The sequence below is a fragment of the Apium graveolens genome, chromosome 10 (assembly GCF_009905375.1).
Source record: "Apium graveolens cultivar Ventura chromosome 10, ASM990537v1, whole genome shotgun sequence".
Taxonomy (NCBI): Eukaryota; Viridiplantae; Streptophyta; class Magnoliopsida; order Apiales; family Apiaceae; genus Apium; species Apium graveolens.
In genome coordinates, this window is record NC_133656.1 from 36,775,052 (window position 1) to 36,847,140 (window position 72,089).

The 72,089-nt window shown below is 36.4% G+C and overlaps 1 protein-coding gene, 2 non-coding genes and 1 pseudogene across 3 annotated transcripts; 2 read left to right on the forward strand and 2 right to left on the reverse strand.

Moving 5' to 3' along the window:
* Window positions 1-3,433: 3,433 nt before the first annotated feature.
* On the reverse strand, window positions 3,434-4,486 carry LOC141690509 (uncharacterized). Its single transcript, XM_074495301.1, has 2 exons — window positions 4,280-4,486; window positions 3,434-3,811 (listed from the first exon to the last, which is right to left on the reverse strand). Exons 1-2 carry the CDS (start codon window positions 4,484-4,486, stop codon window positions 3,434-3,436), a joined length of 585 nt encoding a protein of 194 aa, XP_074351402.1.
* Window positions 4,487-9,404: 4,918 nt separating this feature from the next.
* On the forward strand, window positions 9,405-9,511 carry LOC141694737 (small nucleolar RNA R71). Its single transcript, XR_012564021.1, has one exon. It is a non-coding gene; the product is annotated as a small nucleolar RNA R71 (small nucleolar RNA).
* A 10,087-nt stretch (window positions 9,512-19,598) lies between these two features.
* LOC141694222 (small nucleolar RNA R71) lies at window positions 19,599-19,713 on the forward strand (annotated as a pseudogene).
* Window positions 19,714-55,717: 36,004 nt separating this feature from the next.
* Window positions 55,718-55,824, reverse strand: LOC141694545 (small nucleolar RNA R71). Its single transcript, XR_012563839.1, has one exon. It is a non-coding gene; the product is annotated as a small nucleolar RNA R71 (small nucleolar RNA).
* Window positions 55,825-72,089: the final 16,265 nt, after the last annotated feature.

The following is a 72,089-nucleotide window of genomic DNA, read 5'->3' on the forward strand; positions in this document are numbered from 1 at the left end:
CCTGTATAATCATAAAGAATAACTTGTGCTTAAATCGTTATGTTGTCAAATTCTGTAAACATATAGGGTCTCAAGATGATTGATGCATATTCAACTTCTATCTTAATTGTGGATGTTTGGTAGAATGGTATTAGTACAACGAAAGTTGGCTTTTATCAGTTTCGTGTTGTTCGATTAATATCATCACCGTTACATGTTAAGGGTAATAACAATAATTATTGAAGGAAGTAGTAATGAAGTTATGATCTCATGTGTGTTTAATATTGTTAATTCAAGTGTCAATTAAGTGTTCAATTCTCGTAGTTAATTATAGTTAATAATTAGTTAATCAAAGTTAAGTGTATTTGTTTTGACATTGAGAAGTAATCGTACATTGGTGAGTAAGTGTTAATTGAACATAATTAGTCTGAGTCTCTATGGGAACGAACTAGAAATTATTCTATATTACTTGCGAACGCGTATACTTGCGTGAATTATTAGCGCGTGTTTTGTGCCTAACATTCATAAAGAGATCAGAAGAGCTCAAGGCCAAAGGAATGAGCAGAATCTCTAAGGATGGGAAATTTCTAAATATTAAAGCTGGCGGATTCTCAATATTTAGGATTGATTTACTAGACAGTGGTTATCCAAAGGTAGCAAGACAAAAACTTGTAGAAGCTCTAAGTGGAACACCTATTATAGAAGAACTTGAAATTCTTGATCACTTAAAGGATCTCCTTAGAGAAGAAGCAGATACAAAAACTGTCTTCACCTGATACTTGCAACCATTAAACTTTGTAAATCTCCAAATGTATAAAAGTTATAATTCTATCAAGATTTATGTATAAATTTTATTTTCCATTTTTTTAAAACTTGGGGTTAGTCTTGTGAACATGCATGAATTCGTGTGAAGCAATCATCTCACAAATTGGGGGAGATTGTTGTGCAAGACATGCGTGTACTTTAAAAAGACTAAGTCAAATTGATAACCCTAAGTAAGTTGTATTGTAATCTTAGTTTCCATTTGTACTTGTACCATTTAAAGTCTTTTAAAATGTAAAAGAGCTGACTGGAGTCTTTTTGTTTAAACAGTATCAAGCCTAAGGATTCTATCTGGAAGAAGATCAAGAAGATAATGTCTCAGAAGAATTATGAAGAAGCTTGGAGTTGAATAAATCTGTTTGGATAAAAATATTCTAAGTCAAAGATCTTTACAATTCACAGATTTAGTGTTATAGAGAAGTCACTAGAGAACTCCAAATGACTTATCGAGAAGTCAGGAAAGCTAATAGAGAACTCAGAGATATCGACAAGCCAAATTGAAGACATGAAGATTGAAGATATCGACAAGTCATTTCTTCACTAGAGAACTCAGAGTTATCGACAAGTCAACATTCATTAAAGAACTCTGAGTTATCGATAAGTCAAATTTCACTAGAGAACTCAGAGATATCGATAAGCCAAAATTCACTAGAGAACTCTGAGTTATCGACAAGTCAAATTTGACTAGAGAACTCTGAGTTATCGATAAGTCAATAAGCCATTAGAGAACTCAGAGATATCGATAAGTCAAAGAGAAGATATGAAGAATAGAGATTTTGACAAGCCAAATTCTCCTATAGAGAACTCAGAGACCTCTACAAGTCAAATTAACTATGGAGTATTAGAGAGCTCGATAAGCCAATATACTTATCGAGATGTCAAGTTCTCTACAGACTAAACTGGAGATCTCGAGGTAAAATCTCAAAGTACAAAATTGCAGAGCAGTTCAATATCCAAGATTTACAATCAACAAACAATTCAACCAGCTGGATTGACAAGTCTACAAAAAGCAGCTTGAAGAGTGTGCAAGATCAAGGGTGAAGATTAACTGTCAAAGGAAGATCAAAGTTAACACAGTATGCAAAGATATGCTAAACCAGCAATGGAAGATATACTTTTCCTAAAATGGAAATGACAAGTGACAATTTACTAAAGTTAAGAACATGTCTTATTATACACTGTGTAAACCAGCAGTTAACAAAATTATAAAGTTAACACTGATCCTTTATTAGATGTAACAATTTAGATCAGGAACTCTTGTATTCTCTCAAGAATGAAGCTAAGCTCTTTATCAACAAAGAGCCTAAAATTTTTGTAGCAAAACATTCTTAATTTTAATATAAAATTAAGTGAGTTTTGAAAGATCTGTGTTCTTTTTATTACATGTTTAATTTCTGTATGAACACATTTTACTACAACATTTAATTTATTTTGTTCACAACCACAAACAGTTCAAGAAAAACATAAAAATACAAAACACATTCACTCCCCCTTCTGTGTGTAATTCATTACCTAACATGTAAAAGATATCATCATGCATAATGTATTTCATGCATATTGTAATTCACGGTAAGGAGACACGCATATGACACATGAAAAATAAGTATATATGGTGTGGACTTATCTTTATTAACACGCTATATTGGCATGATAATCAATTTTTTTTCAATTTTTAATATTTTGTTGTGTTTTTTCTAATCTTTTTTAACTAACCGAAAAAAATCTAAAAATATTATCCTAATAATTATTTTTTTGTTTTTTGTAACGTTGAAAACCCCTCCCCACACTAAAATGGTTTATTGTCCCAATGAACCAAAAATATAAAATCCTAAAAAAAACTAAAAAGAATAATAAACAAAGTAAACGAAAAAATATACAGGTAAAGGTTATAAATACTTCCCTGATGAATTGTCTGCCGAATTGCCAATGGCCCATCCAGGAGGCCCATTTGAGTAGTCAATTTGCTGGGCTGTGTTTTCTTTATATAAAACAAGTGCCACTATTTAAAGCAGCAGTTGGTTCCAGCAAAAATTGTTGTGCTTTGCAATTTAAAAAGAACCAAGGCCGTCCAAGCTCAGGGGTTCAAATCCCCTTGGCATTCTATATTATTTCTGTATTTTTTTATAACAGATTGCTCTAATGCACTTGCCATGAAGCTGATGTGGAACCCGCTGACAATTATATAGGTGGAAGCTGACTTGACAATTTCGTTACCATTTTTTCCTCTCAAACACTTCAAATCAAACACATCAACGCATCTCATAAGAATAAAAATTAAAATAAATTACAAATATCTAGTCTAAAAATATAAAATATAAAAATAAAAATAAAATAAAACAAAAATAGAAAAAATATAAAAATTGCACAAAACTTACATAAATCATGAATTACCTCCCAAGAATCGCTTTTTTTTAACGTCTTAAGCTAGACGTCAATCTCTATTAGGACTCCATTATATCAAGTGAGATTTTATGACGTACAAACTCACCTCCCCAATAATACTTCAATCTTTGTCCATTCACCTGAAATTCTCCGCCTTGATTATCACCTAGTTCTACAGTTCTATAGGGATGTACTTTCACAATTGTGAACGGACCAGACTATCTAGATTTCATCTTTTTAGGAAACAACTTTAGCCTTGAGTTGGATAATATAATACTTTTTGTCCCACTTCAAATACACGAGATTGAATATTTTTATCGTGCCATTTTTTTGTCTTCTCCTTGTAAAGTTTAGCATTCTCATAAGAGAAGAACCGAAATTCATCCAGCTCATCAAGTTGTAGCATCCTCTTTTCACCAGCAAGTGCCATGTCAAAATTTAGATTTTTGAGAGCCCAATACGCCTTATATTCAAGTTCAACTGGTAAATGACACTCCTTCCCAAAAACCAAGCGATATGGAGACATACCCAAAGGATTTTTGTAAGCCGTACAATAAGCCCATAGAGCCTCATCTAACCTTGTAGACCAATCCTTTCGATTCAGATTCACAACTTTCTCAAGAACACCCTTGATTTATCTATTAGACACTTCAGTTTGCCCATTAGTTTGAGGATGATATGCGGTAGCTACCTTGCGTCGTATATTATACTTAAATAAAGTATTAGCCAACAATTTATTCATAAAGTGTGTGCCCTCATCACAGATTTTAGCCCTCGGGGTTCTGAAACGAGTAAAGATGTGTTTTACCAAGAACTTCTCGACAACTTTTGCATCATTAGTGGGATAGGCAGCAGCTTCTACCCATTTAGAAACGTAATCAACAACCACTAAGATGTATTCATTTTTAAAAGAAGGAGGGAATGGTCCCATGACATTAATGCCCCACACATCAAACAACTCGACTTCAAGAATATTTGTCAACAACATCTCACTTCTTCTTGAAATATTACCAACCCTTTGACACCAATCACATCTAACAACATATGTATGAGCATCCTTAAATAGAGAAAGCTAAAAGAAACCAGATTGTAGTACCTTTGCAGCAGTGCGTTGTCCACCAAAATGTCCACCAGAAGTAGAAGAATGACAATGGAAAAGAATATCTTGCATCTCAAATTCAGCAACACATCTTCTAATAATTTGGTCTGCACCTTGCTTGAATAAATAAGGCTCATCCCAAAAATAAGCTTTCACATCATGCAAGAATTTCTTCCTTTGTTGACTTGATAAATCAGGTGGCATTAATCCTGTAGCTAAGTAATTTTCAATATCAGCAAACCATGGAGTACATTAGAGATTTGTACCTTAAACATCTATTCATCTGGAAATGTTTCTTTGATGAGAACCATATTGTGAGATTCATTGTTGTACTCCATTCTTGAAAAATGACCGGCTACTTGATTTTCAACACCTTTTCTATCTTGTATATCAATATCAAACTCTTGAAGCAGAAGAACCCACCTAATTAAGCATGACTTTGCATCCTTCTTGGTGATTAAGTACTTTATGGCTGAATGGTCAGTGAAGACAACCACTTTTGTGCCCACAAGATAAGAACGAAACTTGTCAAAAGCAAACACAACAGCAAGAAGCTCCTTTTCAGTCACTGTGTAATTCAGTTGTGCTCCTGTTAAAGACTGACTTACATAGTAGATCGGATGTAATACCTTGTTCTTTCTTTGCCAATCACTGCTCCCACTGCATAATCACTAACATTGATAAGTGGCATTTTATACCACTTAGAACGTCTTATAAGGGCTTGAATTGATGTCTTGAAATCAAGTATTTTGTGTATTTGATGCGTTTTTCTAGTGTTTGTGCATTTCAGGGTATTAATTGCATTCCGGGAGAGAATTCATCAATAATAAGCCTTGGCATGTGTTTAGCATTGTAAGCGGGAAGATAGGAGCAGATTGCAGCGAAGAAACGGTAGAAAAATAGTGCAGATTCCAGAAGGGGTCTGAGCGCCCGCTCAGGAATGCTGAGCGGCCGCGCAGGGACGGAAAATCAGATTTATTATTTTAGACTCTTGATTCTGTTTAACTTCCAACTTCTGAGTTAGCTGGGCTTTATGGGACTCATATATAAGTAGATTTCAGAGACGTTTCACAAAGGTTGGATCGTAGTTGTTAGAATAATATAAGATCCTGGAAAGGGCCATTCTCTAACACCTTGAGGTTTTAGAGTAACTGGTTCCTTAACATGGTATCAGAGCTCAGGCTGGCAGAGGACTCAGGTTCGATCCCTGCCACCCCCAATATTTCTCACAATTTATGAGGGACACGAAAGGCAAAGTTATGCTCCAAAGATGGGCGCCCGTGATCCACTCTTCGACCCATAAATGGGCTTTCGAGTGAGGGGGAGTGTTAGAATAATATAAGATCCTGGAAAGGGCCATTCTCTAACACCTTGAGGTTTTAGAGTAACTGGTTCCTTAACAGTAGTATTTATCGAAGAGCGAGGAGAAAAGGAAGAAGACCGTTTTAGCACACCGCAACGAAAAGGAAGCATATTTTCTTGTAATTCTTTATTTCATTGTAACGTTGGATGCTAGTTTTCTTTATCTTGAACCTATTTACTCCTGTGACGCACTCTGGTTTAATATAATTAGTTTTAGTTATTATTTTTGTGTGTTATTATCATATTTTCATATGAACCCATGATGACGATGAGTGCTATCATGGGCTAATCGTGATCATGGGGTCGTAACGGATTTACTATGGAATTCTTTAGTTAGTTGTTTAATATCTTAGTGTGTGATGATTGTATGATATCTAGTATTGGTTGTGCGTATTCGTCTTATGTGTGTCGCGAACATATAAGATAGGGTGTTAATCTCTTGTGAAGCGACGGTGGATCTTGAGATTTAGAACTTGCCATGCTAGCATAGGTTCATGTGAGAGTATACATGATTAGTGGGTAACTCTAACCGTTTTATCCGCCCTGTGTAATCAAAAGGAATAACTTGTGCTTAAATCGTTATGTTGTCAATTTCTGTAGACATATAGGGACTCAACATAATTGATGCATATTCAACTTCTAACTTAATTGTGGATGCTTGGTAGAATGGTATTAGTAAAATGAAAGTTGGCTTTTATCAGTTTCGTGTTATTCGATTAATATCATCACTGTTGCATGCTAAGGGTAATAACAATGACTATTGAAGGAAGTATTAATGAAGTTGTGATCTCATGAGTATTTTAATATTGATTAATTCAAGTGTTAATTAAGTGCTTAAGTCTAGTAGTTAATTGTAGTTAATAATTAGTTACTCAATTCTGAGTGTTATTATTTTAATATTGAGAAATAATCATACATTTGTGAGTGAGTGTAATTGAACATAATTAGCCTGAGTCTCTTTGGGAACGAACTAGAAAGTATTCTATATTACTAGCGAACGTGTATACTTGCGTGTTTTATTAGCGCGTGTTTTCGCCCTAACAAACATCACACATTAATTCGAATGGCAAGCTTCAATCTGGTGCCATAATGATAGGCGCTGAAATTAATCTCTGCTTTAACTCCTCGAAAGCCTTTAAGCATGCTTCATCTAACTGAAAGGGAATGTCGTTCTCTAATAACTTGCAAAGTGGCTTAGAAATTTTGGTGAAGTCCTTGATAAATCATCTATAAAAACCTGCATGCCCAAGAAAACTTTGAATATTCTTGACTGTAGTAGGAGGAGGTAGCTTCTCAATAACCTCAATTTTGGCCCTATCAACTTCAATTCCCTTTCTTGATATTTTGTGACCCAATATGATGCCTTCCTTCACCAAGAAGTGACACTTTCCCAGTTAAGTAAAAGATTGGTTTCTTCACATCTTTCCAACACCTTACCCAAGTTACATAGAGAATCATTAAAAGAATCTCCAAATACAGAGAAATCATCCATGAACACCTCTAGAAATTCACTAACCATGTCTGAAAAGATAGTCATCATACATCTTTGAAAAGTCGGAGGAGCATTACATAAGCCAAATGACACCTTTCAAAAGGCAACAGTACTATAGGGACATGTGAATGTAGTTTTATGTTGATCCTCTGGAGCTACAGTTATCTGATTATAACCAGAGTACCCATAAAGAAAACAATAGTACTCTCTCTCTGCAAGTTTGTCCAATATTTGATCAACAAAGGGCAATGGAAAGTGATCTTTTTAGTGGATTTGTTCAAGTTTTGATAATCAATACATATTCTCCAACCAGTGACTGTCCTGGTCGGAATTAAATCATTATTTTCATTCTTTATCACAGTGAGTCCACCCTTCTTAGGCACATATTGTACATGAATAACCCATGATCTATCAGAAATCGGATAAATGATACCTGCATAAAGCCATTTGATAATCTCTTTCTTCACCACCTCTTTCATGATAGGATTTAAGCGACGCTGTCCTTCAATGGACCCCTTAGCACCATCCTCCAACAAAATTTTGTGCATACATATGGAAGGACTAATACCTCGAATATCTACAATAATCCACCCAATAGATTTCTTGTGTTTCTTAAGATTCTCCCCCAATTGATCTTCTTGTGCATCAAACAGTTCAGCAGATACAATAACATGTAAGGTATAAGAAGGTCCCAAATAAGCATAATTCAGATGAGACGGAAGAGCTTTTAATTCCAACTTCGGTGCTTAATCAATAGATGGTTTTGGAATCTTGAATTCCCTTGAAGATAGCTCGAGTGATTCAAAGCGGCCTTTAGTCCTTGTACCTCTTGAATTGGCTTCCAACCAAGCCAAAAGATCAATATCATCAACTCCATCTCCAGATACATTGAGAATTAGTTGCTCCAAAGGGTCATGTGAAGAATTATACTCTAGTTTTTCAGAAACTAGATTATCAACCAAAGTGATCGCCGAGCAAGATTCTACATCATTAGAATATTTCATAGCCTTGAAAATATTAAACGTCACCTTATCATCTTGAACTCTCATTGTTAGTTCTCCATTTTGCACATCAATCAACGTTCTTCCTGTAGCAAGGAAGGGCCTACCCAAGATAATGGGAACTTCTCGATCTGCCTCATAATCCAAGATAATAAAATCAGCAAGAAAGATGAATTTATCTACCTTGACCAAAACATCTTCAATCTTTCCTTCAGGATGAGCAAGAGATCTATCTGTTAGTTGAAGAGTGACAATTGTAGATCGAACTTCTCCAATTCCTAGTTTCCTGAATACAGACATATGCATCAAGTTAATGCTAGCTCCCAAATCACATAATGCCATACCATAATAAGAATTGCCAATAGTGCAAGGGATAGTAAAACTCCGTGGGTCTTTCATCTTCGGTGGTATTTTATTCTGCATAAATGAGCTACACTCTTGTGTTAGAGCTACCATTTCAAACTCTCCAAGACTTTTCCATTTTTCAGTGTCATGGCTTTACAATGCTCGTTCCTAGGATTTTCATTGTCGCTAGGGAGAGTTCCCGGTGGTTGATTTCTCAGCTCATTAGCTAGTTGTCCAACTTGATTCTCCAAGTTTCTCAATGATGCCTCTTGACTTTGGATGAGTGCATCATTGTTAGCCATGTATGCTTTTAATATATTTTTCAATAGAAGAATATTGATATGTTTGTTGAGGCAGCTGTTGTTGAGCTTGTTGAGAAAATCCAGGAGGATTGTTAGGCCTGAAGGCATTTGCTGAATTTCCAGAAGTAGCCCCTTGATTGCTCCAAGAAAAGTTAGGATGTTGTCTTCATGATTGATTGTAAGTATTTGAATAAGGGCCACCCTTATTTTGATTCCCCACATAGAAGACAAATTCGGGATTTGAAGGACAATTATCATAAGTATGCTCTTCACCACAATACACACATAAAACATTCTTGATATGATTACCCTGTGAATTCATCGACTGCCCCATATATTGGTTACCTCCCATAGTCAAGCTCTTGAGCATATTCTCCATGGATGACATTTGAGCTCACATTGAGGTCACAACATCGACCTCATATATTCCAGCCATTTTTTTTCTAGCTTGAGCTTTATTAGTTGTCCACTGATAATTATTTGTTGCAACTGTCTCAAGAATATCATATGCCTGATTATAAGATTTAGCCAACAAAGCCCCATTTGTAGATGCATCCACCACCAACTTTGTTTGAGCATTGAGACCATTATAGAATGTCTCCATCTGAATGTAATGAAGAAGACCATGATGTGCGCATTTTCTGAGTAATGCCTTAAATCTCTCCCATGCCTCATATAAAGATTCATCATCCAGCTGCCGAAAAGAATTGATATCATTACAGAGCTTTGCATTCTCGGTGGGAGGAAAATACTTCATTAGAAATTTCTCTGCCAAATCATTCCAAGTAGTCTCCGAGGACGGTGCAATTGAATTCAGCCAATCTCTTGCCATGTCTTTCATAGAATATAGAAACAACTTTAATCTCAAAGCATCATCCGTGACTGTAGAAAGCTTGAAGGAATCACAAACCTCGATAAATAAATGAAGGTAAAGATAAAGATCCTCAGTAGTCATACCACTAAACTGTCTGATAGTTTGCAACATCTGAAACATGACTGGCTTTGCTCGAATTGTGTTGCTTGAATAGTTGGTTTAACAATTCGAGAATGCAACTCATCAACATGAGGTTTTCCATACATCCGTATAGCACTATCTCTACCATCCTTCACCATGTTATTGGGTACCAAATCTTGGTCATTAACCCGTTCACCCATGACAATATTTGCTTCCTTTACTCTACATTGCACTTTTATTCATGCTTTAAAAGTTCGCTTAATGTCAGGATCAAAGAAAACTAATCCTGAGGGTTCTTAGTTCATACACCAAGAAACCTGATAAGAAATAATAATTACTCCCGTTAGTACAGAAGTAACTAAAACTAAACTGCAAGAAAATTAACTTCGCAATTAACAACTAAAACAGTCCCAGGAAGCGGCGCCAAAAACCTGTTACGTAAAATACTGATGTGCAAGTGTACACAATCGCAAATAAGTAATATTGTAGTAATACCAGTTATCGTACCTCAAGGACTGTATATTTGTATTAATTTGCAAGTAATATTTAACAATTCAGTTATTGAGCACAAAAAGTGTTAAAGATTTTTATAATAAACTAATTAATAAAAACTAATAACAACTAAAATCAAACTAGCACGAAGAGTTGGTAGAGATTCAAATATGAGAAGATAAGTCAGGATAATTACTTCTCCCTAACTCGTGAAAATTGGTAAAAGAGTTGCGATGTACTATAGTAAATCCAAAGTTCACTAGCTAGAATTCATTGGTCATAGGTTCCTCTCGAAATAACTATGGTATAACTCCTATCAAATAAACTAACATATGTCTATGTCAATTTACTTTTCAGAATTTAACTAAGCACCAATCCACAAAGCTATGTGTTAGGCACAAAGCATGCGCTAATTAATTCACGCAAGTATACGCGTTCGCAAGTAATATAGAATGATTTCTAGTTCGTTCCCACAAAGACTCTGATTAATTATATTTAACTAACACTTACTCACCAATCTATGATTATTCTTCAATGTCAAGACAATAATAATTAAGGTTGGTTAACTAATAATTGCTACGAGAATTAAACACTTAAATTAACAATATTAAACACACACGAGATCCTGACTTCATTACTACTTCATTCAATAGTTATTGTTATTACCCTTAGCATGTAATGGTGATGATATTAATCGAACAACACGAAACTGATAAATGCCAACTTTTGTTGTACGAATACCATTCTACCAAACATCCATAATTAAGATAGAAGTTAAATAGGCATCAATCATGTTGAGACCCTATATGTCTACAGAATTTGACAACATAACGATTTAAGCGCAAGTTATTCATGATGATTACACAGGGCAAGTAAAACGGTTAGAGTTACCAACAAATCATGCATACAATACATGAACCTATGCTAGCACAGCGAGTTCTAAATCTCAAGATTCACTATCACTTCATAAGATAACAGGCTATCTTACATGTTCACGACGCACATAAGACGAATAAGCACAACATATGCTAGATATCATAAAATCACCATATACCAAGGTATTAAACAATTAACTAAAGAAATCCATAGTAAATCCCCTAGAATCTCATGATCACGATTAGCCCATAATAGAACTCATCGTCACCATGGGTTCATATGAAAGCATGATAATAATAAAACGATATAAAGATTAAAAATACTTAATAAATAATGAAGTACGTCACAAGAGTATTAAGGTTCAAAGCATAAAGAAAACTAGCATCCACAGTTACAATGAATTAAAAGAATCACAAGATAAACGTATGCTTCCTCTTCTTCGTTGTTGCGTGCTAAAATGGTCTTCTCAATCTTCTTGCCTTCGCTCTTGATTATCTCCTCTATGAAAAAATGTCTTCCCATAAGGTTTATATAATAGCCCAAGAGAACTAGCACTAACAGAAGCCCAATTGGACTCAAATTAATAAAATCCAGAATATGAAATTCCGTACACAGGCGGTCACCTGCATCCTCCACGCGGGAGCCTGCTACTAGCATGCGGGCGCCTGCAACCCTTCTGGAAAATTCCTTGAATTGCTTCTATTTTTGCTGATTTCTTCGCTCATCACCCCTAGACTGATTCCAAGCACTTCCTTAAGCTTTATTCGATGAAAACAACCTATCAAAGCAAGTTATACCCTGAAATACAAAAACACTAGAAAATGCATCAAATGCATAAAATACTCGAGTTCAAGACACCAATTCAAGCCGTTATGAGACGCTCTAAGCGGTATAAAATGCCACTTATCACACCCCCAAACTTGAATCGATGCTTGTCCTCAAGCATCACAGACTCAAAAATAGAATAAAACATGCATGAATGCAACTTATATAAATACATCGATCCCTTCGCGATGACTAAACCAACCAACACATGACATATCAACAAATGCAATTAGGCGACTAAAGATCAATCAAATCACGCAAGCTAACATACAACTAGAAACGTGGTGTGTGCGAATGCTACACAGATATGCTTCGAAACTAGATCAATCACCATAACTTAATTATCCTCAAGAAAATCATAAGCTTATACGAAGAATATATTCTAGACACAAAATGACTTATAACACTTCAAGATTATTGGAGTTTAATACGGAATCATGCTTTTATTCAACACATAAAACAAATGCTTATTGGATCGTGCAATGAGTGAGGTCCACAAAAGACTTATGCAATGGCACCCATTTAGCTAGCGTTAGGTTAGCGGATCCCAGACTATAAAAGCCTTAGGTCACTAGGCACAAAGTCTCCCAAGAACTTAATAACTCGAACTCGAATACCAAAGAGCTCACTCGTGATCAATTGTGCATTAACCATATTTTTTTCTTTCTCTCTTTATATATATATATATATTAATTTCTGAGCAAGTGCGTTTCACTCCATCTTGCTCAACCCTAGACTACTCGTATAAAATATGAGCCGGCTACTAGCCATTTGACGCCTAGCCACAACTAGCAATGAATTCCAATTTTTCTCTCCAATTTTTATCTTTTCATGTCTTTTATCATTAAGAGCCTATCATGCATTCTAAACATAAGCAATAAATTAATCTCAAAAACCATCAAATTATGACAACAATCTAGTCCTTAAGCATACTCTAAGACTTAATGAAATTACAAGTGTTTTTAGCATGCATGTCAACCTAACAAGTTTCAACATCACTCTAACGATATCACTACATTCGCATCAATATCACATATTAATCGGTAAAGTAGCAAAAAGGGATCATGGTATATGCATGAGCTATATGACATGATAAATAAAGCTAAAAAAAAAAAACTATAAAAAAGCTATATGGAAAAAATATGCAACTATATGAACTATACTAACATGAAAATGCAACTACATGACACACACACAAATACGTTCCTTAATTACCACCCCAAACTTAAAATCTTCACTGTCCCCAGTGAAGGTAATAGAAAGGAACACAGGGTATACCTACTCAAACATCATCATCATCATCATCATCATCATCACCCTCAGAGGGTGGAGTGTCAGGAGGTGGATAAGCAGAATCCTCACAAAAAACAGGCCACTAGATGTCAGCTCCAAGGCCTCTAAATGCAGTCCCGAGTGCTTGGGTGATCTCCTGTGCAAACCGACTCTGCGACTCATACATCACATCCATCCTCCTGGAAAGCCTCATGAACTGGACATCAGCCATTCCCAAACCATCTCCTCCCTGGGCTCTTGAAGAACCTGCCTCTCCCTGAGCCTGACTGGACCTAACCATGGTAGCACCAGCTGCTGAAACTCCTCCTGGAAGGAGATTATCCAAACCATGTGACTCGGGCTCTCCACCCGTCCACTCATGCATCACATTCAAGGTCGATGAATCAATAGGAGCGGCCGGCATCTGTAACTGCTCATAAGAATGCCACTAGACTCTAACTGCCTTGCAAAAGCTTCGTGACAATAGAGGCATACGGGATAGAGTACTGCAATTTCCCCCTCAAAAACTTCAAAATCCCTAGGTAGATGAACTCACCAACGTCCACATTATATTCCTCATTCAGAATCCCCCATAACAACCTCGCCCTCTCCACTGTAACCTCATGTGCATACGAAGAATGAAGAATATTAGCACATATAAAGGCATTCCAAGCACGAGCATACCTGCTCATCGCGACAGCAGAGAAACTACAATAATTGTTAGTTCCCCTTTTGAACTTCCACACTGTGCCCGGCTGACAGAGAGTAGCAATAATCAAGTCCAAATCAAAGTCCTCAGGGGCCTTTACATTCCAATTCTCCTCTTGTGGTTTCCTTTGTCGCTTCCCAATAACACGGTGAATCACCTCGGGCTGATAATCAAAAGTCAGCCCACGGACAATAGAAAACCCGTTCTTCTCAGCCTTGGCATTTGCATAGAACTCGCGAACAACACTCATCGGTACCGCCTCAGGTGACTCGCAGAATGTAATTCATCCCTTCTCAGCAATCATCGGCAACAACTCACCATCCCTCCCTGATGGTAAGAACCCCCTCTCCTTCATAATCGTCTTAGTCAGAAGCTTTTTGTACTCTTCTTCAGCAGCCCTATCCAACAATCGGGGCCTCGCAGCAGTATTCCTCGAAGAATTAGTAGCAGTCGGGTTGGTGCTGCTGCTACCCACAGTTCGTGATCTCTTTGGGGCCATGAAAACTGAGAATAAGAGTTGGAGAGTTTGTGTTTACTGTGTAGGAGAGATTTTATAGAGTTGAAAGTGTGTGGGATGTGTATGTAGAGGTTGTAGGTATTTATAGGGCAAAATTAGGGTTAGAATTTGATTAGAAGTGGGGATTGTGGCTAAGTATAGGAGGAATTCGTGGGTTAATGGGTGATATGGTTTCTGTAAATTTTGTTTTTGTTTTATTTGTTTTTTTATAGGTCGAAAAACAATTTTCAAAAATCAGGGTCCCATACGGCCGCCTAATCCTAGCAGGCGGGCGCCTGCAAGGCTTCTGGAAAAAAAAATTTCTGCCAACTTTTTCCAGATTTTTTTGGGTTTTAGAAAAAGTACTAAATTCTAAGGTGTCCTATGGTCTCATATCTTGGTTGCCTCCCAAGAAGCGCTTCTTTTACGTCATTAGATTGACGTAGAGTAATGCGATAAAGTTGACAATAAAACGGCACTAACCACTTCACGGTTTGCCGTATCCCCATAATAGTGCTTCAATCTCTGACCATTTACTTTGAATGCTTGGCCCGGATCGTTCTCAAAATTCTCCACCGCTCCATGTGGAAACACAGTTTTGACGATAAATGGTCCAGACCACCTTGATTTCAACTTTCCTGGAAAAAGACGGATACGACAGTTGAATAGAAGAACTTGTTGCCCCGGCATGAATGACTTAGGCGATAGCTTCCTGTCATGCCACCTTTTTACGTTTTCCTTGTACATTTTATTGTTTTCATACGCTTGAAGTCGAAATTCATCAAGTTCATTTAAGTGAAGCATTCGCTTCTTCCCAGCTGCATCTAGATCAAGGTTTAACTTCTTCAATGCCCAAGAAACCTTATGCTCAAGCTCCGCAGGTAAATGACACCCCTTACCATAGACAAGTTGAAACAAGGACATCCCAAGTGGAGTCTTGTATGTTGTTCTATAAGCCTAAACAGCTTCATCGAGCTTCAAAGACCAATCTTTCCTTGATGGACAAACGACTTTCTCTAGAATACGTTTGATCTCTCTATTAGACACTTCAGCTTGACCATTAGTTTGCGGATGATAGGCAGTAGCAATGCGATGATTCACATTATAGCGTTGCATCATAGAAGTGAACTTACGATTGCAGAAATGTGACCCTTCATCACTTATGATAACTCGTGGCGTTCCAAACCTTGTGAATATCTGCTTATGAAGAAAACTCAACACTACCTTTGCATCATTAGTCGGTAGAGCCTTGACTTCTACCCATTTCGAGATATAATCGACTGCCAGGAAGATGTACTGATTATTGCAGGACGAGATAAATGGTCCCATGAAATCGATTCCCCAAACATCAAAGACCTCAACTTCAAGCATCACATTTAAAGGCATCTCATCCTTTCTGGTAAGATTCCCAACTCTTTGGCAACGATCACACCTTAAAATGAACTGATGTGCATCCTTAAATAATGTAGGCTAGAAAAAACCTGCTTAAAGAATACGAGATGTTGTCTTTTCACCACCATAATGTCCATCATAAGCTGTGGAATGACAGTCTCGTAATATCCCCTTCGTCTCACATAATGGGATACATCTCCTGATGATCTGGTCAGCTCCTTGTCTAAACGAATATGATTCATCCCACATGTACCACTTCACCTCATGCATAAACTTCTTCTTTTGAGCCGCATTCATATTAGGAAGTATTATATTTCTAACAAGATAGTTCACAATGTCTGCAAACAACGGCTCTTCCTCTTGAATTGCGAACAACTGCTCATCCGGAAAAGATCATTGATCAATGTCTTATCATGTGAAGTAGAATCGGGATTCTTCAATCTAGAGAGATGGTCAACTACTTGATTTTCAGTACCTTTTCGATCCTTGATCTCTAACTCGAATTCCTGTAGTAAGAGAACCCAACGAATAAGTCTAGGCTTTGAATCCTTCTTTGAGACCAGATAGTGGATGGCAGCGTGATCAGTGAACACTCTCACCCTTGTCCCAAGTAGATAAGATCGAAATTTTTCAAAACCAAAAACTATAGCCAAGAGCTCCTTCTCAGTAGTGGTGTAGTTCAGTTGGGCTCCATTTAGCGTCTTACTAGCATAGTAGACTACATGAAAGATATTAGTCTTTCGCTGCCCAAGAACTGTTCCCACTTCATAATCACTTTCATCACACATCATCTCAAAAGGTTCTCTCCAATCTGGTGCCGTAATAACTAGTGCGGTGATTAAACTCTTCTTGAGAGTCTCGAATGCTACCAAGCATTCTTCATCAAATTTGAAGGGCATATCTTTTTCGAGAAAGTTGCACAATGGCTTAGATATCTTAGAGAAGTCCCTGATGAAACTCCGATAAAAACCCGCATGACCAAGAAAGCTACGGATTCCTTTCACAGAAATAGGTGGCGGAAGATTTTCAGTGATGCCCACCTTGGATTTATCCACCTCAAGACCTTTACTGGAGACCTTATGCCCAAGAATGATGCCTTGTTGCACCATGAAGTGACATTTTTCCCAATTGAGCACCAGATTGATTTCCACACACCTTTTGAGCACCAAACGGAGATTATTCAAGCATTCATCATACAAATGTCCAAAGACGGAGAAGTCGTCCATGAACACTTCGACATTATTTCCAATCATATCGGAGAATATAGCCATCATGCATCTCTGAAAAGTGGCAGGTGCACCACATAAGCCAAAAGAAACTCTGCGAAAAGCAAACATGCCAAATGGACAAGTGAAAGTAGTCTTCTCTTGATCTTCTGGTACAATAAAAATCTAATTGTATCCCGAATAGCCATCCAGAAGACAATAATACTCATGACCAGCCAACCTGTCAAACAGCTGATCAATAAATGGAAGAGGGAAGTGATCCTTCCTCGTGGCTTTATTCAACTTCCTGTAGTCCATGCATACCCTCCATCATGTGACTGTTTGAGTGGGGATAAGCTCGTTCTTCTCATTTGCTACCACAATAATACCTCCTTTCTTAGGTACACATTACATGGGGCTCACCCAAGAACTGTCAGAAATAGTATATATAATTCCAGCATCCAGCCACTTTAGAATTTCTTTTTTCACCACTTCTTTTATGATAGGATTAAGGCTTCGCTGTTGCTCAACAGTCGGCTTGCTACCTTCATCTAGCAGAATTTTATGCATGCAGTACGAAGGGCTGATCTCTTGTATATCTGCTATAGTTCATCCGATGGCCGATTTGAATTCTCTAAAAATCCTCAAGAGCTTGTCCTCATCACTACCTGAAAGGTTAGATGCAATAATAACAGGCAAAGTAGATGCATCACCTAAAAAAGCATACCTCAAGTGTTCAGGCAATGGTTTAAGCTCCAAAGTAGGTGCTTCCTCAATAGATGGTTTGAGCTTTCCCTCAGCATTCATGAGATCGGTATTTCCCAGAGATTCAAATGGCATGTCTAGCTTTCATTTCCAAGGAGAAGCATTTAGATGTTGTAGCTGCTCATTGCCTTCATCATCTTCACTGTAAAAATCACCCAATAAGGCTTTTTCTAAGGCATCAGACCTTAGCACATGATCAAGTTCTGAAATAACCGCAAAATCGACCAAATCCACCTTGAAGCACTCCTCATCTTTCGTAGGGAATTTCATCACATTAAACACATTGAATGTCACATCTTGATCTTGCACCCTCATAGCGAGTTCACCTTTTTGCACATCTATCAAGGTACGACCTGTAACCAAGAAAGGTCTTCCCAAGATTATGGGAATCTTCTTATTTTCCTCGAAATCCAGAATGACAAAATTTTCAGGGAATATGAGCTTGTCCACCTTTACTAGCACGTCCTCCACAATGCCTCGTGGGTATGTAATCGAACGATCAGCTAATTATAGAGACATGTAGGTGGGCTTCAGATCAGGAAAATTTAGCTTTCTGAAGATAGATAACGGCATCAGATTGATGTTTGCTCCCAAATCGCAAAGGCACTTGTCAAATGACAACTTGCCAATGGTGCAAGGAATGGTGAAGCTACCTGGATCCTTAAGCTTTGGAGGTAACTTTTCTTGCAGCACGGTACTGCACTCTTCCATCAGTGCAACGGTATCAAGATCATCCAGTTTCACCTTCCTTGAAAGAATACCTTTCATGAATTTTGCATAACTAGGTATTTGTTCAAGAGCCTCAGTGAAAGGTATGTTGATGTGCAGTTTCTTGAACACCTCCAGAAACTTACCAAATTGCTTGTCCAGCTTTTGTTTTTGCAATCGCTTAGGAAAATGTGGTGGAGGATAGAGCTGTTTCTCCTCTGTATTACCCTCAGGCAGAGTGTGTTCAACAGTAGTCTTCCTTGGTTCCTCCTCTTTCTCCTTTTGCATTCCTTCTTCATCTACATCTTCAACTTCTACATCTTTTGTTTTTCAGCATCAAACTCTTTTCCAGACCTTAAGGTGACAGCTTTGACTTGCTCTTTAGCTTCCTTCCTGCCTGGCACTTCAGTATCGTTGTGAAGTGTGCCAGGTTGATGATTGAGCAAGGCATTGGCTATTTGTCCAATTTGATTTACCAAGGTCTTGATGGAAACAACCTGACTTTTGCATAACAGCTTTAACTGCTCAAAATCAGCACTAGAAGGTGGAGCAGCACCTCCATGTTGAGGATAGGATTGTCTTTGAGCAAATTACTGAGGTTGTTGGGATCCAGGTGGATGAAATTGTTTACTTGCAGCTTGCTGATATGGTTGCTGAATAATATTCTGATTATTGCTCCAGCTGAAATTGGGATGATTTCTATTATTGGGATGATAAGTAGCGGGCACAGGCTACTACGGTCTCTGAAAATTGTTCACATACTGAACAGATTCATTAACAAGAGAACACTGAACCGTAGCATGAGAGCCTGCATAAAGCTCACAGACACTAGGTATTTAATTTACTCCATAGTTTGCTATAGAATCGACCTTCATAGACAACGCCTGGAGCTGCGCTGCAATAGTTGTAGCTGCATCAACTTCCAGAATACCTGCTACCTTCCCAGGCATCATCCTTTGAGTTGGGTTTTGATACTCATTTGCAGCCATAGTTTCAATGAGATTATAGGCCTCAGTATAGATTTTGGCCCACAAGGCGCCTCCAGAAGCTGTATCGAGCATGGGCCGAGACTGGGCCCCCAAGCCATTATAGAAACCAGTGATTACCATCCAGTCAGGCATACCATGATGTGGACACTTTCTCAACATCTCCTTGTAGCGCTCCCAAGCCTCACACATAGATTCTCCTTGTTGTTGTGCAAACTGAGTAAGAGTACTCCACATAGCTGCAGTTTTGGCCATTGGATAGAACTTCACTAGAAACTTTTGCGGAAGATCTTCCCAAGTAGTGATGGACCCAGCTAGTAAAGAATGTAACCAGTCCTTAGCTTTATCCCTCAGAGAGAATGGGAAAAGCCTCATCTTGATAGCCTCATCAGTGACACCGTTATATTTGAAATAACTAAAGATCTCGACAAAATTCCTGATATGCATGTTGGGATCTTCAGTCGCAGCACCTCCGAAAGAAACAGAATTCTGCACCATCTGAATATTGCCCGACTTGATTTCAAAAGATTGGCCTGAACAGCCGGATGAATGATGCTTGACTGAATGTCATCAATTTTAGGCCGAGAAAAGTCCATAAGAGCTGGATCAGCTTGAACTACACGATCACCCACTATTTCAGATTCTTTCTTTTCACTCTCTTTATCCGAATCTTTAAAAACTATCTTCTCCGGAAAGTCAAGAGTTGTATCTGTCTCCTCAGCTTTATCCATATTTCTCTTGCTAGTGCGAGAACATGTTTGCATAAACGCTCGCTAGAGTACCTGAAACAAAACTGAAAGCAGTAAGCAACAAGTCTTAATCAATGAATCCTAATGACCACTGATGGCAAGTACATAAACTAAACAAATTAACACCGAGTCCCCGACAGCTGCACAAAAAACTTGTTAGGCACAAAGCATGTGCTAAATAATTCACGTAAGTATACACGTTCGCAAGTAATATAGAATGATTTCTAGTTCGTTCCCACAGACACTCTGATTAATTATATTTAATTAACACTTACTCACCAATATATGATTATTCTTCAATGTCAAGATAATAACAATAAAGGTTGGTTAACTAATAATTACTACGAGAATTAAACACATAAATTAACAATATCAAACACACATGAGATCCTGACTTCATTACTACTTCATTCAATAGTTATTTTTATTACCCTTGGCATGTAATGGTGATGATATTGATCAAACAATACGAAACTGATAAACGCCAACTTTCATTGTATGAATACCATTCTTCCAAGTATCTACAATTAAGATAGAAGTTGAATAGGCATCAATCATATTGAGACCCTATATGTCTACAGAATTTGACAACATAACGATTTAAGTGAAAGTTATTCATGATGATTACACAGGGCAAGTAAAACGGTTAGAGTTACCCACTAATCATGTATATAGTACATGAACCTATGCTAGCACGGCGAGTTCTAAATCTCAAGATTCACTGTTGCTTCATAAGAGATTAACAGGCTATCTTACATATTCGTGACGCATATAAGATGAATAAGCACAACCTATGCTAGATATCATAAAATCACCACATACCAAGGTATTGAACAATTAACTAAAGAAATCCATAGTAAATCCGCTAGAATCGCATGATCACGATTAGCCCATAATAGAACTCATCGTCACCATGGGTTCATATGAAAGCATGATAATAACACAACGATATAAGATTAAAAATACTTAATAAATAATGAAGTACGTCACACGAGTATTAAGGTTCAAAGCATAAAGAAAACTAGCATCCACAGTTACAACGAATTAAAAGAATCACAAGATAAACGTATGCTTCATCTTCTTCATTGTTGCGTGCTAAAATGGTCTTCTCAATCTTCTTGCCTTCGCTCTTCATTATCTCCTCTATGAATAAAATATCTTCCCATAAGGCTTATATAATAGCCCAAGAGAACTAGCACTAACAGAAGCCCAATTGGACTCGAATTAATAAAATCCAGGATCTGAAATTCCGCACACAGGCGGTCGCCCGCATCTAACATGCGGGCGCCTGCTAGCAGGCGGTCGCCTGCTATTAGCACGCGGGCGCCTGCAACCCTTCTGGAAAATTCCTTGAATTGCTTCTGTTTTTGCTGATTTCTTCGCTCATCACCCCTAGACTGATTCCAAGCACTTTCTTATGCTTTATTCGATGAAAACCACCTATCAAAGCAAGTTATACCCTGAAATGCAAAAATACTAGAAAACACGTGAAATACACAAAATACTCGAGTTCAAGACACCAATTCAAGTCGTTATGAGACGCTCTAAGGGGTATAAAATGTCACTTATCACTATACATGGTCACAATATATGTCTACATCGTAACAATATTATAATCAAATGATATAAGCATGCACCATTCAAGTTTTATGTCTATTAATTATAACCCTCTCGGTATTATAATTAATTCAATAACCTACTACAGTTGATCAGAAAATAGCAAGTATAAGCATGAAAATCACTTGAATGAATAAACTGTAGAACTGCATACAATACTCTTTAACAAAATACCAATGATCCCATGTTAGGTTCCATAAAAATCCCAACTTTAATAAAATTAGTTCATAATAAAAATCACAAAAGCATCGAAGATTTGATAACACATATTCATAATGAAAAAGTGAAGAAGGGAATTCAAATTATAAAGATGGAGAAAAATAATCCAAGTGATCGTCTTCAATGCCTGTGTCTCCTTCCTCGGGCTTCTTCTTTTCTCTGTATTGTGTATCTCTCTATTGTGCTCGGTCTCGCTCTACATAATAATTTTAATATATGTAATATAAGTATTTTTAATGAATTAAAGTAAATACAAAAAGATTTTCCAATTAGAATTGAATTTCAAGAAAGTAGAAATTCGTAGTTGACTTTTTGACTCAAATTCTGGACTGATTCGGCTGGGCTATAAATTCAAAACCAATTCTCAATTAAAAATATTCTCATAATCTTTTCATGGGCTGTTGAATCATCAGAATCGGACTTCTAGAACTCCAGATATGGCCCAAACAGTGTAGAATTCGCAACTGGCCCATAAAATCCGATTTTTAATCAAATTAAACTTCAAATCTGATTTTTTCAACTCCAAGCCTTCCTTTATTATATCTCCTTGATATCTACAATAAAACATTAATATTTATTAAATAAAAATCTAAATCAATGCAAAATAACCAAAATATAGGGATAATATTAAGATAAAATGCACGCTCATCAGCTCTAACCCTCCACCTAGAAATATATCTTTGGCTTAATTCTCTATAATACGGAGATACGTAGGAATCTTACGAGGACAGTCAGTTCCCACTGTGAGAACATATATTAAAGCTCAAAACTCACAAAACCTAGCATTCAATACTAACGAACCCTAAATTTTATTCCATAACATTTGGCGCCGTATGTGGGAAGAAAACAATATCAACCTGATAAGGGGATTTTGTATCTACTTGGAACGCTTCATTATAGGCTTAAGTTGGTGTTTTGGACTCAAGTTGTTGGTATTTTTGATGTGTTTTTGTGTTTGTGCATTACAGGCATTAGTTGGATAATTAATTGTGCTTTTCAAGGTAAAATGTTGCAAGGAGGTCAGAATTGGGTGCCACGACCCTTCTCATGTTGAAGAGCATCTCGAGAGTTTCGCGTGGACTATTGGATCGTCAAATTTTGACAGACGGAACTCAACTTACATCAAAAACAAGAAATTGGAGCAAAAATTTAGAAGCACGGTGAAAGAACAGTAGCACAGTGTAACACCCCCAAATCCGGGGTCGGGGATCTGGGTTTTCACGAGCTCCATTTCCCTTAATAACACCCAATCTTAATAAATAATCAACTACTCTGTACTGTGACCCCACAATAAACACACACCACAAGTTATAGTCTCAGAGTTGAATATCCAAAAGTAACACGAGTCATTTTATTCCAAAATTATATGCCATTACACCTTAAAAGGGTTTCTGAATAGATTTACATTTCTTTGCCATTATTACAGTTGATAAAGATACATAAGTATGGTACATCAAAAGTTGAAAGCCTAGCCTATTGGTAGCTCCTACCTCAGCTACAGCGACATCAACGCCTATAGGAAACTGTAGAACGTTTCCTATCCGCTCGCGAATTGGGAGCTTGGTCCTGTTCATATTTTCTATCTGTTGTTGTGTGATGAAAGAAGAAAGCAAGGGTGAGCAACAAGCCCACCGAAATAATATGTATAATAATTAACAATATATGGGCATTCTCATAGTACTCATGAAAGACTCGGTCAAAAAAAAATGAACCAAGTTTGATATCTTAATGCGATGAAGTCGCAAAATATTCAGTATATATACGTATATACTTTTCAAAATATTGGAAGTCCTCTTCCATGCATAATACACATAGAGTTCCAGTGTATAACTATATCAAAATATCGTTGCAAGGTGATCTCATATATCTAACCTTGTCTCAACGTTTTTCTGAAAATCTTTGTCATGCATAAGATAATCATTTACTAGATATAAGTTTAAAAGATGAAGTTACAAGATACTCCAATATACTTATATCTTTTCCGAATACTACTTGAACTACCACCGTTCAAGTTATAATTATATTCAAAAGTTCATCACATAGATGAGACTACAAGACAAGATTTGAATAGATTCAATCTTTGAAATATCATTATAAATAATGAAGTTACGAGATACTTCATTAAGTCCCGATATATATATACACCTATATATATACATTTCATACACTCCTTGAAAACCTCTGTTATAAAAATTATAAACAGAGTTGCAATATCCAATAAATTTGGAAAGGAGAAAACCTTGGCATAAACCTGATATCTTGCTGATCAGGCAAAGATACCAATAAGTAACCTTTTCTACTAGTAGATGGATGAATCCCCCACCGGTCATCACCCTGGCCACATAAGGACCTTGTGCTGGACCGCCACCCGGCCTCTTACGCGTTGATGGACTGCCACCCAGCCACTTACACTTTGATAGACCGTACCCCGGCCTGTCGCTTATGCCGACTCAATTAGATGGACTTACTTCCCGAACGTTGGGCAAATAATCAAATTGATTTCTCAAAACAGCAACCACGTTGCGAATGTAAAATACACCACAGAGCCGGATCCCCCAGGTTTTGAGCGAGTATTTAAATCTCCTTCGAAAGGAGGATCTTAAATATAAAAGAATGAGTTTTTGGGATCCGCCCTAACTTTTAGAAATCATTTTGAAGACTCAAAAACATTTTTAAGAATGTTTGGAGTACTGCTGATTTAATAAAATAAATCAGTCCCAATATATTTAGAAAATATCTGAATATTATTATTTAAATAATATTCCCATAAAGAATAATCTTTATCAAAATAATTGAAGTAGAAGTTTTAAAACTCATACTTGAAATGGATATTAAATAACCCAAGATATACTTATACGAAAGTATAATCTTTATTTGAATAATCGAAAATAAGTTTGATTATCGAAACATTATTCTTTAACAAAATAAAGAATATTATTTAATAAAATAAGCGGAGTCATAAGCCCTCGAATGAATATTCAAAATAATATTCATTAATAAAATAAACGGAGTCATAAGCCCTCAAATGAATATTCAAAATAATATTCATTAATAAAATAAACGGAGTCATAAGCCCTCGAATGAATATTCAAAATAATATTCATTAAATAATATAAGGTTATCGAATAAACCTTATTCGATTTATAGTTTTGAAAACTATATCAATATATATATATATAACTATATATATATATCATATACTCGGGAACATCTACTCCCGGTTTTAGAAAAGGGTTCACCTTTGGGTCCCCTATCCTCAGGGTATACGCAACTACTGCTTATCTCTAGCATAGGTATTATGCAACTAATAAGCTTTTGAACCAACAGATATATATCAAGATTACGAAACATACATGCATATATATATCATATCACATGCTCTAATATATCGCAAGACTTTGCTAATAACAATCATGCACTTATCACAAGATAATGCATATACATATATACATCACAACAACAGTATAACGGGTAGAAAACTTGCCTGAGTGCTTCCGGATAGACTTAAGCTTAGAGTGGGTCCGATAACCTATGAACAACAACATAAGTCGGAATTAAACCCCGGTCGCTTAAGAAACTAGACTTAAACCATTTAGAGTCCTACGCTCGCTTTCGCGCTTAATGATTTACTTAAGTCGCTCGAGTACCCTCGGCTCCACCATTTTTAATAAATTAACCATTACGAGTTTTAAGGCGATTCTTTCGCGAGTGCCTTACCAACTGCCTAATCCACTTTAAATAATTGTTTTATACTCCAATTAGTCCTTTTAGATCTTTAACCTAGGTTTCAAAGTAAGGCGAGGGGTAATGGTTCGTTCACGAAACGTCGTTACTTAAAACGGCCATTTCTCCTAAACCGTATATCGGAATCAAACGAACCACATATCAAAACGAAGCTCGTAACATGAACTATCTAATCATGGCAATGGTCAAAACCTAACAGTGAGTTCTCGGGTCCTGATGCTATGTACAAAAACAGTCTAGGATAAATCGGGCATTACGACGGCTATGTTTACGCGATTACCAATTTTCTCACTACACCAAAACCTCACCAAACAACCCTCAATCATTAACACATCAAAATATCAACTAAATAATACTATACCAGTCCTTATTCTCCAGATTCTTCATCTCAACCAACCACAATCAAGTTCTGTTAACTATAATAAGATTCATTCACCAAATCACTCCAAATTCAAATCAAACTACTAATAATCAAAGACCATGCTTCTCATTTAGAAAACTAACCATCAAACTCACTAATAATCAAATTAAAGGCTAGGTTTTGAAGTTTATACCTTCCTTGGGAGGTGTTAAGTTGCTAGGAAGCCTTAGGGAGCCTCCTACAAGCTTGATCTTTCCAAAGAAATCAAGAACACAAAGTTAGGCTTTGAAGTTTCTAAAAGTCCGATTTAAAGAACTGTAAAAATGAGGGTCTTACCATGCTTATTTGGAAGAGACTTGTGAACAAGAGTTTTAGTCCATCTCAATACCTTTCCAACGAGCTATAGAACACAACATTTGAATGAGTATTGAAGGAGATATGACAGTTTGAAGTTGCTGGGTTTGTTTTAGCCGAGAGCTTTCTTCTTGAAATGGGAAAGTCAACTTTCAATTTGTATTTGTGTTATGATATTTTTTGGTTGGTTGCTTCCTTTTGTCTTGGAAATAAATTAAATTTTTACCATGGTGAAAAATGTGTGGCTCACAATCAACCAACCAATCCTTCCCACTTGTCATGCTTATGTCACCTTGTGATGTCATCCTCCCTCACTTGCCCTCTTCTTATTGGTTGGATGACCTCATCATCCCTAACCTCTTTGATTAACTCCTAATTGTTTGCCTAATGACCGCTGATCTGTTATACGGTTCGCTTAACTTTCGTTCTCGTTTCTCGTTTGAGGGATCATACCTGGGATCTTATTACTTGGGTTTCCTTAACCTTTCTCAATACATTATATTCCTTTTATGATCCTTTCTTATAATCCTTTAATTTAAATCCTTTTTATCCTGTTACCTTATACTCAATTCTTTCTGTATCTAGTGGATTTCCGGGAAAAAATCAAAGTGTTCGGAATTAGATTCTGACGATCTTTACATACACTTATATACCATATAGAGTACTAATAAAATCTCAGAATATCAATAACAGAACCCCTACATAGTGTGGCATGAAAAGTTTTCTTATTCAGCATAATCAGCAAAACACTATTCATAAGGGTTTCAAAAATTCCAAAAATTGAGGTTATTACAGTCTCCCCTCCTTAAAAGGATTCCGTCCCGGAATCAGATAGAAAATGAATAGGGATACTCTCTTAACATTGCACTTTCTAACTCTTGAGTAAATTTTCCCACATTGTGGTTCCTTCATCAAACTCTGAATAGTTTGATAACCCTTCTCATAAGCATTTGTTCCTTTTCACTCTATAACCCTTCCTGGTTGCTCCATATAGGTTACGTCGGGTTGCATGTCTATGCGCTCATATGCCCCTATTTATCTGGCATCCGAATTACACTTCCTTAACATTGATACGTGGAACACGTTATGAACTTTCTACAGGTTCGGGGGTAGGGCTAGCTCGTATGCTAACTTCCCAATATGTTTTAGTATATCCAAGGGTCCGACAAATTGTGGACTTAGCTTTCCTTTCCTTCCGAACCTCATCAATCCTTTCCAAGGGTTTCCAAGGGGATACCTTTAAAAACACTAGGTCCCCTACTTCCTATTCTTTGTCCTTTCGTGTCAAATCAACATACTTCTTATGTCCATCTTGGGCTACTACCAGCCGTCCTCTGATTAGATCTATTATATCCTTGGTCCTTTGGACTACTGCGGGTCCGAGCATCTTGCGCTCTACAACTTCATCCTAACATAAGGGAGATCGACATTGCCTTCCCTCAAGGATCTCATAAGGCGACAACTCGATAATGACATATGATCTATTATCGTAAGAAAACTCAATCCGTGTTAAGTGATCATTCTAATTTCTTTCAAGTCTATTGCACAGACTCTCATTATAGCTTTTAGCATTAGAGCTTTTGCTTCTTAATGCCCATTCTTTTCCAGTTCATAATCGCTACTCCCTTCCGTTTCTAACATTATACTGGTTATACTTTTGCTCGTGAGCGTTCTATAACCTTTTAATAACCACGCCAACCTTAATATCACGAATGTGTTTCCATTCCGAATACCACCATAACTTTACTACTCCTTTTTCAGCTGTTCCCATTTTCCAAAATTTGATCAATCATATAAAAGTAAAGGAATTTGTTGAGAGATCACTATAATCATGAACACTTGTTATATCGCATAGTTAGTACAGAAGGTGGCCAGCCTTTAGTACTTGACAAGCAACTAAACAATAGATGGTATCCTACTAGGCTTCTATCACACAGATAGATAGTCATTCGGCAATACCTCCCCTTCTGGAAGGGTTGTTCTTCTCAGCTTACATGAAATGAAAAGAAGAGAAAAGAACGAACTGAAGAGAATTGTATATTCGTAAGAAAAAAATTTATTGCCATAAAATATCTGGCTTGGAATCTACCTCTGAACTATAGAGGTTTGTCATAGGAGAACAAAACATATGTGTATATATATCAAGTATTATCGCATCACATTTCACATGCTTAAATATTTTTGCTATTCCGTCCATCATTCTATGGACCCATGCTCTTCCTCGAGCTTATACTCAATCGCCTTTGAAACTCCCTCGATATCGAAAATCGAATCTGGGATCTCATTTTATACATCATCATTACTAGAATTCTATGCGTGCACCGCAACCTTCCTCATATAGTAATACGGCTCTCTTTTCATAAGAGGGAATAAATATTCAATAGGTAGATATTCTACTTAATTAGTCTATCAATGATAACTTATACACTACCACGACCCGATTAGTGGTACTCAATCTCAACATCCATTCCAATATAACTCTCACGGTTGTAATCAGCTCATTACTCGCAGAATCATTGCTGCATTACTATGGTCCACCACTGACCTACCGTCGTCATTCACTTTCCATGAAATCTTAATATCTAACCATACAGAGTCCATACATGTCGTATAGAATACTTCTAAGGAGCTAACATAATCACCAATCATAATTCATGAAGAACACTCCAAACTCTGACGTACTTTCATGACATGAAGTAGATAAAATTGCAGAAGTGTTTCAGTCAAAGCAACGATAGCAGGTTAATACCATTCTTAATCGTATGCCTTAAATAGAAGACTTAACTCAAGGGTTCGTCTAGTCCTTTTTGAAACATGGTCCTGGCTTATCTCAAGATAGTATCTTCTGAGATAGATAGCCCGCTCATGGCGATTACACGAATTAAACCTTTACCAACTACTATTACGATTGGGTATTGCACAGTCATCAGAAGGAATGTCAATCTTCCAAACCCTAATACAACCTTCATAGCTTTAACCATCATCACTGTATTCCTTTGGCACAAGCGCCTATAATTATCCTCTTACCTTTAAAGTGTCGGCCACCTCTTTGGCCTTTCCTGATAGTAAAATTTTCTTACAATCAATGTCATTTTAGCCACCTCCAAATAAATTTTCTACCTCATTTCAATCACAGCTTATGTGAAGATGTTTTCCTTCAAATCTGATGAGTAAAAAAAATATCACCATTTTTCCATAAGTTATTGCCTCAGTCTTTAGAGGTTAATCACTGTCACGACTGACTCTCAATCATACTTAGAACATCTTTTATCTTAAGTCCTAATTGCCCTTAACAATTTCGACCATTACTGGTTCGATCCATACTTTCTCGTGGTTTAACACGTGCCCCACTTGGCATCACTATAATTACGTCATATTTCCTTTATCAACATTTCTATTCTTGAGAATTTTGAATATTACCTTTCTCCTTGTAAAACCTCTAAGGTTATCCTTGAATCGTTCCTCCTGTATTCCCTAGATACAGGGCATATCAAGATACCATTTATTAATACCAGAATCATTGTCTATATACTTCTGAAAAAATTTCTCCACTAATTCTTAAAGGTTGTTATTACCTTAATCCTTTCCAATTCATGCTGTCAAAACTCATACTACCCCTATTAAGGGTGAAATGCCAACCTTTATGCATTCCCCTAGGATTCGTCTCAAGTTATCGAAGTTATATCCTTAATTCCACCTTTAAAAAAAATATACTTGCATCCTTTCATGGATAAATCAAGTCATATATCCCTGATAAGGGTGTCTTATTCAATCATTCCCACCTCGATAGTATATGCCTTATTTCATAATAACATCTGTATTCAAAATGAGGTCAATCAATATGACCTCCAAAAGATAACAACGGTTATCCGCTTTTTCTTGCCTAATTTGGTAATGATAACAAGGATGTTCTGGAAGATATTGGTCATGTTCAACGTGAACCTCTTCTTAATAATTCCTTATTTACTTTTGTTGTTTATCTCAACAGTCACCTCAATGTTGGGATATCTTTCATACCTGGCGTCTCCCTTTCTGGGTATCGAGCCACCGATCTTACACTTCACATTCTTAAAGGTCACTTCCTTCATCTAATTTTCCTAATTTCTTACTTCCTTGTCTCCTCAGTCTATCCGCGTCTCATTATTTCTCCTTCGAACTATCTCAAGGTTTCCTCGAATCCTCCCAACTTATAGGGGATAAAATATATGTATCTCTTATGCCTTCAACCATCAATTTTAACTCATGGTAAATCACCCTCATCCTGACGATTACATACTTTTCTATTTCTATTGCTACGAGTCTTTAGGGTTTCCTCATACCCAACTCCTTTATCATTCCTCAAACTCTATTGCCTTTATATTCCTTTCCACTTCAGTTTCTTTTTATTTTTCTTTCTCTTATCATTATTTCATGAACCAACACAACATAAGCATTGATTTCAAACATCCCGTCATTCTGGACTCGTGTCCTCAGAACGAATCTTGACAACTTTTATAACTTAGATTCATAATTCATCATACTCGTCCGCCTTTGTTCTGGCTCTAAAGCTCTTACACTATCTCCATAACCTTGGGAAGTACTTTCCTGAAAACAATTGACTTAACTTAAATCAGTTTATTATAATCTCTTGCTCCGTGCCTTCCTTGGCCTTTCACCAGCGGGTGGCCTCTCTCTTAGGAGGGTAAGTGACAAAACAGTCTTTTGTGATTCGTCAATCATTTAGAATTTCAAATGATTCCTATATTTCCTTTAGCCAGGCTTTTGCCTCGACTGGGTCAACCTGTTCCTTGGAACTCTGAGAGCTTAGCGATTTAAAGGTCATGAAAGAATTTCCTACCGCATTGTTTCCTCAAGGTGGTGGTTGGGGATAATAGTCTAAGTTCTTTTTAGACAGGTCCATGAATTGAATTGCCGTATAGGAGTACCGTCTCGGGTCTCCTTTCCTTACTCGACTTTCTGTTTCCTTAGTATGAAATGTTTCATCCTTCTCCCATACTTGGGGTTATCTTATACGTTTAAATCCTCATTTTCCACTTCATTATGTTATGGGTTCCTTCTATCTTGATGGCGTCCTCCCTGACTATCATATTCAGGGTTTGCCCTAAATCTTATTCCTTGAACTATGACTTTCATCTAAGATCTCATCTTTAAGCTCTTGAACATTTGGAACCCAAATTCTATAGGAATACCTCATTATTCCCTTATCATCTTTCTCGGTATTAATCTCATATCTATTTGTTGGCTCTCTGCCTTCATTCATCACTTTTTCTGGCACAATATGTTCTTTTCCAATCATTCGGTCTGTATTGCAATCTCAAACAGCTTTTCGGTACCGGCTCCGGTTACCTTCACTTCTATTTCCATTTTCTCAAAATTACTTATAAACTCTCCCAAAGACATTATTATCTTGAGTCTCTCCTTTTTACTAAGGGCATCAGCCACCACATGGGCTTTCCCCGAATGATAAAGAATCTCCCAATCATAATTCTTGATTAGCTCTATCCGCCTTCTCTGGCGTATGCTGAGCTCTTTTCTGCGTGAAAATGTACTAGAGCACTTATGGCTTAGGTAATTCTCGCACTTCTCTCCATACAAGTAGTGCCTCCAATCTTTAGGGAAAAACTATTGCCACGAGCCCAAGCTCATGGGTGGGGATATCGAATTTTATATTCCCTTAATTTTCTTGACGCGTACGCGATTACCTTATTGTGCTGTATAAGAAGCACCCTAATTCCTTATGCGAAGCGTCACTACACATCACAAAATCTCCTTTTTCCATCCGGCAATGCCAACATAGGGGCCATCACCAATCTTTGCTTCAGTTCTTGAAAGCTATTCTCGCGTTTCTCTGTCCATTCAAACTTCTCAGCCTTACGAGTAAGTCGCGTTAAAGGGGCTACTATCTTTACAAACTTGAACGAACCTCTGGTAGTTACCGGCCAATCCTACCTCTGGGAGTTGCCCTAACCATGGTCATCAATTCCTCAGTGGTCCTTTATTCATTCTTGTCAGGATCCTCCACGGGATCCTCCTCAACAACAATCCCTTCTAGGACAACATCCTCAACTGCTACATCCTCAATATGAACATCATCCGGTCCTGCGTTAGGACGCTCTATTGGATCCACAATCTGATCTCCAATAACTAATAAAACATCATCGCGTTGTTGCTCCTCATCCTCAGGGTTCGGAGTCCCGCTACTATATACGATAACGAACTACGCTTCTATCACGATATTTATAAGGTTTCCCATAAGGGTTTTAACTGTCGGTGCTACGTTAGGTAGCCCGACTATGAACTTGGCAAGAGTTCTTATTATCTTAGTGAACTTATTATCTTAAACGTCATATCATCTCTGAGGTTTATAACGCTTGGCTCTGATACTATTTCTGTAACACCCCCAAATCCGGGGTCGGGGATCCGGGTTGTCACGAGTTCCATTTCCCATAATAACACCCAATCTTAATAAACAATCAACTACTCTGTACTGTGACCCCACAATAAACACACACCACAAGTTATAGTCTCAGAGATGAATATCCAAAAGTAACACGAGTCATTTTATTCCAAAATTATATGCCATTACACCTTAAAAGGGTTTCTGAATAAATTTACATTTCTTTTCCATTATTACAGTTGATAAAGATACATAAATATGGTACATCAAAAGTTGAAAGCCTAGCCTATTGGTAGCTCCTACCTCAGCTACAGCGACATCAACGCCTATAGGAAACTGCAGAACGTTTCCTATCCGCTCGCGAATTGGGAGCTTGGTCCTGTTCATCTTTTCTATCTGTTGTTGTGTGATGAAAGAAGAAAGCAAGGGTGAGCAACAAGCCCACCAGAATAATATGTATAATAATTAACAATATATGAGCATTCTCATAGTACTCATGAAAGCCTCGGTCAAAAAAAAATGAACCAAGTTTGATATCTTAATGCGATGAAGTCGCAAAATATTCAGTATATATACGTATATACTTTTCAAAATATTGGAAGTCCTCTTCCATGCATAATACACACAGAGTTCCAGTGTATAACTATATCAAAATATCGTTGCAAGGTGATCTCATATATCTAACCTTGTCTCAACGTTTTTCTGAAAATCTTTGTCATGCATAATATAATCATTTACTAGATATAAGTTTAAAAGATGAAGTTACAAGATACTCCAATATACTTATATCTTTTCCGAATACTACTTGAACTACCACCGTTCAAGTTATAATTAGATTCAAAAGTTCATCACATAGATGAGACTATAAGACAAGATTTGAATAGATTCAATCTTTGAAATATCATTATAAATAATGAAGTTACGAGATACTTCATTAAGTCCCGATATATATATACACCTATATATATACATTTCATACACTCCTTGAAAACCTCTGTTATGAAAATTATAAACAGAGTTGCAATATCCAATAAATTTGGAAAGGAGAAAACCTTGGCATAAACCTGATATCTTGCTGATCAGGCAAAGATACCAATAAGTAACCTTTTCTACTAGTAGATGGATGAATCCCCCACCGGTCATCACCCTGGCCACATAAGGACCTTGTGCTGGACCGCCACCCGGCCTCTTACGCGTTGATGGACTGCCACCCAGCCACTTACACTTTGATAGACCGTACCCCGGCCTGTCGCTTATGCCGACTCAATTAGATGGACTTACTTCCCGAACGTTGGGCAAGTAATCAAATTGATTTTTCAAAACAGCAACCACGTTGCGAATGTAAAATACAATACAGAGCCGGATCCCCCAGGTTTTGAGCGAGTATTTAAATCCCCTTCGAAAGGAGGATCTTAAATATAAAAGAATGAGTTTTTGGGATCCGCCCTAACTTTTAGAAATCATTTTGAAGACTCGAAAACATTTTTAAGAATGTTTGGAGTACTGCTGATTTAATAAAATAAATCAGTCCCAATATATTTAGAAAATATCTGAATATTATTATTTAAATAATATTCCCATAAAGAATAATCTTTATCAAAATAATTGAAGTAGAAGTTTTAAAACTAATACTTGAAATGGATATTAAATAACCCAAGATATACTTATACGAAAGTATAATCTTTATTTGAATAATCAAAAATAAGTTTGATTATCGAAACATTATTCTTTAACAAAATAAAGAATATTATTTAATAAAATAAGCGGAGTCATAAGCCCTCGAATGAATATTCAAAATAATATTCATTAATAAAATAAACGGAGTCATAAGCCCTCGAATGAATATTCAAAATAATATTCATTAATAAAATAAACGGAGTCATAAGCCCTCGAAAGAATATTCAAAATAATATTCATTAAATAATATAAGGTTATCGAATAAACCTTATTCGATTTATAGTTTTGAAAACTATATCAATATATATATATATATAACTATATATATATATCATATACTCGGGAACATCTACTCCCGGTTTTAGAAAAGGGTTCACCTTTGGGTCCCCTATCCTCAGGGTATACGCAACTACTGCTTATCTCTAGCATAGGTATTATGCAACTAATAAGCTTTTGAACCAACAGATATATATCAAGATTACGAAACAGACATGCATATATATATCATATCACATTGTAAGTCATATGTCATAGGCCTATTTGTATATTCGAGGATTCAACTCAACTCAAATAAGAATGTAATAAGTAAATAGTGGATCGACCGTCAGAGAGATCTCGCAAAGTAATATCTGTCAAAGAATTCAGAAACAAGGTTCATCTACAGACTTGAGGAGTTAATTCACTGGAAGAAGTTCAAGAAGTTGATCATGCCTCAGTGATATAAATCAAGATCGTGGATTTAATCAAGTGACAGAGATCTCGTCAGGGTATCAATTAATTACAAGGATTTAGTCTGAAGAAAATCAAAAGTATCAAAGTCAAGACATGAAGAAACGTCACGGAAGTTAGTCACTCATGAACCAGACAGTACATCGAGTGTCAACATTGAAGTGGTGGAATTGATTCATAATTCTCAGTGATTTTTAGAAGATATTCAGAAGATTGGTTGCTGCTCAGGGTTAGTATTAATTCTCTATTAATTAATTAAGTCATATAATTTAATTAAGAAAATAAATTATATCTGCAAAGATTAATTTATTTGATTAATCAAATTAATTGATTAATTAATTCAGAATTAATATTAAGGTTTTTCAGAATTTTTAATTGGTTAAAATCTGTTTTAATTCCAAAAAGACAACTGATTGTATTAGTATGACAATCGGTATGACAATCAATAGTCATACCGAAAGTCATGCTAATTTATTTGATTGTCTTACCAGAATTATTATTAGATTAAAATCACTTATTAATTCAGCAAAAACAATCTGCTTGAACTACTATGACAATCGGTATGACAATTGATTGTCATACCGAAAGTCTTGCTAGTTCATTCTGATTGTCTTGCTAGTTCTAAGGATAGTCCTACCGATTGTCTTGCTGAGCTCAGGATTGTCTTGCCAGGTCAATTCTATTCTGTTGATTAAAAAGAAGCAGACAAGCAGCAGTTCACTACAACTCAATCATCCAACAAACAAAAAACAAGAACACAGCAGCCGCATCAAATATTTCATTTTTCATCTGCTTATTTCAAAGATCAATTTCTAGATTGCAAAGTTAAATCCAATCAACTAGAAATCTTTATCTTGTTCTTGTGTAACAATCTAGCGGATCAAAATCCCTAGAACTTAATCTCAAATCGCATTTAGCATTTGATCTTTTAATTACAAAAAATAGAAAAAGTTCATGTCGAATTTATTCTAGATTTGTAATAATTGATTTGAGATTAATCCCTTGTAACCGATACCGTAGTTGTAACACCTTTCAAGTTTAATAAAAGTTTTATTTAACTTGAATTTTGTTTCACAATTTTATTCCGCATTTTATTCGATTAAACGGTATTGTTTGCATTCAACCCCCCTTCTACAAACAAATTGGGACCTAACAATTGGTATCAGAGCATTCTGATTAACGAACAAATCAAGATCCTAGACTTTTGTGATTTTTCAACTCCTTGAATTTTTATTTATTCAAAAATTCATAATGACTTCACATAAAGTTGGAACCGTTAAAATTCCACAATTTGATAAAGAGAATTATATCATGTGGAAGAAGAAGATGTTATTATTTTTACAAGTTGCAAATCCCAAATATTCAAACTTGTTAAAGAAGGGTATAAAAACTCCGATGGTTATTGAACCGGAGGTAATAATAGATGGTGTGGTGACTACTAAAGCTAGTACCTATCCAAAAGAGCCCGAAGATTTTACTCCTGCTGAGAAGGAAGAAGCCTCCTTGGATGCCAACCTTCAATTAATATTAATTGATTCCCTTGATCCCTTGATGAACAGACATGTGATGAACTGTAAAAATTCTAAACACATGTGGGAAACTATTGAGGTAATTAATGAAGGCACAGAGGAAGTTAGGGAGAACAAGTTGGAAATCCTAACCTCTGAATATGAACATTTCAAATCAAATCCAGGAGAAGGAATTACTGAAGTGTTTGAGAGGTACAATACGTTGATCAACAACCTGAACATCAATGGAAAGTATTATTCAATCAGGGAGGTCAACAAAAAGTTCCTTTTAACACTGCCAGCTCATCTTGAACATAGAATCACTGCCATTAGAGAAGCTAGAGATCTGAGTGAGATTTCTTTGGACAGGCTCTATGGAGTGTTAAAAACTTATGAGTTGGAGCAGATTCAACAGAAGGAAGTCTACGGGAAGGATAGAATGGTCAGCACATCTAATGCACTTGTAGCTGAAGGTCAACAACAACAACAATCTCAACAGTTAGAAAGAATGGTACAGTTTTGCAAGGGTGAGGAAAATGAGTTAGTAGCTGAATATGATCCTCCTACTAAAAATCAATCAAGTGATGATTTTTATTCCTTGGAAGAGCTGGAGCAATTGGAAGATGAATCAATGGCCCAAATTGTCAAGAGATTCTCCCATGTCAGATTCAGGAGGAATCCCAAGCTTAAGTACAAGTCCAACTACAACAAATTCCAGAAAGGTGGATCTTCATCCTCTAACACCAGCAGTGGTGGGTACAAAACAGGGATGGTTGATCGGAGCACCATTAGATGCTATAACTGCAATGAGTTGGGACACTTTGCCACAGAATGTAGGAAGCCAAAGCAAGTAAGAAAGAACTCTGAAAGGGCTTATCTGGCAAAGGGAAGAAGCTGGGATGATACTGATAGTGAAGATGAAGAAGAAGGAAATCTTGCTCTTATGGCTATTGATGAAAAACTTCATCGTCAAGAATAGAGGTAAAACTTTCTGATGCTGAAATGGTTTATCATCTAAGAGGTAACTTAGATTGTGCACGTCGTGATAATGAACTGTTAAGTTTACAGATCACAGACCTTGAGAAAGAGGTCAATGAATTAAGACTTGTGCACATTAATCAAGACAAATTAAAAGAACAGGTATCTTTTCTAGAGAATAGAGTAGACTGTTATAGAAAACTCGAAACTATTCTCAAAGACAAGATCACCGGTCTTGAGACTAAGGTTAGAGCCTACTTCAATTCTTGTTCGAAGGCTAAAGAGTTCTACAGTAAGCAATCTGTTAATCAAACATCTGGAATAGGTTATGATTACAATGTTGCTATTGGAGAATTAGGCATAAACTCCCCTCCTCGTGTCTGTGCTAAAGGGAGGGAAGTACCACATGTGCTTAAGGGTGTTGATGAACCCCTCTATAAACCATCAATTGCTGAACTATTTGATGCGACCTCTTCTGTTATTCAAGAAGAAATACGTGCTGAAGATCTTGCTAATGAGAAGGTTATTTCCAAGTCAAGTGTGTCGAAAGTTCCAGTCAAAGTTGTGAAAGCAACTGAGACTAACTCAGACACACATGAGTTGGATAACAAAAATGCCATGTCTGCCATGCATAAATTGCCTACTATTAATCACTCTCATAAAGCATGTGGTGTTTCTAATTGTATGTCTTGTGCTTTTAATATGATGTATGCTTATTTTAATGGTAAGCATGTTTCTAATGATAAGACTACTCCTCGTCAGCATGTGAATAACAAGAAGCATGATAGGTCTAAGACTGCTAGTCCTTCTAAGGCTAGAAAGGAGACATTTGTGCCTAAGCTTAAACAGAAATTTGTTAAAGCTGTTTACAAGGTCAAATGTTCAGTCATTGAGAAAGTTGAGACCATTAAGATTAAAAATGTTGTTTTTCCTGACATAGGACAATTCTACAAGTATGCCGGGCCCAACCAAGTTTGGGTTCCGAAGAAGGGTTAATCCATTTGTGTTACAGGGCATTAAAACAGGTGAAACCGGAAGTGTGGATTCTTGACAATGGATCATCAACACATATGACCGGAGATAGAGCCCTGCTATCAAATGTGGATTGAGAAAGCTGGCCCCCTGGTTACCTTTGGAGATAACAGCAAAGGTTTATCTGAGGGATATGGCTGTTTGCAAGCTTGATATGTTATCAGTGAAATTTTAAATAGTGTGCTAGGTTATTATTAGGAAGCAGTATCTAACATATAGCACCAGTGACGAGACTTGAGAATATTACGACATATTAGGCACCTGATGCACATTACACTTGGAATTGGACTCTAGTAAGATGTGTACAAGTGTACTCCTGGTTGGTGAGTCAAAAGAGGAAGTCAATGCACCTCAGTTCATGGACTTTATGCAATCTCTTCTTCACAATCTCACTTCAGGTTGGTATGAACTAGTGTACTGCTCAAGTAATCGTCATATTTATAACTCTCTTATCATTAGGCACAATCATATTGTTTTATATGTGCAGTGATATATTGGTTATGCAACATAACAATTAGTATCTAAAGTACTTGACAAGTATCGGTCAATGATATGTTGTTAACATTATGTTGCAGATATTTGTAAGCTTTTGACATGAATGAGAATTACTTAGACTTTACACTAAGTGATCAATGTTTTATCAAAAACTCATTCATATTGAAAAACAAAATCAAACTTCTTTCTACATTAGTGATTTCTTATTTCGTGTAAAATCTTTTGAAATCACTATTGTAAATCATTTTCTCTCTATCACCATATGTTCTGTGTTACAGGTTCAGTCTCCAATGACTTTCTTTCATTGACAGTCATGAGGTTGAAAACCCACAACATCTATCCCAGACTGTAAAGACAAACACAGAAACAGAACCAACCAACACTCTCTTACCACTAAATATAGTATGAATGAGCGTGAGGGAGATAGTGCCTAAGTGCACCACATAAGGAAGGTTCTGTAGTCAACACAGTAGCTCTGTCTCCTACATAGATGAGTAGTATTTAAACCGAGACAACTGCTAGCCCCCATACATCTTCTCAAAAAGATGTAATGGCTGAAAAGGCACAAAAACAGTTACTAGATTCATTCTCTCAACAGGGTGCGTCTATTGAATTTTGCCTGTCGGCCAAGGCATCCGATGTAGTGTCACCACTTCAAACATAAACAATTCTTGATGCACAAGGAAAGGTTACACACACAAAGGATGAGTTGACGGAAACAAGAGTTTCGACCATTTTAAGGTCAGATTCGATTGTTCAAGGTTCGTTAATGGACCAATTGCCTTTACAGGTGTTAGGAGAGGATACTGATCCAAAAGCCATATGTCAGTGGTCAGTGTCTACCTCCCCAGGCTTAAATCCCCTGGATGCATCTGCGGATAGTGGATCTGACATAGGCGCAGATCGGCAACTTGTTGACAATGATTCAGATATTACCTGATGAGTCACAAGGAAATGTCTTCACAGACATTAGAAGGGAACCTTGATCTTTATGCTAAATTCGTTGGATCATTGTTTACCTTCCCAGAATTCAAATCTGGAACCCTAAAAGGGAAACTATCAACTTGTAGATTATGACTCAGATTCATCTGACGAGTTTAACAAGGATGGGGATTTGCGAACTCCCATTGCACCACCTGTGACCTCCTTAAGGATGGCTAAGGTGATTTTCCTTGCAGGTACAGCTGGATTATGGAGCTATGAGAGGAGTGATACACTTGTGAGAAAGAGTGTAAACACGAGTGGAGAGAAGAGTGAAACACATGTGAGGTACACTAAACAGAATCACACACTCACAGTGAGGAAGAAAGAGAAACTACTTGTTATTTCTTTTCCAACCTAGTGAAATATGAGAACTCCTTCAGACGACGGCATACATTCCTTCTTTAAGGGGGAGATAAAAGCTTAAGTAATAGTTTGAAGATTCCTCAACTAAGGGGGAGAAATAGCAGGGAGTAAGAAAAAGATCCTACTTGTACACTACACCACACCATTGTTGTTTGTAACTACGGATCCTATTGTACGGGAGAGGTGGTAAACACAAGGTGATTTTCTAAGTAAGGGGAGAAGCTGTTTTCAAAAGGGGAGTACCATTGGCTTTTATCTGCGGATCCTATTGTACGGGAGAGGTGGTAAACGAAGGTGATCTTCTTTAATCAGTTGATTCTCATAGGGGGAGAAGTAAGAGAGATATGGGCTTCTCAACAGGAAATGTGTTTGTACAAATGAAGATGGAACTACTTGAAGATATGTTCAGTCTAGAGGAACATCTACTTGGAATCTGGAAAATGTTAAATCTCATCCAGAACTTTTCTGCTATTTACTTTGCATGTATGTTTATATCTTTTTCTTATTTGTTAGTTGAGTTATCCTCTAGGTATTTGTGTGTTATTGTCTAACAAACAAATAGGGGGAGATTGTAAGTCATATGTCATAGGCCTATTTGTATATTCGAGGATTCAACTCAACTCAAATAAGAATATAATAAGTAAATAGTGGATCGACCGTCAGAGAGATCTCGCAAAGTAATATCTGTCAAAGGATTCAGAAACAAGGTTCATCTACAGACTTGAGGAGTTAATTCACTGGAAGAAGTTCAAGAAGTTGATCATGCCTCAGTGATATAAATCAAGATCGTGGATTTAATCAAGTGACAGAGATCTCGTCAGGGTATCAATTAATTACAAGGATTTAGTCTGAAGAAAATCAAAAGTATCAAAGTCAAGACATGAAGAAACGTCACGGAAGTTAGTCACTCATGAACCAGACAGTACATCGAGTGTCAACATTGAAGTGGTGGAATTGATTCATAATTCTCAGTGATTTTTAGAAGATATTCAGAAGATTGGTTGCTGCTCAGGGTTAGTATTAATTCTCTATTAATTAATTAAGTCATATAATTTAATTAAGAAAATAAATTATATCTGCAAAGATTAATTTATTTGATTAATCAAATTAATTGATTAATTAATTCAGAATTAATATTAAGGTTTTTCAGAATTTTTAATTGGTTAAAATCTGTTTTAATTCCAAAAAGACAACTGATTGTATTAGTATGACAATCGGTATGACAATCAATAGTCATACCGAAAGTCATGCTAATTCATTTGATTGTCTTACCAGAATTATTATTAGATTAAAATCACTTATTAATTCAGCAAAAACAATCTGCTTGAACTACTATGACAATCGGTATGACAATTGATTGTCATACCGAAAGTCTTGCTAGTTCATTCTGATTGTCTTGCTAGTTCTAAGGATAGTCCTACCGATTGTCTTGCTGAGCTCAGGATTGTCTTGCCAGGTCAATTCTATTCTGTTGATTAAAAAGAAGCAGACAAGCAGCAGTTCACTACAACTCAATCATCCAACAAACAAAAAACAAGAACACAGCAGCCGCAGCAAATATTTCATTTTTCATCTGCTTATTTCAAAGATCAATTTCTAGATTGCAAAGTTAAATCCAATCAACTAGAAATCTTTATCTTGTTCTTGTGTAACAATCTAGCGGATCAAAATCCCTAGAACTTAATCTCAAATCGCATTTAGCATTTGATCTTTTAATTACAAAAAATAGAAAAAGTATATGTCGAATTTATTCTAGATTTGTAATAATTGATTTGAGATTAATCCCTTGTAACCGATACCGTAGTTGTAACACCTTTCAAGTTTAATAAAAGTTTTATTTAACTTGAATTTTATTTCATAATTTTATTCCGCATTTTATTCGATTAAACGGTATTGTTTGCATTCAACCCCCCTTCTACAAACAAATTGGGACCTAACACACATGCTCCAATATATCGCAAGACTTTGCTAATAACAATCATGCACTTATCACAAGATAATGCATATACATATATACATCACAACAACCGTATAACGGGTAGAAAACTTGCCTGAGTGCTCCCGGATAGACTTAAGCTTAGAGTGGGTCCGATAACCTATGAACAACAACATAAGTCGTAATTAAACCCCGGTCGCTTAAGAAACTAGACTTAAACCATTTAGAGTCATACGCTCGCTTTCGCGCTTAATGATTTACTTAAGTCGCTCGAGTACCCTCGGCTCCACCATTTTTAATAAATTAACCATTACGAGTTTTAAGGCGATTCTTTCGCGAGTGCCTTACCAACTGCCTAATACACTTTACATAATTGTTTCATACTCCAATTAGTCCTTTTAGGTCTTTAACCTAGGTTTCAAAGTAAGGCGAGGGGTAATGGTTCGTTCGCGAAACGTCGTTACTTAAAACGGCCGTTTCTCCTAAACCGTACATCGGAATCAAACGAACCACATATCAAAACGAAGCTCGTAACATGAACTATCTAATCATGGCAATGTTTAAAACCTAACAATGAGTTCTCCAGTCCTAATGTTATGTACAAAAACAGTCTAGGATAAATCGGGCATTACGACGGCTATGTTTACGCGATTACCAATTTTCTCACTACACCAAAACCTCACCAAACAACCCTCAATCATTAACACATCAAAATATCAACTAAATAATACTATACCAGTCCTTATTCTCCAGATTCTTCATCTCAACCAACCACAATCAAGTTCTATTAACTATAATAAGATTCATTCACCAAATCACTCCAAATTCAAATCAAACTACTAATAATCAAAGACCATGCTTCTCATTTAGAAAACTAACCATAAAACTCACTAATAATCAAATTAAAGGCTAGGTTTTGAAGTTTATACCTTCCTTGGGAGGTGTTAAGTTGCTAGGAAGCCTTAGGGAGCCTCCTACAAGCTTGATCTTTCCAAAGAAATCAAGAACACAAAGTTAGGCTTTGAAGTTTCTAAAAGTCCGATTTAAAGAACTGTAAAAATGAGGGTCTTACCATGCTTATTTGGAAGAGACTTGTGAACAAGAGTTTTAGTCCATCTCAATACCTTTCCAACGAGCTATAGAACACAACATTTGAGTGAGTATTGAAGGCGATATGGCAGTTTGAAGTTGCTGGGTTTGTTTTAGCCGAGAGCTTTCTTCTTGAAATGGGAAAGTCAACTTTCAATTTGTATTTGTGTTATGATATTTTTTGGTTGGTTGCTTCCTTTTGTCTTGGAAATAAATTAAATTTTTACCATGGTGAAAAATGTGTGGCTCACAATCAACCAACCAATCCTTCCCACTTGTCATGCTTATGTCACCTTGTGATGTCATCCTCCCTCACTTGCCCTCTTCTTATTGGTTGGATGACCTCATCATCCCTAACCTCCTTGATTAACTCCTAATTGTTTGCCTAATGACCGCTGATCTGTTATACGGTTCGCTTAACTTTTATTCTCGTTTCTCGTTTGAGGGATCATACCCGGGATCTTATTACTTGGGTTTCCTTAACCTTTCTCAATACATTATATTCCTTTTATGATCCTTTCTTATAATCCTTTAATTTAAATCTTTTTATCCTGTTACCTTATACTCAATTCTTTCTGTATCTAGTGGATTTCCGGGAAAAAATCAAAGTGTTCGGAATTAGATTTTGACAATCTTTACATACACTTATATACCATATAGAGTACTAATAAAATCTCAGAATATCAATAACAGAACCCCTACATAGTGTGGCATGAAAAGTTTTCTTATTCAGCATAATCAGCAAAACACTATTCATAAGGGTTTCAAAAATTCCAAAAATTGGGGTTATTACAGTCTCCCCTCCTTAAAAGGATTCCGTCCCGGAATCAGATAGAAAATGAATAGGGATACTCTTTTAACATTGCACTTTCTAACTCTCGAGTAAATTTTCCCACATTGTGGTTCCTCCATCAAACTCTGAATAGTTTGATAACCCTTCTCATAAGCACTTGTTCCTTTTCACTCTATAACCCTTCCTGGTTGCTCCATATAGGTTACGTCGGGTTGCATGTCTATGCGCTCATATGCCCCTATTTATCTGGCATCCGAATTACACTTCCTTAACATTGATACGTGGAACACGTTATGAACTTTCTACAGGTTCGGGGGTAGGGCTAGCTCGTATGCTAACTTCCCAATATGTTTTAGTATATACAAGGGTCCGACAAATTGTGGACTTAGCTTTCCTTTCCTTCCGAACCTCATCAATCCTTTCCAAGGGTTTCCAAGGGGATACCTTTAAAAACACTAGGTCCCCTACTTCCTATTCTTTGTCCTTTCGTGTCAAATCAACATACTTCTTATGTCCATCTTGGGCTACTACCAGCCGTCCTCTGATTAGATCTATTATATCCTTGGTCCTTTGGACTACTGCGGGTCCGAGCATCTTGCGCTCTACAACTTCATCCTAACATAAGGGAGATCGACATTGCCTTCCCTCAAGGATCTCATAAGGCGACAACTCGATAATGACATATGATCTATTGTCGTAAGAAAACTCAATCCGTGTTAAGTGATCATTCCAATTTCTTTCAAGTCTATTGCACAGACTCTCATTATAGCTTTTAGCATTAGAGCTTTTGCTTCTTAATGCCCATTCTTTTCCAGTTCATAATCGCTACTCCCTTCCATTTCTAACATTATACTGGTTATACTTTTGCTCTTGAGCGTTCTATAACCTTTTAATAACCACGCCAACCTTAATATCACGAATGTGTTTCCATTCCTAATACCACCATAACTTTACTACTCCTTTTTCAGCTGTTCCCATTTTCCAAAATTTGATCAATCATATAAAAGTAAAGGAATTTGTTGAGAGATCACTATGATCATGAACACTTGTTATATCGCATAGTTAGTACAGAAGGTGGCCAGCCTTTAGTACTTGACAAGCAACTAAACAATAGATGGTATCTTACTAGGCTTCTATCACACAGATAGATAGTCATTCGGCAATACCTCCCCTTCTGGAAGGGTTGTTCTTCTCAACTTACATGAAATGAAAAGAAGAGAAAAGAACGAACTGAAGAGAATTGTATATTCGTAAGAAAAAAATTTTATTGCCATAAAATATCTGGCTTGGAATCTACCTCTGAACTATAGAGGTTTGTCATAGGAGAACAAAACATATGTGTATATATATCAAGTATTATCGCATCGCATTTCACATGCTTAAATATTTTTGCTATTCCGTCCATCATTCGATAGACCCATGCTCTTCCTCGAGCTTATACTCAATCGCCTTTGAAACTCCCTCGATATCGAAAATCGAATCTGGGATCTCATTTTATACATCATCATTACTAGAATTCTATGCGTGCACCGCAACCTTCCTCATATAGTAATACGACTCTCTTTTCATAAGAGGGAATAAATATTCAATAGGTAGATATTCTACTTAATTAGTCTATCAATGATAACTTATACACTACCACGACCCGATTAGTGGTACTCAATCTCAACATCCATTCCAATACAACTCTCACGGTTGTAATCAGCTCATTACTCGCAGAATCATTGCTGCATTACTATGGTCCACCACTGACCTACTGTCGTCATTCACTTTCCATGAAATCTTAATATCTAACCATACAGAGTCCATACATGTCGTATAGAATACTTCTAAGGAGCTAACATAATCACCAATCATAATTCATGAAGAACACTCCAAACTCTGACGTACTTTCATGACATGAAGTAGATAAAATTGCAGAAGTGTTTCAGTCAAAGCAACGATAGCAGGTTAATACCATTCTTAATCGTATGCCTTAAATAGAAGACTTAACTCAAGGGTTTGTCTAGTCCTTTTTGAAACATGGTCCTGGCTTATCTCAAGATAATATCTTCTGAGATAGATAGCCCGCTCATGGCGATTACACGAATTAAACCTTTACCAACTACTATTACGGTTGGGTATTGCACAGTCATCAGAAGGAATGTCAATCTTCTAAACCCTAATACAACCTTCATAGCTTTAACCATCATCACTGTATTCCTTTGGCACAAGCGCCTATAATTATCCTCTTACCTTTAAAGTGTCGGCCACCTCTTTGGCCTTTCCTGATAGTAAAATTTTCTTACAATCAATGTCATTTTAACCACCTCCAAATAAATTTTCTACCTCATTTCAAACACAGCTTATGTGAAGATGTTTTCCTTCAAATCTGATGAGTAAAAAAAAAATATCACCATTTTTCCATAAGTTATTGCCTCAGTCTTTAGAGGTTAATCACTATCACGACTGACTCTCAATCATACTTAGAACATCTTTTATCTTAAGTCCTAATTGCCCTGAACAATTTCGACCATTACTGGTTCGATCCATACTTTCTCGTGGTTTAACACGTGCCCCACTTGGCATCACTATAATTACGTCATATTTCCTTTATCAACATTTCTATTCTTGAGAATTTTGAATATTACCTTTCTCCTTGTAAAACCTCTAAGGTTATCCTTGAATCGTTCCTCCTGTATTCCCTAGATACATGGCATATCAAGATACCATTTATTAATACCAGAATCATTGTCTATATACTTCTGAAAAAATTTCTCCACTGATTCTTAAAGGTTGTTATTACCTTAATCCTTTCCAATTCATACTGTCAAAACTCATACTACCCCTATTAAGGGTGAAATGCCAACCTTTATGCATTCCCCTAGGATTCGTCTCAAGTTATTGAAGTTATATCCTTAATTCCACCTTTAAAAAAATATACTTGCATCCTTTCATGGATAAATCAAGTCATATATCCCTGATAAGGGTGTCTTATTCAATCATTCCCACCTCGATAGTATATGCCTTATTTCATAATAACATCTGTATTCAAAATGAGGTCAATCAATATGGCCTCCAAAAGATAACAACGGTTATCCGCTTTTTCTTGCCTAATTTGGTAATGATAACAAGGATGTTCTGGAAGATATTGGTCGTGTTCAACGTGAACCTCTTCTTAATAATTCCTTATTTACTTTTGTTATTTATCTCAACAGTCACCTCAATGTTGGGATATCGTTCATACCTGGCGTCTCCCTTTCTGGGTATCGAGCCACCGATCTTACACTTCACATTCTTGAAGGTCACTTCCTTCATCTAATTTTCCTAATTTCTTACTTCCTTGTCTCCTCAGTCTATCCGCGTCTCATTATTTCTCCTTCGAACTATCTCAAGGTTTCCTCGAATCCTCCCAACTTATAGGGGATAAAATATATGTATCTCTTATGCCTTCAACCATCAATTTTAACTCATGGTGAATCACCCTCATCCTGACGATTACATACTTTTCTATTTCTATTGCTACGAGTCTTTAGGGTTTCCTCATACCCAACTCCTTTATCATTCCTCAAACTCTATTGCCTTTATATTCCTTTCCACTTCAGTTTCTTTTTATTTTTCTTTCTCTTATCATTATTTCATGAACCAACACAACATAAACATTGATTTCAAACATCCCGTCATTCTGGACTCGTGTCCTCAGAACGAATCTTGACAACATTTATAACTTAGATTCATAATTCATCATACTCGTCCGCCTTTGTTCTGGCTCTAAAGCTCTTACACTATCTCCATAACCTTGGGAAGTACTTTCCTGAAAACAATTGACTGAACTTAAATCAGTTTATTATAATCTCTTGCTCCGTGCCTTCCTTGGCCTTTCACCAGCGGGTGGCCTCTCTCTTAGGAGGGTAAGTGACAAAACAGTCTTTTGTGATTCGTCAATCATTTAGAATTTCAAATGATTCCTATATTTCCTTTAGCCAGGCTTTTGCCTCGACTGGGTCAACCTGTTCCTTAGAACTCTGAGAGCTTAGCGATTTAAAGGTCATGAAAGAATTTCCTACCGCATTGTTTCCTCAAGGTGGTGGTTGGGGATAATAGTCTAAGTTCTTTTTAGACAGGTCCATGAATTGAATTGCCGTATAGGAGTACCGTCTCGGGTCTCCTTTCCTTACTCGACTTTCTGTTTCCTTAGTATGAAATGTTTCATCCTTCTCCCATACTTGGGGTTATCTTATACGTTAAAATCCTCATTTTCCACTTCATTATGTTATGGGTTCCTTCTATCTTGATGGCGTCCTCCCTGACTATCATATTCAGGGTTTGCCCTAAATCTTATTCCTTGAACTATGACTTTCATCTAAGATCTCATCTTTAAGCTCTTGAACATTTGGAACCCAAATTCTATAGGAATACCTCATTATTCCCTTATCATCTTTCTCGGTATTAATCTCATATCTATTTGTTGGCTCTCTGCCTTCATTCATCACTTTTTCTGACACAATATGTTCTTTTCCAATAATTCGGTCTATATTGCAATCTCAAACAGCTTTTCGGTACCGGCTCCGGTTACCTTCACTTCTATTTCCATTTTCTCAAAATCACTTATAAACTCTCCCAAAGACATTATTATCTTGAGTCTCTCCTTTTTACTAAGGGCATCAGCCACCACATGGGCTTTCCCCGAATGATAAAGAATCTCCCAATCATAATTCTTGATTAGCTCTATCCGCCTTCTCTGGCGTATGCTGAGCTCTTTTCTGCGTGAAAATGTACTAGAGCACTTATGGCTTAGGTAATTCTCGCACTTCTCTCCATACAAGTAGTGCCTCCAATCTTTAGGGAAAAACTATTGCCACGAACCCAAGCTCATGGGTGGGGATATCGAATTTTATATTCCCTTAATTTTCTTGACGCGTACGCGATTACCTTGTTGTGCTGTATAAGAAGCACCCTAATTCCTTATGCGAAGCGTCACTACACATCACAAAATCTCCTTTTTCCATACGGCAATGCCAACATAGGGGCCATCACCAATCTTTGCTTCAGTTCTTGAAAGCTATTCTCGCGTTTCTCTGTCCATTCAAACTTCTCAGCCTTACGAGTAAGTCGCGTTAAAGGGGCTACTATCTTTACAAACTTGAACGAACCTCTGGTAGTGACCGGCCAATCCTACCTCTGGGAGTTGCCCTAACCATAGTCATCAATTCCTCAGTGGTCCTTTATTCATTCTTGTCAGGATCCTCCACGGGATCCTCCTCAGCAACAATCCCTTCTAGGACAGCATCCTCAACTGCTACATCCTCAATATGAACATCATCCGGTCCTGAGTTAGGACGCTCTATTGGATCCACAATCTGATCTCCAATAACTAATAAAACATCATCGCGTTGTTGCTCCTCATCCTCAGGGTTCGGAGTCCCGCTACTATATACAATAACGAACTACGCTTCTATCACGATATTTATAAGGTTTCCCATAAGGGTTTTAACTGTCGGTGCTACGTTAGGTAGCCCGACTATGAACTTGGCAAGAGTTCTTATTATCTTAGTGAACTTATTATCTTAAACGTCATATCATCTCTGAGGTTTATAACGCTTGGCTCTGATACCATTTCTGTAACACCCCCAAATCCGGGGTCGGGGATCCGGGTTGTCACGAGTTCCATTTCCCTTAATAACACCCAATCTTAATAAACAATCAACTACTCTGTACTGTGACCCCACAATAAACACACACCACAAGTTATAGTCTCAGAGATGAATATCCAAAAGTAACACGAGTCATTTTATTCCAAAATTATATGCCATTACACCTTAAAAGGGTTTCTGAATAAATTTACATTTCTTTGCCATTATTACAGTTGATAAAGATACATAAGTATGGTACATCAAAAGTTGAAAGCCTAGCCTATTGGTAGCTTTTACCTCAGCTACAGCGACATCAACGCCTATCGGAAACTGCAGAACGTTTCCTATCCGCTCGCGAATTGGGAGCTTGGTCCTGTTCATCTTTTCTATCTGTTGTTGTGTGATGAAAGAAGAAAGCAAGGGTGAGCAACAAGCCCACCGAAATAATATGTATAATAATTAACAATATATGAGCATTCTCATAGTACTCATGAAAGCCTCGGTCAAAAAAAATGAACCAAGTTTGATATCTTAATGCGATGAAGTCGCAAAATATTCAGTATATATACGTATATACTTTTCAAAATATTGGAAGTCCTCTTCCATGCATAATACACACAGGGTTCCAGTGTATAACTATATCAAAATATCGTTGCAAGGTGATCTCATATATCTAACCTTGTCTCAACGTTTTTCTGAAAATCTTTGTCATGCATAAGATAATCATTTACTAGATATAAGTTTAAAAGATGAAGTTATAAGATACTCCAATATACTTATATCTTTTCCGAATACTACTTGAACTACCACCGTTAAAGTTATAATTAGATTCGAAAGTTCATCACATAGATGAGACTACAAGACAAGATTTGAATAGATTCAATCTTTGAAATATCATTATAAATAATGAAGTTACGAGATACTTTATTAAGTCCCGATATATATATATACACCTATATATATACATTTCATACACTCCTTGAAAACCTCTGTTATGAAAATTATAAACAGAGTTGCAATATCCAATAAATTTGGAAAGGAGAAAATCTTGGCATAAACCTGATATATTGCTGATCAGGCAAAGATACCAATAAGTAACCTTTTCTACTAGTAGATGGATGAATCCCCCACCGGTCATCACCCTGGCCACATAAGGACCTTGTGCTGGACCGCCACCCGACCTCTTACGCGTTGATGGACTGCCACCTAGCCACTTACACTTTGATAGACCGTACCCCGGCCTGTCGCTTATGCCGACTCAATTAGATGGACTTACTTCCCGAACGTTGGGCAAGTAATCAAATTGATTTCTCAAAACAGCAACCACGTTGCGAATGTAAAATACACCACAGAGCCGGATCCCCCAGGTTTTGAGCGAGTATTTAAATCCCCTTTGAAAGGAGGATCTTAAATATAAAAGAATGAGTTTTTGGGATCCGCCCTAACTTTTAGAAATCATTTTGAAGACTCGAAAACATTTTTAAGAATGTTTGGAGTACTGCTGATTTAATAAAATAAATCAGTCCCAATATATTTAGAAAATATCTGAATATTATTATTTAAATAATATTCCCATAAAGAATAATCTTTATCAAAATAATTGAAGTAGAAGTTTTAAAACTCATACTTGAAATGGATATTAAATAACCCAAGATATACTTATACGAAAGTATAATCTTTATTTGAATAATCGAAAATAAGTTTGATTATCGAAACATTATTCTTTAACAAAATAAAGAATATTATTTAATAAAATAAGCGGAGTCATAAGCCCTCGAATGAATATTCAAAATAATATTCATTAATAAAATAAACGGAGTCATAAGCTCTCGAATGAATATTCAAAATAATATTCATTAATAAAATAAACGGAGTCATAAGCCCTCGAATGAATATTCAAAATAATATTCATTAAATAATATAAGGTTATCGAATAAACCTTATTCGATTTATAGTTTTGAAAACTATATCAATATATATATATAACTATATATATATATATCATATACTCGGGAAAATCTACTCCCGGTTTTAGAAAAGGGTTCACCTTTGGGTCCCCTATCCTCAGGGTATACGCAACTACTGTTTATCTCTAGCATAGGTATTATGCAACTAATAAGCTTTTAAACCAACAGATATATATCAAGATTACGAAACAGACATGCATATATATATCATATCACATGCTCCAATATATCGCAAGACTTTGCTAATAACAATCATGCACTTATCACAAGATAATGCATATACATATATACATCACAACAACAGTATAACGGGTAGAAAACTTGCCTGAGTGCTCCCGGATAGACTTAAGCTTAGAGTGGGTCCGATAACCTATGAACAACAACATAAGTCGGAATTAAACCCCGGTCGCTTAAGAAACTAGACTTAAACCATTTAGAGTCCTACGCTCGCTTTCGCACTTAATGATTTACTTAAGTCGCTCGAGTACCCTCGGCTCCACCATTTTTAATAAATTAACCATTATGAGTTTTAAGGCGATTCTTTCGCGAGTGCCTTACCAACTGCCTAATCCACTTTACATAATTGTTTCATACTCCAATTAGTCCTTTTAGGTATTTAACCTAGATTTCAAAGTAAGGCGAGGGGTAATAGTTCGTTCGCGAAATGTCGTTACTTAAAACGGCCGTTTCTCCTAAACCGTACATCGGAATCAAACGAACCACATATCAAAACGAAGCTCGTAACATGAACTATCTAGTCATGGCAATGGTCAAAACCTAACAGTGAGTTCTCGGGTCCTGATGTTATGTACAAAAACAGTCTAGGATAAATCGGGCATTACGACGGCTATGTTTACGCGATTACCAATTTTCTCACTACACCAAAACCTTACCAAACAACCCCCAATCATTAACACATCAAAATCTCAACTAAATAATACTATACCAGTCCTTATTCTCCAGATTCTTCATCTCAAACAACCACAATCAAGTTCTATTAACTATAATAAGATTCATTCACCAAATCACTCCAAATTTAAATCAAACTACTAATAATCAAAGACCATGCTTCTCATTTAGAAAACTAACCATCAAACTCACTAATAATCAAATTAAAGGCTAGGTTTTGAAGTTTATACCTTCCTTGGGAGGTGTTAAGTTGCTAGGAAGCCTTAGGGAGCCTCCTACAAGCTTGATGTTTCCAAAGAAATCAAGAACACAAAGTTAGGCTTTGAAGTTTCTAAAGGTCCTATTTAAAGAACTGTACAAATTAGGGTCTTACCTTGCTTATTTGGAAGAGACTTGTGAACAAGAGTTGTATTCCATCTCAATACCTTTCCAACGAGCTATAGAACACAACATTTGAGTGAGTATTGGAGGAGATATGGCAGTTTGAAGTTGATGGGTTTGTTTTAGCCGAGAGCTTTCTTCTTGAAATGGGAAAGTCAACTTTCAATTTGTATTTGTGTTATGATATTTGTTGGTTGGTTGCTTCCTTTTGTCTTGGAAATAAATTAAATTTTTACCATGGTGAAAAATGTGTGGCTCACAATCAACCAACCAATCCTTCCCACTTGTCATGCTTATGTCACCTTGTGATGTCATCCTCCCTCACTTGCCCTCTTCTTATTGGTTGGATGACCTCATCATCCCTAACCTCCTTGATTAACTCCTAATTGTTTGCCTAATGACCGCTGATCTGTTATACGGTTCGCTTAACTTTCGTTCTCGTTTCTCGTTTGAGGGATCATACCCGGGATCTTATTACTTGGGTTTCCTTAACCTTTCTCAATACATTATATTCCTTTTTTGATCCTTTCTTATAATCCTTTAATTTAAATCCTTTTTATCCTGTTACCTTATACTCAATTCTTTCTGTATCTAGTGGATTTCTGGGAAAAAATCAAAGTGTTCGGAATTAGATTCTGACGATCTTTACATACACTTATATACCATATAGAGTACTAATAAAATCTCAGAATATCAATAACAGAACCCCTACATAGTGTGGCATGAAAAGTTTTCTTATTCAGCATAATCAGCAAAACACTATTCATAAGGGTTTCAAAAATTCCAAAAATTGGGGTTATTACACACCGCGCCCGGGCAAGGCGGGGCGGCCGCGCGGGTCGTGATCAGCAGAATCTTATTTTGACTTGATTTTTGAGAGATTTGAAGCCCTGCTGATCCTGAAGCCTATATATACCTATAATAAAACGTTTTTAACAACAAGGAGACCGGGGAGAGCAATAAGAAGACCTAGAGAGCACGGGACGGTTACGGAGAAGAAGACTTTCGTATTCTTCATTATAGTTTTACTTCAAATGCTTGCTTTCAATTTGTCTTTGAACTCTAATACTCTTATATTGTTTTATATCATATTTTTTTTGGAACCCATGGTGACGATGAGTTCGATTACGAACTAATCGTTATTGTGGGGTTCCAATGAATTTACTTATGGATTTTTATAGTTAATTGTTTTGATTTCTTGGTGTGCGGTGATTGATTAATATCCTAGTATTAGTTGTGCTTATTCGTCTTATGTGCGTTGATAACATATAAGATATCTTGTTAATCTCTATTGAAGAGAAAGTGAATATAGAGGTTTAGAACTTGCCATGCTAGCATAGGTTCATGTATAATTGTTATGAATAATTCGTAGGTAATTTTAACCATCTTACTTGCCCTATGTAATCGCGATAGATAACTTGTGCATTAAACCTTTATGTTGTCAAATTCTATAGACATATAGGGTCTCAATATATTTGGTGTCTATTCAGCTTCTATCTCTTTTTTGGATGTCTGGTAGTAGGGTATTCGTACAACGAAAGTTGGCATTTACTAGTTTCGTGTTATCTGATTAGTTGTCATCACCATTACATGCCAAGATTGAGAACAATGACTTTGAATGAAGTAGTAATGAAGTTAGAATCCCATGTTTGTCTCATATAAGTAATTCAACCTCAATTCTCTTAGTTAGTGCTATTTAGTATAATATCTTAGTTTAATCAAAACCCAATTTGTTATTCGTCTTAGCATTGAATAATAACCATACCATTGTTGCATAAGTGCATTGATTGAAATTAATCTAAACCATTCTCTGTTGGAACGAACTAGAATTAATTCTATATTACTTGTGATCGCGTATACTTGCGTGAATATTAACGCGTGTTTTCGTCTTAACAAGTTGTTGGCGCCGCTTCCGGGGACTCGGTGTTAATTTTTAGTTTATGTGCTTGTCATCAGTGGTCGTTAAAGTTCACTGACTCAGACTCTTTTACTTTCACGGTTTACTTGTTATATTTCAGGTACTCATTACAATGGGAGATCCAGCAGCACCAACGAAAGTGTTGATGGATTTTTCTCAACCCAAGATCAATGACATTGAATTTAGCATTGTCAGGCCAGCTATCACAGCTAATAATTTTGAGATCAAGCCTGGAATAATTTAGATGGTACATAATTCAGTTCAGTTTGGGGGTGCTCCAACGGAAGATCCAAATATGCACATCAGGGATTTCATAGAGATCTGCGACACCTTCAGGTTCAATGATATTTCTGAGGATGCGGTGAAACTGAGACTGTTCCCATTCTCTCTATCTTGCTCAGAAGTTTTTTACTAAATTCTTCCCTATGGCGAAGACAACCGCACTCAGGAATGCTCTTACTCAGTTTGCGCAACAATCAGGAGAAACTCTATGTGAAGCTTGGGAGCGCTACAAGGAGATGGTTAGTAAGTGTCCTCATTATGACATGCCTGATTGGATGATCATCAATTTTTTTTACAATGGTTTGGGAGCACGGTCAAGACCCATGCTTGATGCAACATCAGGTGGAGCATTATGGGCAAAGAGCTATAAGGAAGCTTATGAGCTAATTGAACTGATGGCTGCTAATGAATATCAGTATCCAACTCAGAGATTGCCACAGGGCAATGTAGCAGGAGTTCTTGAAGTGGATACAACTACGGCTATCACTGGCCAACTAAAGGCGTTGTCAATGAAGATCGATTCTCTGGCTAACTATGGTGTTAATCAGATAATCGGTGTTTGTGAGCTGTGTACAGGTCCGCATGCGACGAAGCATTGTGCTATATCTAGTGAATCAACTTAGTTTGTGAGCAACTTTCAGAGGTCGCAGCAACCAGTTTCTGCCACTTATCATCCTAACAACTGGAATCATCATAACTTCAGCTAAAGCAACACTCAGAATGTGGTGCAACAACCTTATCAGTAGTATGCAACAAAGCAATTCAACCCTCCTGGTTTTCAGCAACCGCAATATGCACCAAGACAACCACTCCAACTTCAGCAACTACCGTATAAAAGTATAAGTCAGTCTAATGAAAAATCTGAATTGGAGGAGTTGAGGCTCACGTGCAAGTGCCAAGCAGTTTTTATCAAGACTCTGGAGAATCAAATTGGGAAGATTGCCAATGCTTTATTGAATCGACCATCAGGAATGCTTCCTAGTGATACAGAAGCCAATCCAGGCAAGAGGGAAGTTAATGAATAGGTGAACGCCATCACCTTGAGGTCCGTAAAGGTCGCAAGCCCTCAATTTCAGCAAGACGGAGATCAAGAAGATCATGCCTCAGAAGAATTATGAAGAAGCTTGGAGTTGAATAAATCTGTTTTGAGAAAAATGTTCTAAGTCAAGATCTCTACAATTCACAGATTTAGTGTTATAGAGAAGTCATTTGAGAACTCCAGAATGACTTATAGAGAGCTCAAGAAAGGTACTAGAGAATTCTGAGATATCGACAAGCCAAATTGAAGACATGAGGATTGGAGATATCGACAAGTCATTTCTTCACTAAAGAACTCAGAGTTATCGACAAGTCAAATTCACTAGGGAACTCTGAGTTATTGACAAGTAAAATTTGACTAGAGAACTTTGAGTTATCGACAAGTCAATAAGTCACTAGAAAACGCAGAGATATCGATAAGCCAAAGTGAAGACATGAAGTGGAGAGATCTCGACAAGCCAAATTATCTTATAGAGAACTCAGAGACCTCTACAAGTCAAATCAACAATAGAGTGATTAGAGATGTCGATAAGCCAATATACTTATCGAGATGTCAAGTCCTCTATATGCCTAATTGGAGATCTCGAGGTAAAATCTCAAAGTACAAATTGCAGACTAGTTCAATATCCAAGATTAACAATCAACAAACAATCCAACTAGTTGGATTGACAAGTCTACAAAAAGAAGCTTGAAGAATGTGCAAGATCAAGGGTGAAGATTAACTGACAAAGGAAGATCAAAGTTAACACAGTATGCAAAGATATGCTAAGCCAAAAATGGAAGATATACTTTTCCTAAAATGGAAATGATAAGAGACAGTTTACTAAAGTGAATAACATCTCTTATTATAGACTGTGTAAACCAGTAGTTAACTGTGATATAAAGTTAACACTGGTCCTTTGTTAGTTGTAAGAATTTAGACAAGAATATCTTGTATTCTCTTAAGGAAGAAGCTAAGCTCTTTATCAACAAAGAGCCTAGAAATTTTGTAGCAAAACATTCTTAATCTTAATATAAAATTAAGTGAGTTTTGAAAGGTCTGTGTTCACTGTTATTGCTTGTTTAATTTCAATATTAACTTATATCACTACAAGATTTACATTTACTTTATTCAAACCATAAATATTTCAAGAAAAGCATAAAAACACAAAAGCACATTCACCCCCCTGTGTGTAATTCATTACCTAACAAGTGGTATTAGTGTAAAATCTGAAAGTAAATAGATTCAAGATCTTGGAAGAATGAATACACAGAAAATCAGTAGCATCAAAATTCCTACTTTTGACAAAGCTAATTACACTCTTTGGAAAAAGAAAATGTTGTTTATCAGGATGGCCAATCCACTATACATTCAGATTCTCAAAAATGGGCCCTTCACTCATATGGTTAGAGTTGAGGAATCTACAGATGGTGATATGGTCATTCCAGCTCAATATGCTCCAAAAGACCCTTCTGAGTACACTGAGCCTGAGAAAGAAAAAGTTTTCCTGGATAGTGGCTTACAGCTGATATTGATAGAGTCACTTGGCAATGTAATGTACAACAACATTGTCAACTGTGACACTGCTAAGCAGATCTGGAAAAAGATTAAAATACTATGTTAAGGAACTGAGGAAGTTAGATCTAATTAACGAAGGATACTGATTTCACAATATGAGGGTTTCATGGATAAGCCAAAAGAAAGCATCACTGATGTGTTTGAAAGCTTTAACAAGCTGATAAATGACTTGCAGCTGCATGAAAAATACTATGAAGCTGAAGAAGTGAACTTGAAGTTTTTTCTTACACTCCCTGGCCATTTGGAACATAAAATTTCAGCAATCAGAGAAGGGAGAGACTTGAGCAGAATAACACTAGAAGTTCTATATGGAACTCTAAAAACTTATGAACTAGAAATGATTCAAAGAAAATCATTGAGAACTGGTCAAGGGCATGTTATAGATGGTTCAAGTGCTCTAATTTTCAATGAAAGCCAGACCTCTAATGATGATCCAAGATTCCAGACTGCAGTTGCTTCAACAAGTGAGCAAAGAAACAATGATTCACAGGAACAAGTCATTCTGGAATTGGAAGAAGATGAGTTCTACACCCTAGATGAACTTGATGAACTTGATCAATCAATGGCTTATCTGGAAATAAAGTTCTCTAATATTAGAGTAAAGAAGCCAAGATTCTTCAAGGGTAAAGGACAATCATTCAACAAAGACAACAATTGGAAAGGAAAAGGGAAGTACACATCTGACAACAAAAATGGCTACAAAACTGGATATGTTGACAGATCAAAGATAAGGTGGTTCAACTGTGATGAAATAGGCCATTTTGCTAAAGAATGCAGGAAACCCAAGAAAGTAAAGAAAGACAAAGCTTATCTTGAATTGGAAGTGAAGTATGAAGCTCTTCTGAAGAAACAGTAAATCAAAGCTTATATTGCAGAGGGAAAAAGTTGGGATGAGTCTGATAATGATGAAGATGAGGAAGTTAGAAATTACACACTCATGGCCTTTGAGGAAGGAGAATCATCCTCATCAAAATCACATGTACCAACTCTCACCAATATTGATTTAAATGTGAGTCAATATAACGAAACTGTAAAAAAGATGAGCACAGAAATGTTTCACATTCATACAAGTATGGTTGCTGCTAATAAAGAAGTTAACAGACTAACAAAGATAAATGAGAAGCTTGAAAATGTGAAACAAGAAGGTGAATTATTGTTGGTAGAGATTGAATCTGTAAGACAAGAAAATGCATATCTTAAGAACAAGCTTAAGTATGCAAGTGAAATTGAAGTAGTGCTAAGGGAGAATTTGGAAAAGAATGAAGTGAAGTTGAAGTCCTTTAAGAATGCATCTGAGTTGGTTGGACAATATCATGAGAAAAACAAGCCATGAAAAAATATTGTTATTGGTATTGATTATGATGCCTTGAACAACAAAAAGAAAGATATAGGTGACAAAGGAAAAACAACAGAAAATGAAAATATTCCAGCAATGCTGAAAAAGGTTGTTTCACCAATGTTCAAGGCATGTGAAGTTAACTTCAGTGAAGAAGAGTTGATTATAAAGCACAAAATTGTTGATGCAGATAATGAAAAGAAAAATACAAAAGCAACTCAATCTTTCAAAACTGAAGAGAAGATCATGAACAACCAAGGCTCCAAAACACTTGTCAAAGAAACCAAAACTGAAGATGCAAGAAAGAAGAATAAAAATAGAAATGGGAAAATTGGGATAAACAAAAGAAACAATTTTGATTATGTTGCAGATGCTCTAAGAAATAAATGTGAGAAATGTGGCTTTGTGAATCATATAACTCGCCTTTGTAAAAAAATTGTTAGTAAGCCAGTTGAAGGAGCTTGTAAATACAATGAAGCAGATGCAAATGATCCCTACTCATTCTGTGAAGTTTGATTGCATCCCTTACAACTTGAAAGTAATTAAAAGTTGTCACAAGCTGAGAGTAGACCTTAAAGAAACAAAAATTAGGTCTACAACAAATAGGGAAAATGCACAACAGTCAATGAACTCTATTTTATCTGAAACAACTCATTCTACTTCTGCTAAACCAGTCAACAAGAAGAAAGTACCCAACACTTCTTGGGTTGCTAAACACACTTAAAACTCATTATGTACAGGGCAAAATGAAGAAGGTCATATGGATCATAGAAAGTGGGTGTTCCAGATATATGACAGGTGATAAAGCCCTGTTATCACAGTTTGAGGAGAAGGCTGACCCTTTGGTGACCTTTGGAGACAACAGCAAAGGATTCATAATTGGATATGGAAAGATTATTTCTGGAAATGTTGTCATTGATGATGTAGCACTGGTAGCTGGTCTTGAAGTGAATCTTCTCAGTGTTAGCCAATTTGCAGACAAAGGTTTTGAGGTTTTATTCAACAAAGAAGAAGGCACTTTTATCAGCAAGAAAACTGGTAAAGTTGCTCTAAAAGGAGCAAGAAAAGGAAGCTTGTTTATTGCAGACTTGGACTCAACAAATAAGGATGGTATTCTTGCTTCTACACCAAGGCATCAGAAGAACAAAGCAAGCTATGACATAAAAAGTTGTCTCACTTGAATTTCAAAGCAATCAACACCTTAGTCAAAAAGGAGTTAGTAAGAGACATGCCTAATCTGGAGTTTGCTCAAGTTGAAGTTTGTGAAGCTTGTCATAAAGGAAAAATGAAAAGATCAAGTCACAAGTCAAAAACTATGAACTCTATAAGTGCACCATTGCAGCTTATTCACATGTACTTGTTTGGGCCAGTAAATATCTTATCAATTTCAAGGAACAGATATGCACTTATGATGGTGGATGATTTCTCAAGATACACTTAGGTAGAATTTATGCACTCTAAAGATGAGACTCCACACATCATAATTGAGCACATCAAGAAGATAGAAAAATAGGCTGAAGATCATAATTATGTAAAAAGGATGAGAAGTGATAATGGAACAGAATTCAGGAATGCAACATTGAGTGAATTCTGTAAAAACAAAGGCATTGTTCAAGAATTCTCAGCAGCTAGAACACCTCAACAAAATGGAGTAGTTGAAAGAAAGAACAGAACATTAGTTGAAGCTGCTAGAACAATGGTGCAAGATGCCAAGTTGCCAACAAGTTTTTGGGAAGAGGCTGTTAACACTACATGCTATACTCAAAACAAATACCTCATTAACAAGGCTCATGGAAAATCACCTTACTCACTCATGTCTAAGAGAAAGCCTACTTTAAAGCATCCTCATGTGTTTGGAAGCAAGTGTTACATTTTAAAAGACAACTCTGAATATGTGGGAAAAATTGACTCAAAGGTTTTTGAAGCAATTTTTCTGGGATATTTATTGGAGAGGACTGCCTACAAGGTCTATGTGATTGATCAAAAGAATATTATGGAAAGCACATGTGTGACTTTTGATGATGACAAGTGTCCAGGATTGGAATGCCTTGATGAAAATGAAGCTGAAGCTCTTGCATTTGAAAACCTCGATATTGACAGTGATTCTGATGGTGAAGATGAAGTTAGTACACAACAAATGTTAACTGAAGAGACTACTGAACAGGAAAATCATGAGAATGGAAGCTCGTGTCAAATACCTGAATTTGATATCACAAACTCAGGGGAAGAAAGAGAAGAATGATCTACAAGTCATACAAAAGATGAAGGCACAAGTCAACAAACTCACACATGGAAGTGGGATAGAAGTCACACTAGAGAAGCAATTATTGGTGATCCTATTGCTGGTGTGAGAACTAGAAGTGCAACTGCTAATGAATGCCTACATGTATGCTTTCTGTCTCAAGTAGAGCCCAAGAAAACTGAAGAAGCTCTAATGGATCCTGATTGGAAATCTGCAATGCAAGAAGAGCTTAATCAGTTTGAAAGGAACATAGTTTGGGAGCTAGTTCCTGTACCAAAGAATAGAAGTTTAATTGGAACAAAATGGGTGTTCATGAACAAGATGATGAAAATGGTGTAGTTACCAGGAAAAAAGCAAGGTTGGTTGCAAAAGGCTACTCACAGGAGGAAGGAATTGATTATGATGAAACTTTTGCTCCAGTTACAAGACTTGAAGCAATAAGAATCTTTCTAGCATTTGCTGCACATTCAAATTTCAAAGTGTATCAAATGGATGTTAAGAGTGCCTTCCTAAATGGTGAGTTAGAAGAAGAAGTGCATGTGCAACAACCACCTGGCTTTGAAGATCCAGAATTTCCAAATTTTGTGTACAAGTTACTCAAGGCTCTATATGGACTAAAGCAGGCACCTAGAGCTTGGTATGATAAATTGTCAGAATTCCTACATAAGCATGGTTTTACTAGAGGGACTATAGACAAAACTCTCTTCTACAAGAAATATAGTGATGATATGATCCTAGTTCAAATTTATGTGGATGATATCATCTTTGGCTCTAAATTAAAAGCTTTGCCAAAGATTCTCCAAGCTTATGCAGAGTGAATGTGAAATGAGTATGATGAGGGAATTATGTTACTTTCTTGGACTATAAGTCAGTCAAAGAAGTGATGGAATCTTTATCAGCCAAACTAAGTATGTCAAGGATTTATTGAAAAAGTTTGGTATGGTTGATTGTTCACCTGCATCTACACCTATGTCTACAACAAAAAATTTGGATGAAGATAAGAAGGGCAAAAGTGTAGATATTTCAAGTTATAAAGGGATGATTGGATCATTGATTTACTTAACTGCAAATAGAACATACATCATATTGGCTACATGTCTGTGTGCAAGATTTCAAGCAAATCCAAAAGAATCACATTTGATGGCTATAAAGAGGATTTTCAAATACTTGAAGGGGACTCCAAACTTGGGATTGTGGTATCCTAGGGGAACTGGTTTTGAAGCTGTTGGCTACACAGATGCTGATTTTGCTAGATGCAGGGTTGACAGAAAGAGCACAAGTGGTAGCTGTTAGTTTCTTGGACAAAGACTTATATCCTGGTATAGCAAGAAATAACAATATGTGTCAACTTCTATAGCAGAAGCTGAATACATAGTTGCAGGAAGTTGTTGTGCTCAAGTGCTTTGGATTAAAAATCAGCTAATGGACTATGGCCTACTGTTACACAAAATTCCAATTATGTGTGACAATACTAGTGCTATATCTATAATGGCTAATCAAGTTAATCATTCTAGAACAAAGCACATTGATGTAAGGTACCATTTTATTAGAGAACATGCTACAAATGGTACCATTGAGCTTATCTTTGTTCCAACAGAAAAACAATTAGCTGACATTTTTACTAAACCTTTGGATGAAGCAATTTTCACTAGACTTTTAGGTAAAATTGGAATGCTTAATTCTTCATCCTAAGGTAAGAACTCAGCTAATGTGTTGCAGCAGATTAATTTCTAATAAATCAACATTATTTTGATTTAATTGGAAATTAACTGATATATGAATTTTAAATAATTCAGAAATCTCTGCATATTTATATTTCAAAAATAAAAAATTTCAGCTTGAAATTTTTCAAATTCTAAGAAAACTGCTTAGTTGTTAATTTACATCTTTAATATGTAAAATTAACACAAGGCAGAATCAAATTGATCAAAAGTATATAAAGAACTGAGTTCTCGATAAGTCTAATTGACTTATTGACAAGTCATTTTAAGACTTCTCGAGTGAGTTCTCGGTAAGTCTGTTAGATATATTTGTGATGTCTTGTCTAATATGATTTGTATTTAGTTTTCAGATCTTACTTAACATGACAAATCAGTACTTAACTGGAAATCAGTACTTATACTGAAGTCAGAACTTAAGATATCAGAACTTAAGTTATCCGAACTTAAGTTATCAGGAGATATTTATCAGGAGATAATATCAGGACTTAAGGAGACTTTCAGATAAGGAAGGCGGCTGATTGAAAGGAAAGAAGATCAAGACAAATACAAGAAGAGATATGCATGAAGAAGAATTCTATGAAGAATAGAATACTTGGAAGAAAAGATAACTGATTGATATATATTAGGATGCATAATTGTATTCGATATCAATTAGAAGATTATCTTGTAACTGTGTAATATATAAACACAGGTATAGGGTTTACACTATATGTGTTATCATTATCGAAAATATTATTCAATGTAACCCTAGCAGCTCTCGTGATAATTTGTTCATCACTGAGAGAGGACAGTTCCATATTGTAATAGAGTTTATTGTGTTGAATAAAATCTGTGTTCAGTTACTTGTGTTCTTAATTCGATTTGATTGTGCTAAACACTGTATTCAACCCCCTTCTACAGTGTGTGTGACCTAACAAGTGGTATCAGAGCAATCTGTTAACACATAAACAGTTTAAGATCCAAAATCAATCATGTCTGAAGAAACACAAAGTCCAACCAAGCCCACCAAAACTGAAGAACCTCCAAAGACTCAAATCCATAATCGATATGAGACTATTAGGGTTCCCATACTGAAACCATCTGAATATCCCATATAGAAGGTGAGGATGTCTATGTTTCTGAAAGCTACAGATCCAGAATACCTTGACAAAATCAATGAAGGACCAGATAAGCCAACCAAGCTCTCTGTTGTAGTTGCAGATCAGCCAGCACAGACAGTACCAAAGGAGAAAAGTGAGTATACAGCTGAAGATATCTCATTTATTGCTAAGGATGCATGTACGACATTTGCTGCATAGTACCATTGATAATGTCATTTCAAACATGGTAATCAACTGTAAGACTGCAAAGGAGATATGGGATGCCTTGGAAATAAGATGTCAGGGAACTGATGCAATTAAGAAGAACATGGGGACTATACTCACTCAAGAGTATGAGCACTTTGACTCAAAACCTGATGAGTCATTAACTGGATTATATGATAGATTTGTCAAACTCTTGAATGATCTGTCACTGGTGGACAAGGAACATGAACTTGAATATTCAAATCTCAAATTCCTTTTAGCTCTTCCTGAAAGTTGGGATTTGAAGGCCACAACTATAAGAGACAATTATGCTCTTGATGAAACTACTCTTGATGAAATATATGGTATGCTCAAGACTCATGAACTTGAGATGGATCAAAGAAGCAAGAGGAATGGGAGAAAGTCAAGGACAATTGCTCTTAAGGCTGAGGAGGAATCCCCTAAAGTAGCTGCCTCAAGAAAAGGCAAGGGAAAAGCTCTCATCACAAAGTCTAATACTGAGTCATCAAGTTCTGATAGTGATGATGACTCAGAAACTGAAAGCTTACCTGAGATGGATCCTGATGAAGAGATGATGAAGCTGTGTGCTCTTATGGTGAAAGGAATCACAAGGATTGCATACAGGAAATTCAGAAAGGGAAAGAAATTTTCCAGGAAAGGTGCAAGTTCTGATAAGAAGGGTTTCAGAAAATCTGAAGGCAAAGGAGGAAAGTCTGACATAGGAGATTACTCGAATGTCAAATGCTATAACTGTGGTGAGAAAGGCCATATATCTCCTGATTGCAAGAAAGTGAAGAGTGACAAAGGCAAGGCACTTGTCACAAAGAAGAAAAGCTGGACATACACTTCAAATTCTGAAAGTGAGGTGAACTATGCCTTAATGGCAAATGCTGATAGCAGTTATGCTGCTGAGTTAAAGGTACCTCAAACTACTTATGCCTTTCATACTGATGATAGTACTGAGTTGAGAAGATATCTTAAAACCATGTTCATTAGTTATAGAGATCAAACTTTAACATGTGAAAGATTAACTTCTGAAAATCTTGCTTATAAAAAGAGGAATGGTTATTTAGAAAAAGAGTTAGCATGTTCCATCAAGCTCAGAAAGGTAGAGATGATGCCTTTTATATTAGGGATGAAGTACTTAAAATGAATGAATCTCTAAAAACTGAGTTAGAAAAGGAAAGAGAGATTATCAGGACTTGGACTAACTCTGGCAGAACAACTCAGAATTTGTTAAGTAGTGGAAACTGGAAAAAGGGTTTAGGTTATGGAGATGATAAGAATGATAAAGGAACTTTGGAAATTGAGCCTATAGTTGTTAAACAAAAGCCAAAGGTAAATACTGTTAAGTTTGTAGCTGTAAAGTCTGATATTGATAAATCAGAAGTTAAAGAGAAATTAACTTCTGACAAATCAAAATAGGATAAGCCAACTGAAGTTAACATAGGCTTAATGACTAAGAAGTAGCTTAAGCATAAGCTGAAAGATGTTAAGAATGTAAACAAGGTAAAGCCACCTAGGAAAAATAGGAATGGAAAGGAAGGTGTGAATAAAACAATGATTATAAGCCTGTTCCTAATGCGTCTAGAAAGAAATGCTATAACTGTGGAAATTCTAACCATCTGGCTTCTTTTTGCAGGAAGAATAAGAACATAAACTCCTTACCTTCAAAGTCAGGAGTTAAGAGTCAGTTTGTTAGATATAGGCCACAAAATCCTTATTTTCATTGTGGTAGTTTATGGCATTCCATTTATACTTATAAGGGATATCATAGTTTGTACTATGATTATTATCAAATAAAACCTTCTTTAAAGAAAGTGAGTATTATTCCTTCTAGTGTAAGTTTTGATGCAAAGTCTGATATTATAAATTCTGATAAGAAAACTGTTAACATAAATTCTGATACTAAATCCGCTGCAAATGTTAACAAACTTAATAAGGCCAAAGGATCCAAGCAAGTCTGGGTCCTTAAAACTAATCATTAGTGGTCTTTGTGATTGCAGGGTAACAGGATAAACATCCTAGTTCTGGAAAGTGGATGTTCAGGACATATGACTGGAAATAAAGCCCTGCTATCAGACTTTGTGGAGAAAGCTGGCCCAGGTGTTTCTTATGGAGATGACTACATTGGAAAAACTCTGGGATATGGTAATATCAATTTTGGGAATGTCATCATTGAAGAAGTAGCTCTTGTCTCAGGACTTAAACACAATTTGTTGAGTGTTAGTCAAATCTGTGACAGAGGTTATCATGTGGATTTCTTTGAAGATCACTGTGAAGTTGTAAGCAAATCTACAGGCAAAGTTATTCTGAAAGGATAAAGGCATGGTAACATTTATGAAGCCAAGCTTTCAGCAAGTACTGATGGTTCTGCAATCTGTCTGTTAAGTAGAGCATCAATTGAAGAAAGCTGGAATTGGCATAAGAAACTCTCTCATTTAAATTTCAACAATATAAATGATCTAGTCAAGAAAGATCTTGTGAGAGGACTGCCGAAATCAGTATTTGCTCCTGATGGCCTTTGTGATTCATGTCATAAGGCAAAACAAAGAAAATCTTCATTCAAGAGCAAGACAGAATCTTCAATTCTTGAGCCTTATCACCTACTACATGTTGATCTATTTGGTCCAATGAATGTCATCTCTATTGCAAAGAAGAAATATGCTATGGTCATAGTGGATGAGTTCACCAGATACACATGGGTGTATTACTTGCACAAAAAAGTGAAACTGTATCTATCTTGATTGATCATGTCAAACAACTGGATAAATTGGTCAAAGACTCTGTGAAAATCATAAGGAGTGATAATGGCACTGAGTTCAAGAATTTGATTATGGAAGAGTTCTGCAAAAACCATGGAATAAAGCAGGAATTCTCTGCTCCTGGAACTCCACAACAAAATGGAGTTGTTGAAAGAAAGAATAGAACTCTTATTGAAGTTGCACGAACTATGCTTGATGAAACAAAGTTACCAACCTATTTTTGGGCTGAAGCTGTGAAGACTGCTTGTTTTACTCAGAATGCAACACTTATCAACAAGCATGGAAAGACACCATATGAGATGGTGAAGAAAAAGAAGCCAAATCTGAAGTATTTTCATGTATTTAGATGCAAGTGTTTTGTTCTTAAGACTCATCCTGAACAACTATCCAAATTTGATCTAAAAGCTGATGAAGGAATTTTTGTTGGATATCCACTTTTCACAAAAGCCTTCAGAGTCTACAATTTAAGAACAAGGGTTGTCATGAAATCTATCAATGTCTCTTTTGATGATAAGCAGATTACTGGACTTGAAAATTTCAATGATAATGATCAGCTGAGATTCAAAAATAAAGTTTTAAATTCTGATTCTGTAAATCCTGACAGTCTAAATCCTGACAGTCTAATCCTGATATTGCAAATTCTGATGGATTAAACTCTGATGTTATTAAAACCGTGGTGACTACGCCAAAGCAAAATGCACCTATGCAGGGGGAGCATATTGAAGATCCAACCACATCTCAAGAAGCATCAAATTCTACAACAGGCTCTTCAAGTTCTGATTCATCAAGTTCTGATGGGCCAAGTTTTGATAATTTTGGAAACACATGTTCTGATATTTCTGGAAACTCAAATTCTGAAGGATCCAACTCAGAGAGCATAATTTCAGGGGGAGCATCAAAAAATGTTGATGGGGACAGCATGGATCATGGGGGAGCATCCAGTTCTAGAGATAACCTTCCATCTTCAAGGAAGTGGACTAAAGCACATACACCTGACTTAATTATTGGAAATCCTGATGCAGGTGTCAGAACTATAACAGCTACATCAAATGAATGTCTCTATCATTCTTTTCTTTCTCAGACTGAACCAAAGAAAGTGGAAGAAGCTCTTCAAGATGCTGATTGGGTGCAAGCAATGCAGGAAGAGTTAAATGAATTTGAAAGAAATAAAGTCTGGACCCTAGTGCCAAGACCAAAGAACAGATCTGTTGTTGGTACAAAGTGGGTGTTCAGAAACAAAACTGAGAGTGATGGAATAATTACAAGGAATAAAGGAAGGCTGGTTGCAAAAGGATACTCTCAACATGAGGGAATTGATTATGATGAAACAGTTGCACCAGTTGCTAGATTGGAAGCCATAAGGATATTTTTGGCTTATGCTGCTCACAAGAAGTTTAAAGTCTTTCAAATGGATGTGAAAAGTGCTTTTCTTAATGGAAAATTGGAAGAAGAAGTATATGTTGAACAACCTCCAGGTTTTGTAGATTCAAAATTACCTCATCATGTCTACAGACTTGATAAAGCACTTTATGGCCTTAAGAAAGCTCCAAGAGCATGGTATGAGACATTAACTCAGTTTCTTCTGGAAAGTGGATTTAACAGAGGGACTATTGAAAAAATATTGTTCTATCTCAACCATGGAAAGGACTTACTTTTGGTACAAATATATGTTGATGATATCATTTTTGGTTCTACAAATGACAGACTTTGTAAGAAGTTTGCCAAGCTAATGCAGTCAAGATATCAAATGAGTATGATGGGAGAACTTAGCTATTTTCTGGGCCTTCAAGTCAAGCAGAATGAAGAAGGAATTTTTATTTGTCAATCTAAGTACACCAGAAATTTGTTGAAGAAGTTTGGAATGCAAGATTGTTCAAGTGCATCCACTCCTATGGCCACTGCAATAAAATTGGATAAAGATACTGGTAAATCAGTAGATATTACTGATTACAGATGTATGATTGGCTCACTACTCTATCTAATTGCAAGTAGACCTGATATCATGTATGCTACCTGTCTTTGTGCAAGATTTCAAGCAGATCCAAGAGAACCTCACTTAATAGCTGTGAAAAGAATTTTCAAGTACCTTAAGGGTACAGCTGATCTGGGATTGCGGTATCCTAGAGAATCAGACTTTAAGCTAATAGGTTACTCAGATGCAGATTTTGCAGGATGTAAAATTGACAGGAAAAGCACAAGTGGAAGCTGTCAATTTCTTGGAGGCAGATTGGTTTCTTGGTTTAGCAAGAAACAGAAGTCAATTTCTATATCAACTGTAGAAGCAGAATACATTGCTGCAGGAAGCTGTTGTGCACAGATTCTTTGGATGAAGAATCAGTTACTGGATTATGGGTTAGAATTTTCTAAAATCCCTATTTACTGTGATAATCAAAGTGCCATTGCTATGACAGGTAATCCAGTTCAACACTCAATGACAAAGCACATCGGCATTAGGTACCACTTCATAAGGGAACATGTGGATGAAGGTACAGTGGAATTGCATTTTGTTCCAACAGATCAACAACTAGCAGATATCTTCACAAAACCACTGTGTGAAGCTACTTTTATAAGATTGGTAAATGAACTTGGAATGGTTTCAGGTTCTTTCTCTAAATCTGCTTAGTTTATGTTCTGATACATCAGAATTTATGATCAGTATTTCCAGATATTACTATCTTTGTGTATTCTGTGCTTAAATTGAAATTTTCTAAGTGCTGATTGTTGTCTGATGTGAATTTCTAAACTCTGATAGTGATATGAATGTTTCTGTGACTATTCAATCCAATGGGGATAACTGTGCTATATGCTGACCTAGTAGTCTTTAACATGCTAAAGATCCCATATTTGAAGTAATTGTTTATGTGGAAATCTTTTGACTCAAGCAAATTCTGATATTGAGCTTAGTTAAAGTTTACTTTGTATATCTTATTACTAAGTCAAAAACTAGAATAGTGCTTCTTATCTGTTAAGTTTTGATGTTAGTAAATCTGATGGATGTACTAAGTGCTGATAAGCCTCACTTACCAAAACAAAAAAAATAAAAAAAATAAATATCAAGTACTCCTTTGAGATCTAGAGTAAAAATGTGGAAGGGAAGACCCAAGTGCATTGTTGGTATTAAGTAATATGCATTAGAAAAGCAACATAAAATTTTCTTGGTGACTTTTCACATTCTCTGATTACTGGAAAAATACTCTGATAACAGCATAAATTCTGATAAGCAGTCGTGACTCACTTACACTGAGAAGCCACTGTAAAAAGGAATTTTAAAAGATGCATAAAATGAGCACAAAACAGTTGAGGTGGACTCATGCATGAACTCATTCTATAGTAGACTTCGGAATAATGACAGATTTTGAGCAATGTTCTTAATTATGCCTTATTTCTAAGATGTACTGAAGTGAAACAGACTTTACTCTTTGTCTGATATTTAGCTTATTGCACACACATACACTCCATATGAATGCTGAAAATTAATGTGGTGATAAATGTTGTTTTAGATGAACAATTTAAGTGTCAGTTGCATAAATTCTGAGGACAAGTTCTGATGGAAGTTCTGATGACTAAGTTCTGTTGAACCCATATCAGTATTTGTGTGAAGAATTACAGGAATAAACATTCATTTTTCGAGTACATGAGCAATATTCTGATGACTTTTAAATTCTGTTAATAATCAAGTTCTGATGCTGACGTGGCAGTATTTATTTACTTGGTTTATTTTTGGTCATTACTTGAACGGTCATATTTTTACAGAATATTGGTTTATGTGAGATAAATCAGTCATAATCATTATGGGTTAGTGATTAACGTGTATGTCTTGAAAACCTACATGTGCACAGTAATTGTTATTATTTCCCGTGCTCATTAACTCTAGCTTTAGATCGCTTAATGACCGTTATTATTACACATTGGTTTAGGGAGACGAGGTATCATTACTTTTACCTGTAACTATTCAATATTTCTTGCGTCTCTTGGTATTCTATTGGTTATTTAAACCAACTACTCATTCCATCCAATACATCTTTCATTTTCTCACAAACTTATTTTTTTTTCAAACTCATCAAAAACATGGTTCATTTCAACTTGCTCCTGAACTATGATAATTTTAATATCGAGTTGAGTTGTGATGATAGGTGACAGGAGTGGCATGTAACTGTCATTCCTGAAAAGGTCTGGAACTCAGTTCCACAAGAGGTTCACACAGACCTCTTATTCTTTTATATGGACTATCATCTCCATTGTGATCGTCTGGAAGAGGAAAGGAGAGAAGCTCTCCGTCAGCAAGAACGAATCATTCGTCTTGCAGTGCTCTTCGTTAGCAGCAGAAGAAGCTAGTCGTTAGGTCTTCTTAGACTAGGACTAAGGCTGTTGATGTTAAGATTCTAAGATTAGGTCTATCTTGTACTTTTGCATGTAATTGATAAATTTCATCAAATGTAATCATCTGATATGTGAATGAAATTTTATTTAATTGCAAGATTTGATCTTTGTTTCTTAAATTCTGTGACTGTGCATGTTTTAATTGCAATTTGTTAATCTTTACTACATCAATTTTAAATTTTATCC

What these genes read in the sequence shown, in the direction of transcription:
- LOC141690509 (XM_074495301.1), bottom strand. Translation starts at nt 4,486, where the DNA reads ATGCCACCTGATTTATCAAGTCAACAAAGGAAGAAATTCTTGCATGAT. An exon ending in GACAACGCACTGCTGCAAAG is followed by an intron (nt 3,812 to 4,279) that starts GTACTACAATCT and finishes AGATAAATCAAG; the next exon opens with GGTGTTCTTGAGAAAGTTGT.